This window comes from Podarcis pityusensis, assembly GCF_964106645.2.
Source record: "Podarcis pityusensis genome assembly, chromosome: 4".
Lineage (NCBI taxonomy): Eukaryota > Metazoa > Chordata > Lepidosauria > Squamata > Lacertidae > Podarcis > Podarcis pityusensis.
The window spans coordinates 66941135-67010498 of NC_138027.1; the positions used below are offsets into that span (position 1 = coordinate 66941135).

Below are 69364 nucleotides of genomic sequence, written 5' to 3' on the forward strand. Positions count from 1 at the left end.
CTGCTTTCAAACTGCTAAGTTGACAAGAGCTGGGACAGAGCAATGGGAGCTCACCCCAGAGCAGGGATTCAAACCACTGACCTTCTGATCGGCAAGCCCAAGAAGCTCAGTGGTTTAGACCACAGCGCCACCGGTGTCCTAATCCACATACATACACAATCCACATCACAATGAGTACAGAGATGACCAAACATTGCCAGTGAACATAACCCCTCTCCTCTCGGAAGGCATATTTACGTTCCTGTTGCACATCCCACCCCAAAGCAATCCCTTCTGCCACTTAGATGTCTACACAAGTCCCTATAACCAAGAGGAACTTTTCAGTGTAAAATCGTATATATTTGTGGATGTGGCTGCTTCATTTGTTCCTTTATTGAAGTTGAATGAAAAGGATACAATAAAAGTCAGGGGTGGATATACTTTAGAACCACTTATTTACTTATTCTGTTCTTTACTTATTCTAAAACGGTCACATGAATACCAGTCAAGGTAAATGTCCACACTATAAAGTCAGAGGCAGATAATTTTAGAGCCATTTATTTTACTTTGCATCCATTCAGTTATTTCAGTAAGCAATGTCTCGGGAACTCATGGTAAATGCCCCCACATTAATGCAACGAAGAGAATCCATTAAGCTTTGCTTTGCTAGAAGGTCACCAAAGTAAGAAGAGTTGGGAACAGGAACTATATTCTCTTCTACTTACCCAGTGAGAAATATGTTGCTGGCAATCCGGCATTCATTATGTTTGATTTTAAGCCATTTACCTGCTTTAATGCATGAACATCTGATGCAATGACTTTATACATGCAAGTCCTCCTGCCACAAACATTCTATATACAGTGGTACCTCAGGTTAAGTACTTAATTCGTTCTGGAGGTCTGTTCTTAACCTGAAATTGTTCTTAACCTGAAGCACCACTTTAGCTAATAGGGCCTCCTGCTGCCACCGTGCCACCGCCGCTTGATTTCTGTTCTCATCTTGAAGCAAAGTTCTTAACCCGAGGTACTATTTCTGGGTTAGCGGAGTCTGTAACCTGAAGCGTATGTAACCTGAAGCGTATGTAACCCGAGGTACCACTGTAGTTGTTGTTTTTGCTGATCCTGATGACAGCAAGGGATGGGGCCTTCCAGATGTCGAACTACAATTGCCATAATCCATAATACAATTGGCTGTGCTGCTGGGGCAGATGTGCATTGAACAGCATCTGGATGGCCTAAGGCAGTGGTTCCCAATTAGGGGTCCGGGGACCCTTGGAGGTCCACAGAATGTACCCGGGGGGTCCACGGCCCCATCCCTAAATTTTTGCCATTTTTGCATGGTAATATCACAAATGTTATGGTCTGTTTTAGCACTGTATGGTTTTTCAATATATCGGCCAAAATCAGTTTTGAAATCGCACCGCGATAGCAGTATTGACCTGGCAATACACAGCAATATATTGCTCCTTGCACAAGAGAGAGCAGGACAGCTGATTTCAAGGCACCGCTGATAATTCTGCCTTTCCGCATGCTGAGGGAGACCAGGGCAGCCAACTGCAAGGTGCTACCTTCCCCTCACGCTGAAGGAGACCAGGGCAGCTGATCACCCTCACTTCAAGGCACCATGGCACTACCTCCTCCTGGCACTGAAGCGGAGCAGCTTTTCTCAGAGAGCAGGAAAGCAGCAGCCTCCACAGTGGACGTGCATCTTCACTGGCTGCCATCGCTGGCTGCCCTGCTGACGGTGGTTGATGCACCCCCATCGCCTCCCCCCTCAAACCATGCAGTGGAGGTGACTCTGCTTCCTCTCCCCCACCCATCCGATCTCCACAGCTGCTCCTTCCCTCATCCCCACATGTGATCTCCGATTTCAGACGTCATTGTGATGGCCTGGGAATTCTCAGTCTGCACTGGACCCTTTGCCTCAGGCATCATCTGAACCAAGTCTGGGGCCTGATCCTGAAGAGTCCCAGTCTGCACAGGATCCCCTGCAACAAGCACCAGCTGGACCGAGTCAGGGGCCTGAGCTTGCCCTGGCTCCAGATGCGGGGATTACCTCATTGCCTTCAGCTGGGCCATCACTTACAGCTGCTCCACTACCGGTTGGGTCAGGGGAGGCTGAGGCGGCCTCTGGGTCTAGTAACCCACCTACGTCTCCCAAGCTGCAGAGACTAAGGTCTGAGAGAAGGCGAGACCTGAGTACATGCAGGAGGAGTGCTCACCTTCGGGCGAAACAGGGAGGTGAGTCGCCGGGGATCAGGACCAGCCACTACCCCCACAAAAATAAAAGGCTGTCGGACCCTGCCCCAGGTTGTAGGAGCAACATTGTGGTATGCTAGATCCTGTCTGAGATCCTGTACCTGTCCTGCCTTGGCCCTGTCGGTCTAACTTCCAGCGGAATCTTTGGATTCTGGACCGGTCCTGGACCGCATTTCATGGGTTACCCCTGGGCCCAACACAATCATGATATATCGGAATATCACGATGTTTAGCAACTGGTATATCACATTGTTGAAAACCAGATACTGCTCCACCGTAGTCTGTTTTTTAGTATACCTAAAATTCTTTGCTTAGTAGGGGCTAACCTGCATTTTGTTCAAAAAATTTGCTTTGCAGAGGTCATTACCATGGAGTTATCAAGATTTTCAAAAAAGTCCGTGGCTTGGCTTTTGAAAAATAGGGGGTCCTCAGTAATTAGCTAATTGGGAACCACTGGTCTAAGGCTCCTCATCCCTGCCATACAGATCTCTGCATCTTGGTTTCTTAGTGAGGAATTGAATACAATGGACCCTCTGGATACAAATTAAATTTGTTCCAGGGGTCCGTCCGCAACCCGAAAAGTCCATAGGCATGTGCATGGTGCGATTGAGCGCTTCTGCGCACGCGCACAGGGCGAAACCCAGAAGTATACACTTCCAGGTTTGCCGTGTCTGTAACCCAAAAGTTATATATCCAGCATGGTACGTAACTAGAGGGTCCACTGTACGTTATTAAACGGGCAGTGAAGTTCCTGCTATAGCTTGTTAGTTCTCATTGAGATGGCTTGTATGAGAGCTGGCCTGCTTCAAACTGCAAGTGGGAGCTCACAGGACTGAATGCTCCTCCATACAGAGAGAGGGAGATCTGTACATAGAAAACTAGAATGATCTCTCTGCATCGAAAAAACAAACAGTTTTGGTCTATCCTTCTACCTCACATTTAGTTTTCTATGGACATGGGGTTTTAAATAAATATATATTCTATTATGTAAGACCACACCTAGGATTAATCATCTCGCCAAGAACCAGGAATTAATCCCTTGTTTATGTTGCAACAAAAATGTCTTAGAATGTCGCTCATCCTGGCCACTACTGATTATCAAAGTCCTTTGCTTTCCTTATAAAATAGTTTTAACTTCCAGACAGCCTGGCATTACCATTAAAATAATGAAGTTTTACCTCCTAACCAGCTTACAAATTGTTTTGTGCCTCTTGTGACATCTCTAGAGCATACTACCCAAACTCAGCAATTTCTGGGATCATGCTCTTTGACAAGCAAAACAAGGGGCATTTTTAATAAGTTTGACATTTTCATCAAATTGTATGAATGTTTTTAGTACATTTAGTGTGTTTTTTTAAAGCTATGATTTCTTGACCTTTAGTGGATCATTTGCATTACCACTGAAGTTCTTCAGCCTAACATTTCTGCAGCAAATTAGGCATGTCACTTTTCTAAAATAACGAGCACTACACTGAATGTATTATTGCAGCATTGCAGTTGAGAGTTACCTGTACTTTTAATCAGCCAAAATTGAGCATTGCTAACTGGAATAAATGAAATTCCACATTAAAGACTACTGTATTTTTTTTAATTCAAATTTACCTGTTGGTAAAACCAGTGTAGTAGTGGGGAAGGGGGGTTGCCACAGGGGCTGTTGCCCTGGGCACAAAATTGTTAAAGGTAAAGGTAAAGGGACCCCTGACCATTAGGTCCAGTCGTGGCCGACTCTGGGGTTGCGGTGCTCATCTCGCTTTATTGGCCGAGGCAGCCAGCGTACAACTTCCGGGTCATGTGGCCAGCATGACGAAGCCGCTTCTGGCGAACCAGAGCAGCGCACAGAAACGCCGTTTACCTTCCCGCCAGAGCGGTACCTATTTATCTACTTGCACTTTGACGTGCTTTCGAACTGCTAGGTTGGCAGGAGCAGGGACCGAGCAACGGGAGCTCACCCCGTCACGGGGATTCGAACAGCCGACCTTCTGATCGGCAAGTCCTAGGCTCTGTGGTTTAACCCACAGCGCCACCCGCACACAAAATTGTTAGGGGCGCAAAATCCAACACCTGGTGCTGCCTTAATACAGCTGCACGCTTCCATCGCTGGGCTCCACTGAAAACAACTTCTCCATGCAAACCAGGAAGTGACCTTTCCAGACAACAGAACAACTCTTCTTATTTCTGTGGCTGCAGTCTCCTGGGTGACACAAACACTGTTAGGCAGTTGAATGTACATGCCTACTCTCTCTGTTTCCCTCCTTCCCACTCACCCCTCCGCACAGCGCCTGGCTCTGGCAACCCACGGTATGCCACTGGCTAAACAGCATTTTCAGCTATTGTGTTGGACAACTTTAGAGTTGGAAAAGTTACTTCCAGACTTCCGGAGGCGGCGCGATCGGCAATGGCTGCCCGATCCTTGTAAGGAGAGGGTAGCTCCGCTGAAAACGGGTCGTCCGCTACGGCGAAGCGGAGACCCATTAAGGAAAACTACAGGCGGCAGCAGCCTGTAGTCTCGGGACCCGGCGGGCGCCAGAAGCAGCCCCCAAAACGTTGAAGGGACCCCGTAAGGGGCTCCGGATCGCGGAGGGGGTAGCGGCGCTGTGGGTCGTTGCGCAATCAGCGGAGCGAAGCCGCGTTGCTGTTGCCGGTGAGCGCTGACCTTTCTTCCTGCAATCTTCAAATTCAGAAAAGCTGCAACTCGTGAGTAATTTGGACTTTAAGAATTTTTGGAGACCTTTAAAATCTTGAATTTGGCTGAAAGCGGAGTGACGATAAACAGGAAGCCCGTCTTCCGCTAACACTGAACTTGAAAGCAAAGAACAGGAGGAGTGGAGACTAAAAGCGATGCTTTAATCAATTGCTGGCACCTATTTAAAATAGCTACCAGGGCAAAGAGATTTTAAGCTGTTTGCTTTTGGACTTATTTGGGAACAAGGATATCTTTCTTCTGTTGAACCAGTGGATTACAAATTAAATAAGAATCCCAGGTGCTGGAGCTGCCTGAGTAACTGAGCACCAGTCTGCAACATTGGATACTTTGAATTTAGACTTTGAAACATTCTGAGCTGGAACTTGTTATTTTGAAACATCTGCAGTCTAGGCACTGTCTGAAACACTGTTTTGCCTTACGTATACTCTGTAAAAATTTAACTCTGTGGAGGTCGTTGGATGTTGAATTAGATCTATAAATTTGAATTGGACTTGACTTTCTCCCTTAAGACATTTTAAGCTCCCTCTAGAGGATTTTGGACTTACAGCAGTGACTGTGTTTTACTTTCCTTTTCCCGGCCTTCTGTTTGACTGTTGCATCTGGGCTTCTACATTCTCATGGGAACAACTCAGTTTGACCTTGGTCTTTAGATAACTTTGGAATGAGTGGAACAAGGAAAAGGGGAAGAACCAAACAAACAACCTTAACTTTATCTGCAGCCTCACAGCGTAGATCATCTGTGCCTGCCTTGCCTTCCACTTTGCCTCCTGAGACAGAGGCGGCTTCCCTGTCACAGGCAGGGGAGGGAGAAACGGAAGAATTACAATTGGAAGATATGGCCTCAGGAGGGAGTGCTTCTGTTTTAGATAAAATTTTTGAAAAATTGGAGGCTTTGGATAGAAAGGCTGATTTGCAAACGGCTAAAATTGACCAGAATACAGAAAGTCTGAATAGATTAACTGGACAAGTTGCACAGAATGTCCAATCCATTGGAGAATTGAAGGAGGCTGTAGGTGAAAACCGGAAATTGGCTGAGGATACTAGTCAAAGACTGGGAGAATTGGAGAAAGAAGTTAGACCACTCAGCAAACAAGTTGGAGAACATCAGATTCACTTTTTGATGACAGAGCTGCGGAACAGGGAGGCCAACTTGAGGATACGGTCAATACCAGAAGTAGAAGAAGATAATTTAATTGAGTTTTTGACCAAAGAATTTTCCAAGTTTTGGAAGTTAGAGGAAAAAGATTTTAAAATAGTATCTGCTTTCAGGCTTGGAAGATTTAGGAGGAAAGAGAAGCCCAGAGATTGTTTGATTATACTGAGATCCAAGGAGGAAAGGGATAAGATTTTGGGCCTGCACTACGGGAAGTCACTGGACATTCTGGACAAGAGAATTGAAATTTACAAGGATATCCCTAAACAACTGTTGGACCTTAGATCTGACTACACGGAACTAGCAAGATTGTTGAGGAGCAACTCAATTATCTTCAGGTGGGAGTTTCCTCAAGGATTATCTTTTACTTTCAGAGGGAAAAAGATCAAAATTAGAACATTGGAGGATAGAGACAAGTTTCTGGAAGCACACGGAGAAGATCTTCACAAAGGACTTGGAGCACCAGGGCCCGAACCTTCAGGGGAGCCTGCGCCCTCGGACCCTCAAGGACCGGAGAACAAGGTACCACCCCAGCAAGAATAACCAGATTTATTCAGGATGTCTCTGCAGCTTCTGAGCTGGAATATAAATGGCTGCAACAGTCCGGAGAAAAGGAGAAAAATCTTTCACATTTTAAAAAAAGAACAATTGGACATTATTTGTTTACAAGAAACACATGTGACTAGGCTCCACAGAAAAGTGTTAATAAATAAAAGACTCGGCCAGGAATTTATATCTTCTGACACAGTCAAAAAGAGAGGCGTAGTGATTTATGCAAAAGAGAGCCTTTCACCTAAATTTCTGTTTAAAGATGAAAATGGAAGAATTTTGGCAATAGAAATACAACATCAAGGAGAAAAAATTTTGATATTAGGAATCTATGCCCCAAATGAAGGAAAATCGGATTTTTATAAGAAGTTGCATGAGACTATGCTGGATTATCTGGATTACAACAACATCATCATGATGGGAGACATGAATGGAGTCGTATCAACCAATATGGATAAGTCACAGAATCAAAATGTTACTAAAGAGGGAAGACTACCAAAGACCTTTTTTGAAATGACTGATAATATGGACTGGATTGATATTTGGAGAGTGAGAAACCCCCTGGGAAGAGAAGGAACATTCTTCTCTGAAGCCCAACTGACTTGGACAAGAATCGACCAAATATGGATAACTAGAAGTCTGGCACCTAAGATTAGAAAGGTGGAAATCTGCCCAAAGACATGCTCCGACCACAACGCACTGAGAATGGATATGACACTGATCCCAACCGGCTCCTTTAGATGGAAGATGAATGATGGCCTGTTTAGAGACCAAGAGATTGTAAAGAAGGCCCAAAAAACTCTAAAGGACTATTTTGAGGTTAATATGAATACCAGGGTGGAAAAAAGAACTATATGGGACGCAAGCAAGGCCGTGATGAGAGGGTTCCTGATACAACAGAATACCATAAAGAAAAGATCACAGAATGAAAGGAAGGACAAAATTTTGGAAAAAATTAAAGAGCTAGAGAAGAAGTTAAGATTTAACCCAAAGTCCCAGCCGATTCTACGAGAAATTAAACTTTATCAAGCACAATATTCTAAATTGATAAACCAGGAAATAGAATGGAAGATTAAAATAATGAAGCAAAAAACTTTTGAATCGGCTAACAAATGTGGAAAACTGCTAGCTTGGCAGTTGAAGAAGAGACAAAAACTAAATACGGTAACAAACCTAGAGATTGAAGGAAGAAGCATCCAGAACCCTGGAGAGATCAGAAAGTGTTTTCAGAAATATTTTAAAAAGTTATATACTCAAGGGCCACAAGATGAAATTGAGATTAAACAATTCTTGGAGAAAAATGGATTAGCAAAGCTGTCAGAAGAAAACAAAACAATTTTGAATGGTAAAATAACACGACAAGAGATTGAGCAGGCCATCCAGAACATGAAACAGGGCAAATCGCCAGGGCCAGATGGGCTGACCTCCATCTACTATAAGACATTGAAAGACTACTTGATACAACCATTGTTGGAGGTCAGCAATGAAATAATGGAGGGGAAGAAGGCGCCGGAATCATGGAAAGAAGCTTTTATCACATTGATACCAAAATCGGAAAGTGAAAAGACACAACTAAAGAACTACCGTCCCATTTCCCTTTTAAATGTGGATTACAAAATATTTGCAGATGTCTTGGCACGTAGATTCAAGAAAGTTCTAAATGAAGTAATTCATAAAGACCAGGCAGGCTTTCTCCCAGGTAGACATATGTATGCTAATACAAGGAACATCATAGATATATTGGAACTTTTGCAAACAAACATAAACACTAAAGCAGTTTTAATCTTTATAGATGCGGAGAAGGCCTTTGACAACATATCCTGGAAATTCATGAAAGGGAATCTAAAAGAAATGGGAGTGGGACGGGGGTTTGAGAATGGGATTGAGGCAATATATTCAGAACAAAAGGCTAAACTGATAGTTAACAATGTGGTTACAGAAGAGTTCAAAATTGAAAAAGGTACACGACAAGGCTGTCCGATTTCCCCACTACTATTTATCTCGGTTCTGGAAGTGCTCCTGAATATGATTAGAGGGGATCGGCTGGTGGAAGGGATCCAGGTCGGAGCGAAACAATATAAACTTAAAGCGTTTGCAGATGACCTAGTTCTGACATTACAGGAGCCGGAATCTAGTACGAAAAGAGTATTACAACTGATTCAAAACTTTGGTCGAGTGGCGGGATTTAAATTAAATAAACAAAAAACCAAGGTATTGGGGAAAAATTTGACAGATACTGAGTCGGAACGGTTTCAGAGGGAGACAGAGTTAACGGTGGTCAAGAAAGTGAAATACCTAGGGGTAAACATAACAGCAAAAAATCTGAGTTTATTTAAAGATAACTATGAAAAATGTTGGTTAGAAATTAAGAGAGACTTGGATAGTTGGTCAAGATTAAAACTTTCTTTGTTAGGCCGAATAGCTGCCATCAAGATGAATGTATTGCCAAAAATGTTATTTTTGTTTCAGACACTACAGATTGTAGACAAGACAGAGTGTTTCCGGAAGTGGCAGAAAGATATTTCCAAATTTGTCTGGCAGGGCAAAAAGCCCAGAATTAAGCTTAAGATATTAACGGATGCAAAAGAAAGAGGGGGCTTTGCCCTGCCAGACCTAAAGCTGTATTACGAAGCGGCAGCTTTCTGCTGGCTAAAAGATTGGCTACTTCTTGAAGATACGGATGTATTAGATTTAGAAGGTTTTAATAATGCATTTGGATGGCATGCATATTTATGGTATGACAAGGTTAAGACAAACAAGGCCTTTAAGAACCATATTGTCAGGAAAGCAGTATTTAATGTCTGGATAAGATACAAAGACTTATTGGAGAATAAAACTCCGAGGTGGCTGTCACCCCTAGAGGCTAAGGCCCGAAAAAGAGCCAATATGGAGGCCAATTGGCCAAAATATTGGGAGATATTAGAAAGAGATGGTAACAATTGGAAATTGCAGAGTTTAGAGAAAATGAAAGATAAAGTGCGGGACTGGTTACACTACGCTCAGATTAAAGAAGTATTTAAAAATGACAAAAAGTTAGGATTCCAGGTGGAGAAGTCAAAGTTGGAAACTGAACTGTTAGAACCTAAGACTAAAGTACTTTCAAAGATGTATAATTTGTTGCTGAAATGGAACACACAAGACGAAATGGTCAAATCGGTAATGATAAAATGGGCACAGGATATTGGGCATAATATTATGTTTGAAGACTGGGAAAGGTTATGGACCTCTGGGCTGAACTTCACTGCATGTAATGCTTTGAAGGAAAATGTAATGAAAATGATATATAGGTGGTACATGACCCCAGTCAAATTGGCCAAAATATACCATTCGTCTGACAATAAATGTTGGAAATGTAAGGAAAATGAAGGAACCTTTTTTCACCTCTGGTGGACTTGCCCGAGAGTGAAGGCCTTTTGGGAGATGATATATAATGAGTTAAAAAAGGTGTTTAGGTACACCTTTACTAAGAAACCGGAGGCCTTCCTCTTGGGCATTGTCGGCCGGAGTGTGTTAAAGAAGGACAGAACATTTTTCATGTATGCAACAACGGCAGCAAGGATACTGATTGCTAAGAACTGGAAAACTCAAAATCTACCTACGCTGGAAGAATGGCAGATGCAGCTGATGGACTATATGCAATTAGCTGAGATGACCGGCAGAATTCGAGACCTGGAAGAAGAGAGGATGGAAGAAGACTGGAAGAAATTCAAGACTTATCTGCAAAAGTATTGTAATTTGGCCGAATGTTGATTGGGATGTCAGAGTAGAAGTAATTGTCTACCACTAAATTAGACTTAAGTTTAAACTATACGTTAATGATCAAATCCAAGATTATGAACAAAATGATAATTTGTTTGGAAACAATTCTTTAACGATGCAAGTGTGTGCGGGAGGCGTGGGGGAGTCCAAAGTAATGATGAAAAGATGTCAAATAATTAATGTTATTTGTTTAAATATGTTTATGTATTGAAAAACTTGAATAAATATATATTAAAAAAAAAAAGGAAAAGTTACTTCCAGATGTTAGATCAGAAGAATCTTTATTTGCATCAGCCACTAGCCATGGCAATAAAATAAAGTAAAATGTACTGAAGATAGAAGTAAAAACTTAACTATACAAAATACATTTTGGAGGTTTACATCTATAATCAAATAATAAATCTTATTCTAATTATTCCCGCTAAAAACCTTGAAGTTTTTGCTGTCACCTGATCATCTTGATCTGCTAGAATAAAGGACACAGTAGCAATGGTGGAGCGACCCAGCATAGACAGTAGTAGAGGAGTAATAACCTCACGCCTCAAATCTTTATGAAGAGTGCAAGCCAGAAGCACAAGAGCCACTGACTCAATACTGCCATCTCCACATGGACATAACAGTTTTTCCAGTGGAGTTTTTTGACATCGACCCTCAAGTATAACTGAAGGCAGTATATTCAACCTTGCGAAAGTGAAAGCGCAATTTGGAATTGTTAAATTTTGCAAACAGGGTGCCAAAGTGTCAAAATGACTAGGTGGGAAATAATCATACCATCGACAAATTTCCTTATTGTGGCCAAATTATTCTGTCACTCGATATCATATTGTTGTTGTTTAGTCGTTTAGTCGTGTCCGACTCTTTGTGACCCCATGGACCAGAGCACGCCAGGCACTTCTGTCTTCCACTGCCTCCCGCAGTTTAGTCAAACTCATGCTGGTAGCTTCGAGAACACTATCCAGCCATCTCATCCTCTGTTGTCCGCTTCTCCTTGTGCCCTCCATCTTTCCCAACATCAGGGTCTTTTCCAGGCAGCCTTCTCTTCTCATGAGGTGGCCAAAGTATTGGAGCCTCAGCTTCAGGATCTGTCCTTCCAGTGAGCACTCAGGGCTGATTTCCTTAAGAATGGATAGGTTTGAAGCTCAATATGGAGGCCAAATGGCCGAAATATTGGGAAATTCTGGAACAAAAGGGAGATAAATTGAAATTGCCGAGCTTTAAAAAATTAAAAAACAAAGTGCGAGATTGGCTTCACTATTATCAAATAATGGAGGCATACAATTTGGACAATTTCCACCTGGCTTCCAGGTGGAAAAATCAAAACTGGAAACAGAACTGTTAGAACTGTTAAGAATTTGTCAAGAATGTATAACTTGCTGTTGAAATGGAATACTCAAGATGAAACAGTGAAATCTGTTATGATTAAATGGGCACAAGATGTTGGACATAACATTATGATGGCTGACTGGGAATAGTTATGGACCACAGGTATGAAGTTCACGGCATGTAATGCCTTAAGAGAGAATATTATGAAAATGATATACAGGTGGTACATGACCCCAGTCAAGTTTGCAAAAATTTACCATTTGCCCGATAATAAATGTTGGAAATGCAAAGAAACTGAAGGTACATTTTTTCACCTTTGGTGGACGTGCCCAAGGATTAAGGCTTTCTGGGAGATGATCTATAATGAAATGAAAAAGGTATTTAAATATACCTTCCTGAAGAAACCAGAGGCCTTTCTCTTGGGCATTGTCGGCCAATTGGTGCCAAAGAAGGATAGAATTTTCTTTATGTATGCCACAACAGCAGCAAGAATTCTTATTGCAAAGTACTGGAAGACACAAGATCTACCCACCCTGGAAGAATGGCAGATGAAAGTGATGGACTATATGGAACTGGCGGAAATGACTGGCAGAATCCGAGACCAGGGAGAAGAGTCGGTGGAAGAAGACTGGAAGAAATTTAAAGACTATCTACAGAAATACTGTAAAATTAATGAATGTTAGAATGACGTTGGAATGAAGCTAAGGGGTTTTTAGCAGCAATGTTATAAGGAGTATGTAAAAATGGACTGTTAACAGATGAGAATATACAGTTATTATATATTAAGACAAAGGTTTAAGATAAAAACAAAGAGGGAAAGGATTTGCTGAATTAACTTACTAAACTGGAATACAAAAAAGGGGAGGTGTGAGGAGGTCAGGGAATCAAGTGAATGAAAGACAAGATATGGAAAGATTGATTTGTTTTTAATTGTTTGTATTTTTTCTTTGTATTTTGTATTTTCTTTTTTCCTTTTTTATTCTTTTATCTTTTTTTCCCTTTTCTTATTATTACTAGTGTAACTTCTTTTTTTTATTTCTGAAATTTTAATAAATATCTTATATATATAAAAAAGAATGGATAGGTTTGATCTACTTGCAGTCCATGGGACTCTCAAGAGTCTCCTCCAGCACCATAATTCAAAAGCATCAATTCTTCGGCGATCAGCCTTCTTTATGATCCAGCTCTCACTTCCATACATCACTACTGGGAAAACCATAGCTTTTACTATACGGACCTTTGTTGGCAAGGTGATGTCTCTACTTTTTAAGATGCTGTCTAGGTTTGTCATTGCTTTCCTCCCAAGAAGCAGGCGTCTCTTAATTTCGTGGCTGCTGTCACCATCTGAAGTGATCATGGAGCCTAGGTTTCATGGAGCCTAGGTTTCATATCATATAGGCGCTGTCTAATTAAATTATTTGCTTTACTGAAGCCCAGATGTTACTATAAACAGGTTGTTGTACTATCCCAAATGTATCACCGGTAGAAGTGCTTAATCTTGCATTTCCCCAGGAAAAGGTCAATCCGGATTAAATTGGGGGAGGCTGGCATTTTGATGACAATGATGCTGTGTGGATCCCACAAAAAAAATCTGCATGCATGAGCAGCAATGATCCCACCATAAACAGCCACCTATAAGCACCAAAAAATAAACAAACTCCTCCTTGGAGATATCATCAGGGTACCCACAAGGTATCTCATAATGGCCTCTCTTGCTATGACATCACAGGACCCATTCTCACAACTTTACCCCACAGCAACTGAAGGCGAAAGCCATTTTGTGGTATTTACTGTTGATACTGTTTCCTTACTTGCAAATATGAAACAAACTTTGCTTTTAGATGATCTCTGGGTGTCACTTGTTGTTGCAGGGTGTAAAAAGGACTCAGTTGCACAATGGACCTTTAGTGGCAGAGGCCACTACTTAGTTTTCTATCAATGTAGTGTTTTGTGTTGATGTAGTGCAGCCCCTGAAATCTGTTCACATAAGAGTCGGGTGGGGGGGCAACATAGATTTGGTCTTTAACGACCAATCATCCTTTTATTATTAAGGATTTTATTTACCCTTTGTGGCAGGTGATTTTTGTTGTTATGTTTTGTTTTTACTTTTCTATTTCATGAAACTTATAATACATTTTCTATTTTTGAATAACTCTGAGCTTTTTTGGACCTCTTGTGGCCATTCCTTTTTATACACCTTACATTCTTCTGCTTTTATTCTGCTTTAATATCTGCCTGTAGACATGTATTTTCAAGCCAATGTGGTTCCTTTATGCCCTTTTGGGCGGCTATTTCAATGAGATTCTCTCATTCTTCAGCTACCATCACGAAAGTCACATGAAAATGAGAGCAGTCGCAACTGTCCTCTAAAACCTAAAGTTTTAGAGATTTTTGCCTGTGCAATTTTCCCATGCAAGTTGATTCTGCTCCATATGCTACATTCAACCATTTGTTTTTAGGATATTGTATCTTGAAGAGTCAAAGTATTTTCAGTACAGGTCAATTCTTCTATCTGCAAGCATACTCAGTTATGGATTTTACACTCCCATTGGTACTACAAGGTGCAGAGATTGCCTGGAGTGATACCATTCAGGATATGGGAGGGGAAGAAACTCTGTATTATTTTGCTCTTTGAAAACTGTCTTGATCAGCAGCTGTGCAGGTGCTTTATGACCCGACCTGTTTCTGCAGCCTGTTTGGGAGAAGGAAGAAAAAACCAGGAAGGAAAGTGCCAAACACATACAGAGGGCATGAAAAACTGTTTTTTTAAAAAAAGTTAAGAATGCAGAGTCTTCAGAAAGTAAATTTTACACACGCAGCATCACACAACCAATGCCAGCTTCAGATTGTGAAGGGCTCTGGGTAAGATGCCCTAGGGTGACCCTCCCCACGAGCCACCAACTCTAGGGATGGGGAATAAATTTAGTGTGGGTTGCCTTTTAATGAGAACTTACCTTACTTGCAGTTCCTAAAACCGTATCGGACAAGAAAATCCATCTATTCTTCTGATTTGCTCTTCTCTGGATTTTGCCCTGAGGCTCCTCGACCAAAAAATGTGGACCAAATGTGTATATTATGCAAAAGTGAGCATAAAAATGTATGCGTGTGTAAACATAACAGAGAAATGTATGATCAAGGGGGGGAATTGCTATGCCTTGACTGCAGAGGGGCCCCTGTAACATCAGTGTCCTGGGTACAGTAAGCCTTGAGAACTACATTTCCCAGGGCTCCTTAGGCACAGGACATTTCTGTTACTGCATTCTTGTTACCCCAAAGGAGGGAGGAAGGGAGAGGATGGTGGGCAGTGAATTTATTGTCAGTGCTTGCAGTCTGCTAAGTTTGGATTTGGAAGAAGGGTAAAGTGATGAAGAGCTTAGTCATCTAATTCACTTGCTTTTTGCAGTAATTTGTAAATTTGTAAAATAAGATACTGTTGTGCTAATGACCTTACTGTTAAGTTGTAGGTGAACATATCAGACAACACAGCGATTCTTCAAACAGCTCTTGTTTATTCACAGGCCAGAACAGAACTGAACAGAAGCGTTCAGCCAACCTGCTTATATACAGTTCCACTAGAATGCAACAGTAACCATTTTCTGTAACTATCCAATCACTGAACGTCACTTTCGATCCCTTATTTGCATATGTGGACCTGAGTGAAAACTACAGTATCTCCCTGCTGGCCCAGGGTGAGAACTTCAGTACATAACACTTACAATGTAATTTCTCTGTAAGATTAGACTTTGTGGCGGGAGACTGAGAGATGTACAATGTTATCTGCCTTTAAAAAGGCACTGGAAGTGAATCTGAAATGAACTGAATCTGAAATGAACTGAGATTTTATAACGGCTGCCTAAATGATTTAATGGATCAGCATTTTAAATTTGAAGATGTGCATATGTGTCTCATGTCACAAAGCATCTCAGACCTCTTCTTTTTTAAGAACCCCTTGGGTGTATAAGTGGGCAAACACCACTAGAATTAATATATGCTTCTTTTAGCAGTTATGATCTTACATATCCAGACAGCAAGAACAGCTATTGACTTGTGCCAACAATATGACTATCTAGCCACAAGGTGGCATCAGATTATCACAACACATGTTTTTAGCAACTTGGAAGGAAAGCGGGTTTGTTACAAAAGACTAGTAATCAGTCATCAATATTGAAATAAAACAAAGCTGGCCCTGTTGAAATTAGGCCACATTTCTTTTTAACTGCTACAATAAAAAAAATTAAAAAAATAAATTACACTGTCGGAACATTCTGCTATTGTATTTTTGAGGATTTTCAAGCTTGCTGATAATTAAAAGCAGTGTACAATAATGCTCTTATCTATTCTTGTGTCCAATTCTTATCCATGGCACAGATTCCCAAAAGCTATATTCTACATATCTGTCTCATGGGGCTCAGAAAATATGTTGTTCCTATCTGTATATCAATAAAATAAATTAGCAAGATTTATACCCTATGTTTGCATCACAAGCTGCTGGTGCAAGATAAATATATTTGAATCTTGGGAGGGAACTAGGCCTTTCCTCCTAGCAGGCTTGGGGGCCCCGGGGGGGCTGTACCCACCCACCCCAATGTTTTTCAAACAAATAATTAAATCAGGAAAACCTTCATTTTTTCCTTCTTAAAAGCCCCTTTCTCTCTCTCAGAGGCCACACAAGCCCCCAGGCACAAAGGTAAACTGGGGACGGGGCTTTGTTTGCCCACCCTATTTAAGTCAATCAAAACCATGCATTCTTAATGTGACTATTTGCTCTTTCAAGTCTGAAAACCTCAATTTCTCCCTAGCAAGCTTGCAGGGGAAAGGAGAAAGGATTTGCTTTTTATTTCAGGTTTTTTTTTACCACAAGGCACAGGACAAGGGCCACAGATTTGCTTTGAGGTTTCCTTAAAGATTCCTTTTAAAATATTTTCTTCTATGCTAGTCCTACTCAGAGTAAGCCCATTGACATTGATGAACCTAAGTCAGTAACGTCTTTTAAGTTCAATGGGTTTACAAACTGAGCAGGACTAGCATAGAATACCACCCACCTAGGCCAAAAGATGTGTATATTGGCAATGATAGGGAGACTTCTGGAGATTTTTGTTGAAATGCAAGGGCTGCTTAGAAAGACAGGGAGATTTATTAAGCCATTTTCTGTTGTTAGTCTCCCCAACTTCAGCATAATCAGAAGTAGACTGCTTCTAAATCTGGAGTTTCATAGTTAATGTTAAGTAGTGGGTGAACACATCAGACGAAACAGCGATTCTTCCAAAGCAGCTCTTTATTTGTAAGCTGAAACAGAACTGAACTGAAGGGCTCAGTCAGCCTGCTTATATAGAGCTCCAGTACCTCGTTACTGTAACAACTTTCTAAAACTATCCAATCACTGAACGTCACTTTCGATCCTTCATTTGCATACAAACTATCCTATCACTGAACGTCACTTTCGATCCTTCATTTGCATAACTATCTACAGTATCCCTCTGCTGGCCCAGGGTGAGAACTTCAGTACATAACAGTTAAGCTTGTGATCTGTGAGATTTACTATTGCCCTACGTTACATATCTAGCAATATATTCTTATTAATTACAGGTGATTATTATGTAGAACTTACCTCTGACTAACTCATGGGTTCTACATTGCTGTTGTTGGCGCCTGTCTGTCTTGGGAGACAATACTGTGTGATTGTTGCTAGCTATTCCCATGTACTAAATAGGCATTCCAGCAGACTGGCACAATAATAGAAAATTAAATTAAAAATTATTTAAATGCACAGGATGCCTGTTAAACTCGCGTTGAAAACATTGCTGTAGTTACTATGGGAAATAAAACTGGCAACCACCAGGAATGCTTTTAAGGGACATTCTTTTGTTATTGTTGCTTTTATTCCTGCCACGCCCCATCCCCATGTTAGCCTGACAAGATTAGCATGGCAACTTGTGGAGAAACCAGTCCATTCCAATGTTCATTCACATAGTCATCAGCTATTATCCATTCTGCTGCAATTGCTTTATTTTGCACAAACCTTCCTTCCATTTCATGATCAGGTGATGCAGAAATATATGTTTGTTTGTTTTTACAAAGGTCATAGCACATGACACCCAGGTATATCTCAGCCATCAACAGATGGTTGGCTGGCATCCATCTGTCTCGGGAGACAATGGAGGAGTGTGCCTTTGTGGGGGAAGTCAAACTGTGGGAAGGTTGCAGCACCTGCTGTGGCTGTAGAGACTGATACAGGAGAGACATGTTTTGTTGCAGCTGGAGCAGATGCAGGCGTCTGGTTGTGCTGCTGCAGATGCACCATGGCAGTTCTTCTCTCTGCACTCCTCCCAGCAGTCATTCCTCCTCTGGTCACTGCTGCGGATGCACGATTGTCTGCAAGAGGGGTTCTTTATATGGGATTCAGAAGCAGTACAAGACACAGGTGGTGAAGAAGCCTTAAGATTTATTAAACAGCAGGCAGATTACACAGGAAAATATACCGTACCAAGCAAGCAACGCCTCCATTCACAACAACAACAATTTATTATTTATAACACACCCATCTGGCTGGGTTTCCTCATAGAATATTCAAAACACAATAAAACATCAAACATTAAAAACTTCCCTAAACAGGGCTGCCTTCAGATGTCTTCTGAAAGTCAGATACAGTGGTACCTCAAGTTACAAACGCTTCAGGTTACAAACTCCGCTAACCTGGAAGAGTTATCTCGAGTTGAGAACTTTGCCCCAGGATGAGAACGGAAATCGTGTGCCGGCAGCACAGCAGCAGCAAGAGGCCCCATTAGCGAAAGCACGCCTCTAGTTAAGAACAGTTTCAGGTTAAGAATGGATCTCCGGAACAAATTAAGTTCGTAACTAGACTACTGTAGTTGTTTATTTTCTTGACATCTGATGGGAGGGCGTTCCACAGGGTGGGCGCCACTACTAAGAAAGCCCTCTGCCTGGTTCCCCGTAACCTCACTTCTCGCAGGGAGGAAACCACCAGGTCCTTGGAGCTGGACCTCAGTGTCTGGGCTGAACGATGGGAGTGAAGACGCTCATTCAGGTATACTGCTGAGAGCCGCAAAGAGATAGCAGTGGATAGAACCCCACTGTAGCCACTGGGTCACACAGCACCCCAGGCCTGTAGGTCTGCTGACGCTCAGCTCCCAGGTTCTCCAAAGTTTGTTTGCCTGTCTCATGATGACTTACGGTAGCTGAATTCCCCACACGTGGTGTGGGCCACTTGATCTGGGCTACAGCTGCAAAGAATAACTCTAACGCCCATGGGATTCTCCCAATGTAGCCGCTATCTCTTGCAGATATTAAGGCTAGGATCCTCCCAATTTCGTAGAGCTGCATGCTATCTCTTGCAGGCATTTCAGGTGGCAAGTGGACAAGGTAACTAATTTAGCAAAATAAGGCTAACGACTGCCTAGGAGAGCAGTGAAGTCCTCACATAGGTGGCATGAAGGACCATTCATAGTAGGTCACTATAAAGGTAAAGGTAAAGGTAAAGGTACCCCTGCCCGTACGGGCCAGTCGTGTCCGACTCTAGGGTTGTGCGCCCATCTCACTTAAGAGGCTGGGAGCCAGCGCTGTCCGGAGACACTTCCGGGTCACGTGGCCAGCGTGACGAAGCTGCTCTGGCGAGCCGGCACCAGCGCAGCACACGGAAACACCATTTACCTTCCCGCTATAAAGCGGTACCTATTTATCTACTTGCACTTAAGAGTGCTTTCGAACTGCTAGGTGGGCAGGAGCTGGGACCGAAAGACGGGAGCTCACCCCGCCGCGGGGATTCGAACCGCCGACCATGCGATCGGCAAGCCCTAGGCGCTGAGGTTTTACCCACAAGCGCCACCCGAGTCCCATGCAGGTCACTATACCTTGATGTAAAATATATCTTCCTGTGTGTTTCCCATACAGCTGTATGCCAATGGGCCTAGCATGTTCCCTTTCAAAGTTAATACATTTACAGTGGGATGATGCTCTTAAGTCTTTTGCAGCAAAGACAATGGCATCTCAAATACAAAGTTAATGAAGCAGCTAATGACCCATCACAAAGTCATTTATGGCTGCAATTCTAAGCACCTAGGTAGGCACCTGTCTATCTCAGGAGACAGTTCAGGAACGTGCCTTTGCATGCCCATTGAATTCAATGGGTCTTACTAATGTGGAATTAGAATTTCATCGCATTTTGCCAGCTTGATTTCACAGTTCACTACAGTTTAAGCTTGTTATCCCATCTTCTTTCCATTCTTCAGGCATCAGGGAGGAACAGTTTATCACCCTGTTGATATCTTGCTCCTTGCGTCCTGAATTGTATGATTTACTTCTGCCGCTTAACCATATAAGTCCATGTTTTCATTGTACTGTAGTGTTTTAATTCATAAATGTGTGCTTTATTCAGAACATAGCTGGGTGCTGAAACAAACCGCTCAAGCTAATGTCCATGTGAAAAGAATAATGAACTATGCATGCATGCCTTTAGTTTTTAAAATTCACAGCAGGAAGCAAATTAAGGCTGCAGTTAAAGCAGATTACGCCCTACATACCTAGAAGTAAGCTGCATTGAATTCAGTAGGATTTGCTTTGGAGTATAGCGAGAGTGCAGCTTTAGCATTTATAGTCTGCCCCAGCAACAACCAATCTACAAAACAAACAACTTGCATGTCAACAAACACTTCCGGAAAAAAGAATAAAGCACCTTTCAGGACAGCAGCAACTGTATTTCCATGAATATGTAAATAGCACACATTACAAAGCAATGGATGTATGTATAATGGGCATATGTTTTTTTAAAAAAACCATTTTGTTGTAGAGAACTAAGATAAATATAATCCATAGCAGGAGCAGAATGGGCAGAAGGAAATCTGTCTGATAGCCCATTTTCAACCGACTTCTCTGACATTCTCACAACAAACCCAGCATGGGATTTTTCTTTTCTCAGCAAAGAAATGTTAATTAATATGTAAGTAGCGCTCAGAGCTCTAAATTAAAGTAGGATTCTGAAAGACATTATTGCAAGATACTCGTGGTTTTAATTTGTATGCCTCAAGAAAACAAGGGCCATATGAAAGCATAAATTATCTTTCAGAAAACCCTCCACCTACAGATTAAAAAGGGATATCTCAACAGAGGGAAACGCGTTTTATGTGATCTGTGTGCCTATATGTAGATCAAAAGGTTCTGTTTGTCATGCTACAGTCAACGATAAAGTCAACAGTCCGGGTCCAAGATACACTGTCAAACTGAGCACCTGCCAGCACAAGACATCTGTCACTGCATTAAAAAATCATTTTCTCCTACAGCGGAGATTTAAGCCAATCATCCTATGAATATTTTTCTGTGCCTGGCCAGATTTGTGCAACGCTAATGGCAGCTGGCTGCACACAGAGATGAAAAACAGCTTCATCTGGCACGGTTTGTCAGGATGTTTTATAACAGGTGAACAGATGGTGGGAAGTTGAGAGGTAAAGATAACAATATTCTCGGAGTTTCGGCTACCAGTTTCATTCTCATATACATATTTTATGCTGGCGGGAGTGTGCAACGTGGGAGAGCTAACAACAAAGTACTTATGATATATGTAGCTTCCCCTTGTGTCTAAGGTTGCTGTTGACAAAAAAGACCCCTCACACATCTTCACACTGGCCATAGGAGGGCTTCTAGTTTAGAAAGGTATCCAATTCAGTGGCTTGATTCTAGAAGGTGTGCCTGTCATTTCCTTTGCCCCATGCTACTGGCAAATGTGATGAGCCACATGGTGGCTTTTTACATTGAACTGTCCTAGTCAGGTAACATGGAGCAATCCCCTTTCTAAATCTAAAGCATCGCCTTGGACTCAAGTCATAACAGACAGAAAAACCAACACACACTTTTGTGACAGAGAGAAGAAAAGCATTTTTCCTGTTTCCAGTCTAGCGTGTCAAATGGTCCAAAAAAATCATCATCATCATGTTGCACCACTAGCTTTATTTGCCTGCATGATACTAATTTAATTGCCATTATTGTAGATTTTGGTTTTTACCTTATTTTACGTGTAGGCTTTGTTGTTGTTGTTGGCATGCATCTGTCTTGAGATGCAATGGAGTCTGCCCCCGGGGGTGAAGTCAAACCACAGCGTTTGCAGCTCCAGAATGACCTCCCTGGAGCGTAAGTCTGGGCTGTGTGTATGGAGATCCTGGGTTTTTATTACTCGAGACATTTATGTTTCTTATTACTTTTTAGCTTTTGTAAAAGTTACAGATATAAAGGTGTGAAAGCACAGATAAATGCTTCAGATATCTGATAAGGGAATGGAGGAGAAATTGCATTATGATTCTTTGTAAGTGTTAAAGGAGGGACCCCCGTTTTGTAAGCAACCGCAACCCAAGTTGTCTTAGCAGCCAACAAACAGAGTGCTTCGCCAATACACTTTCAAATTCAAAGCTCTGGCAACATCAGCTGAAAAGGCCTTGTCCTGGCTCCCAATCAACCAAGCCTCTTGTAGCAATGGGATGTAAAACAAGGCATCTGAGATGCTTCCACTGTGTTTGGGCACTGGCAGGAACGCGAGAGAAGGTAGGGCTTCAAACAGCCTAATCCCAAACCACTGGGTGAAATCCAATGGTGCCCATCCAGTAACAGAATAGACACAATCGGAGGAATGAATTTCCCCTCCTGTATACCTTCAAAATGTGCTTCAGAGGGTTACGGGACCCTCTGGAGAGGATTCGAAGGGCATAAAAAATGCAAGGGGAGGGAAGGGAAGGAAGGAGACGCCTGCTGATGTGAAGGCGGATGTTTCTCACAGAAATGCTAATACCTGAGTGGTAGCTCGGTTTAAGAACTTAATTCGTTCCGGAGGTCCATTCTTAACCTGAAACTGTTCTTAACCTGAGGTACTACTTTAGCTAATGGGGCCTCCCACTGCTGCTGCACTGCCACCGCACGATTTCTGTTCTCATCCAGAAGCAAAGTTCTTCTTTTTTTTTTTTTAAATGATATTTATTAAAATTTCAGAAAAAAAGAATTACACAAAAAGAAGAAGAGTAAAAACAAGAAACAAAAGTAAAAATACAAGAAAAATACAAAATACAAAGTACAGAATTAAAGAATAAAAAACACTTAAAAAAGAAAAAAAGAAAAATAGATCAATTTTTCCATACCTTACATTCATATCCTTATTTCCCTGACCTCCTCATACCTCCCTTTTTTGTATTCCAGTTCAATTAGTTAATTCAGCAATTTCTTTCCCTCTTTATTTTCTCATGATCCTTTAGCTTAATTTACTATGACTTTAATTTTTTACCTGTTATCAATCCTTTTTTACATACACCTTTATAGCATTACTGCTTAAACCACCTAACATCATTCTAACATCATTCTAACATTCATTAATTTTGCAATATTTCTGTAAATAGTCTTTAAATTTCTTCCAATCTTCTTCCACCGACTCTTCTCCCTGGTCTCGGATTCTGCCAGTCATTTCCGCCAATTCCATGTAGTCCATCACCTTCATCTGCCATTCTTCCAGAGTGGGTAGCTCTTGTGTCTTCCAATACTTTGCAATAAGTATTCTTGCTGCTGTTGTAGCATACACAAAGAAAGTTCTATCCTTCTTTAACACCAATTGGCCGACTATGCCCAAGAGAAAGGCCTCTGGTTTCTTCAAGAAGGTATATTTAAATACCTTTTTCAATTCATTATAAATCATCTCCCAGAAAGCCTTAATCCTTGGGCACGTCCACCAAAGGTGAAAGAATGTACCTTCAGTTTCTTTACATTTCCAACATTTATTATCGGGCAAATGATAGATTTTTGCAAGCTTGACTGGTGTCATGTACCACCTGTATATCATTTTCATAATATTTTCTCTTAAAGCATTACAGCCGTAAACTTCATACCTGCGGTCCATAACTGTTCCCAGTCAGCCATCATTATGTTATGTCCAACATCTTGTGCCCATTTGATCATAGCTGATTTCACCATTTCATCCCAGAAGCAAAGTTCTTAACCCAAGGTACTATTTCTGGGTTAGCGGAGTCTGTAACCTGAAGCGTCTGTAACCCGAGGTACCACTGTATATTTGAGTAAATTTGAATTTACCACATGATATAGGTAACCATTTCAAGGAATGCTAAGCTAAGACCTGATCTGTTTACACATAACAAAGACACAAAAAACGATCTTCTGGGCCTTGGTTGCTGTTTTTCTCTACTGCTTAATGCTGATCTGCTAAAAGGTGCATTCTAATGACATTCTTATTTTGCACAAATGGCTGGTTGTTCTTGCTTCCACGGGACTGCGATGCTTCCAGACGCTGCCAAAATAAATCAAAATCATTCATTCATGAATCTGTAATAAGGGTCTTAAGTTCAGCTCAGAAAGCTGCCGGAGAGGAAAGGAGGTCCTCACCAAAGGACAAACCCCTGTTAATAGCCTGCTCCACAGCTCTGACACACTCGCCTCACATGTTTGAGAAAACACTCTGTCTCTCTCCCTGGCTCCATTCCACTAATAATGAGCTGGTCAAGGTCTAGTGACACAGGGAAGATTCATGCTGTTGAATAGGCAATATCGTTTCCTTAATGGGGCTTGCTAGACTACATCATAGATACAAATGAAATAAAAGCCCTGGACTTGGCAAGGGGCGTGTGGGAAAATGGGAGGAACTGCTTAGTACGCTTCAGTCCTTTAAAATCTCCTAATGGCAAGGAAGTCTATATGCATTACGTGTCATCAAGGTTAATTTTTTTACTCTCAGCAAAGATGCAGATCACTTTTAGTATGTTGCTTGCCTATACAAAAGAGAATAGGAGATTTGTCATACTATGACAGGGGGTTGTATAATTAAATCATGGGTAGGCAAACTAAGGCCTGGGGGCCGGATCCGGCCCAATCGCCTTCTCAATCTGGCCCGCGGACGGTCCAGGAATCAGCGTGTTTTTACATGAGTAGAATGTGTGCTTTTAATTAAAATGCATCTCTGGGTTATTTTGTGGGGCATAGGTATTCGTTCATTCACACACACACCCCATATAGTCCGGCCCCCCACAAGGTCTGAGGGACAGCAGACTGGCCCCTTGCTGAAAAAGTTTGCTGACTCCTGCATTAGATGATAATCAGGGTCCATTCCAAATGTAAAATTATATGGTTCTATGATTCTATTATTCTTGTGTGATGTTATAATAACTCAGGCCCGACACGACTTGGATCTGTTTGGCTTGGTAGTTTCCGTCTTCATAAAAATGACACGGGTCACATGTCAGAAGCAAACACAAAGTCATATCACATGACTTTACCAAATCCAGACCAGCAATCTGCTTGCAGAAGTGACCAACTAAAGCTGTGATCATATGGTACCTGGGAGGATGGTTTAGATCTGCCTCTCAAAGGCGGAGAGAGGGGAAATTGGGAGGAGAAATTGTGGGTGGCTTTTAAAATGTACTTTCACTTGTCTGTCCCTAATCCACCAATCAGTTTCACTGGGTGACTACATCGTAACCATCCTCTGGTTTCCACACTTTGTGAATTGGCGTGGATCATTTTGTAATTAAAATGGCATCATCCACACACAAGAGGCAGGTATCACTGTGTCAGAGAAACCCCAAGATGGCAGTACAAAACATCCTACATGGGGGCAAAAAACATAAGGGAAAGAAACCCTCCCCCCCCAAAAAAAACCCCCCATCCTAATAGGAACTGAGCATTCTCAATGGCCACAAAATGCTGACCAACTATTGATGAGGGAAAAGAAAAACTAGGAAAAGGAAAAGGAATTCAGCATTTCGGAAAAGGACATGGCTGAAATTCTGACAAAGGATACGGCAATGTTTTGTTGCAGGACCTACTTGTTCCCAGTGGAAAACAAAACAAAAGTACAAAACGCATTTTTTTAAAGCAACCAAACACCCCAGCAACCACATAATGCTATTAGAAATGTCAGAGCTGGCAGCAGAATAATAGTCAAGGTGCCAGGTGTTCTGTTATTAATTGCTACTGTTACATATTAGACAACAGCCACATTTTTGTGCCAGCCTAATGCATGTAATTTCATTTTTAAACTACTGTATTAACATAAGGCAACCCTTTCAGAACAAGCCATTTTGAGCTTAATGTTTGTGTTCCCTTTCAGTGCCATTTCTGCTTGCATCGCAGCAGGTTCAGTCTTGCACGGCAGAAATTCCACGTCTCTTTTTCTACCCTCAAAAGTGAAGCACACGTTTAGTGCTGCACCTGTTACGTTATGACAAAAGGCGATGAGAACTAGCTCTTAGTTTGCATTTTAATCTTTAGTGCGTCATCTGTAGACTGCTGGTCAATCTATCCACAAGGCAGAAGTCAAAATTTGAGAAAGGAGATCGTTTGACTGCATGCGGATGGCTTTTAGTTGTTGCAGTTTGTTAATGTAACGAGGCACATCTTTGCATCTGCATTACTTACCTGAAATCAATATTATATGCCCCTTAGTTCTGTTCTCCCGGTTCCTAAGGAAGCTTTCATAGAACTCTCTCTTTAACCAGGAGTGGCTTCCTTCAAAACCACACAGAAATATTCCAATCAGCACTCCGTCTTCTGAAAGCTACTAGGCAACACGATCAGGTCTGATCAGTTCATGACATTTTAACAGCACCAATTACAAAACAGAGCAGTTATTTAAGTTGTTGAAATGGGACTGAAGGGAGCACAAAGATGATTATTGATAAAGCGGTCCTTGTTATAATTTTAGATCAGCACGTCTCCATTGTCGTTGCTCAAACACTTTTTGTGCATATAAGGGTGGTGGTGTGTCCACATGGGACAATGCTGAAATGCAGGAACAGAAAATGTAGACAGACCGATTTTCTGTCTACGGTGGAGGTGTAGAATAGATTGAATTTTAGATTATTTCCACCTAAATGGGACATTCAATGGAATATTTCCATGTGTGCATGAGTAGCAGGAGTGGCGGAATTGCAGGTTCAGGGTCTTTGATTTTCTTAACAATCGATGAATTTGGGCAATTGCATCTGTGCATCAATACCCACCCACAATAAAGTTGATATAGTGTGCTGAAGGGGTATGGGGTTGTGAGCCAGGGTTGTGAAGTAGCCAAGGCTCTGAGACAAAATTAGGTAAAGTGTCTGGCAGGAGGAAGCACAAATTTACTTTGGCAGTAAGACTTCTTGACAGGGGAAGAGGTGGGTGAGCAACAGCCAGAAACAGCAATAATCTGAGACTTTGACACAGGTCAAAAGAAGTACGAGATTCTTCAAAGGAAATCTGGAAGTGGAGCACAAACAGAGGCAGGTTACAGATTATGCTAGGCACTCTGCCTTCTTTTCTCATAAACAGCATGTTAAAATTACTAGTCATACCCAAAGATTATGCCGTCCCCTGCAAAATGCAAACAAAAAGCTATTAGAGCTAGAATTTGAATGGCAAACAAAGGGCAAGGTGCCTCGTTACTTGTAGAATAAACGATATTCAAATGCAAGTGTGAATGTACAGTGTCTCTGCAGAACCAAGAACATGGAGTAGTGGTATTCATAATTTGGATTGGCTGGCCCTTCGTGGTTTGCAAGAATAGGTGCTTAAAACTTTGGGCAGTTCTTATTTGATCTGTTTTCTCCCCTCCCCCTTTTAATTGAGCACAATCAGTTCTGACCACTATTGACTTGGTATGTGTTCTAATCAATGTTCATTAAATCTGCTTGTTAACAGGAAGGTGTGCTGTGCACTTCAATCACAGTCCTCCAACTATCTCTGAGTCCTAAAGTAGCAGCGAATGGGTCAATAATCCCTGGCCCTAGGTGGGGTGTCAAGAAATGCATATTCAACTGATCACTGTGCTTTGCAGGAGGGCGTCCTACAGATACCATCTTATCAGGATGTCTGTTCCGAACTGTGCCAGAATCAGGCCTTTGGTCTATCAGACAGGCACCATCTCTATTGTCTTTTTAGCACCTGCTAAAGACTATTCTCTTTCAACAAGCCTTCTAAGTGGAAATTTTTATCCCAATTGCTATCTTTATTAGATTTGAAATTGTTTTTATATATGCAATTGTTTTTATATGCAACTTTTTCCATAAATGCAGTTGGTAGGTATATATATATATATATATATATATAGTATTGTAAAGTCACTTTGAGATCAAGATGCATCCTGGGAAGCAGTTCATATATGAAACTAATAATAGTAGGTCAGAAACAACTATCAGAACAATTATATACACATCTCTACTCAGAAGTAAGCTCAGTTATGCTTATTCCTAGATAAGGATATACGGGACTGCAGTCTCAATGGCTGGGTTCTTCACTCTGATTATTTTCCTCTAAAACCTCGCAGTGCACTCAAAACACTCCCTACTAACAGTCTACATAGATATGTGACAGAAAGGGTATTTCTTCGTAATTACCGTAAATGTCTTAAGTCTAATTTCTATTTACCAGTGAACAATTAAAATGTAACTGTGGAAGCTTTATTGAAAATACTTCTAACACACTACTGCATGTTGATTAAGGACTGGGGGGAAACTGCATGCATTCATAAATGAGATTAAATAAGATCCTAAAAAGCACTAGAGATTTTGATTCTTATCTTCCTAAAATTATCTTGTAAAAGACTATAAATATCGGGAGATGAGCAATGTGATTAGAAAAACTGTACAAAATGAGGATGTTAAGCTTTATGGAGTATAAATTAACTAATATGTGTCTAATGTTCAAGACACCCTTGAGGATCAGATAAATAATTTCAAAAGAAATCTTGATTTTAATGTTCAAATTACTACACTGGAGCTAATTCCTTTATCCCTGATGGGAATCAAACTGAGAATGACTTCCCCTCCCTTCTCAAATCGCTCTGGTAGTAGAAATTTGATTCTCCATCCAATCCAGTTCCCAGAGCTGGCCCAAGACAGGTTGGCACCTGAGGCAAACCACAAAATCTACATCAGGAACAAGGGGAGACTAAAGATCTACATTGGGAACAACAGGGGAATAAAGATCTACATTGAGAACAAGGAAGCCAGCAATCCCTCCTACTCCTCAATAGACTGTTGTAGACTGCTGTGGCAGTGGCAGTGACAGCAGGCAATGCATTCCTTGGAGGCTGGATCTGCTATCCCTGTGGATTCTGCCTCCGGAGGCGGTTGCCTCACCTTGCCCTATGTGTGGGCCGGCCCTGCCAGTACTCTTTTCCAAATGCTTGCATTTTTTACAGTTTAGATCAGTAGTGACCAAATGTTCCCTGCCACGGACCACTTGAAAATTGCTGAGGGATTTGTTTGAATAACTTAATTATTTTTCTGCCTGTTGTAGCAATTGTAATGCGCTGTGCTAAATTCAATGTGATGAGCCTGAATAAAGCCTGTGGACTACTGGTGGTCTGCAGAACAGTTTGGGAACCCCTGATTGGATTTATATCCTACCACATCTCCGGAGCTCATGGCAGCTGACAATATATATTTTAACACACAACACAAAGAGAAATGGTTCTGCAACACAATGCATTTCCCACCCCCCGAGGTTGTGCATAAGATGGCACCCCTCCTCTGTCCATACCATGTGCAGAAGCCAAGTGGACTAGCACTTGAATCTTACTTCAGCAGTGTTGATGGGATGGTGTTCAATCTTCCACTGCATCTGAGGGCAACAGGATTGTGTATGATAGCCAGGACAGACAGTGAAACATATGCAGCTGGGGGATAGCCAAAGGGCTGCCCTTGCTGCTCCCCACCACCAGTGTCTGCTGCCCAAAGTGGTCGCTTCCCTTTACCTAATATTAGAGACAACCCTGATTTTAACATTTCCTTTGGGCAATTTGAATCCCCTTTTTGGCAGCTATTTTAGAGTTGCAGTTCCTCCCATGTCAGGCTTCTTCTTTTTCTCTCATTTCCTAAACATGGAATACCCTGTGGCATGTAGTTCCAGCAACACAGATGAAATGCTGGTTATGCACAGTGGCAGTGGAAGGTGATCACGCTTAGAGGAGAATCGCAATCAACTTAAATTCCATTGATTTCAGCGGGTCAACTCTAAACATGACTAAGTCTGGATTCAACTCACAGTGGGTCCCGATATATAAACTCTTAGGCACAATCCTGTTCCATTCACAATCTTCCTGACAAAGGATTGGATGCAATTTGGCTTAAAATCAGCACATTTTGGCTTGCCTGTGGGTATGGCTGGGTATCATATTGCTTATATGTTCCATTAATCCATTAATCTTGTTGTTGTTGTTTAGTCGTTTAGTCGTGACCGACTCTTCGTGACCCCCATGGACCAGAGCATGCCAGGCACTTCTGTCTTCCACTGCCTCCTGCAGTTTGGTCAGACTCATGTTTGTAGCTTCAAAGACACTATCCAACCATCTCGTCCTCTGTCGTCCCCTTCTCCTTGTGCCCTCCATCTTTCCCAACATCAGGGTCTTTTCCAGGCAGCCTTCTCTTCTCATGAGGTGGCCAAAGTATTGGAGACTCAGCTTCACGATCTGTCCTTCCAGTGAGCACTCAGGGCTGATTTCCTTAAGAATGGATCGGTTTGTTCTTCTTGCAGTCCATGGGACTCTCAAGAGTCTCCTCCAGCACCATAATTCAAAAGCATCAATTCTTCGGCGATCAGCCTTCTTTATGGTCCAGCTCTCACTTCCATACATCACTACTGGGAAAACCATAGCTTTTACTATACGGACCTTTGTTGGCAAGGTGATGTCTCTACTTTTTAAGATGCTGTCTAGGTTTGTCATTGCTTTCCTCCCAAGAAGCAGGCGTCTCTTAATTTTGTGGCTGCTGTCACCATCTGCAGTGATCATGGAGCCCAAGAAAGTAAAATCTCTCACTGCCTCCATTTCTTCTCCTTCTATTTGCCAGGAGGTGATGGGACCAGTGGCCATGATCTTTGTTTTTTTGATGTTGAGCTTCAGACCATATTTTGCGCTCTCCTCTTTCACCCTCAATAAAAGGTTCTTTAATTCCTCCTCACTTTCTGCCATCAAGGTTGTGTCATCTGCATATCTGAGGTTGTTGATATTTCTTCCAGCAATCTTAATTCCGGCTAGGGATTCATCCAGCCCAGCCTTTCGCATGATGAATTTTGCATATAAGTTAAATAAGCAGGGAGACAAAATACAGTCTTGTCGTACTCCTTTCCCAATTTTGAACCAATCAGTTGTTCCATATCCAGTTCTAACTGTAGCTTCTTGTCCCACATAGAGATTTCTCAGGAGACAGATGAGGTGATCAGGCACTCCCATTTCTTTAAGAACTTGCCATAGTTTGCTGTGGTCGACACAGTCAAAGGCTTTTGCATAGTCAATGAAGCAGAAGTAGATGTCTTTCTGGAACTCTCTAGCTTTCTCCATAATCCAGCGCATGTTTGCAATTTGGTCTCTGGTTCCTCTGCCTCTTCTAAATCCAGCTTGCACTTCTGGGAGTTCTCATTCCACATACTGCTTGAGCCTTCCTTGTAGAATTTTAAGCATAACCTTGCTAGCGTGTGAAATGAGTGCAATTGTGCGGTAGTTGGAGCATTCTTTAGCACTGCCCTTCTTTGGGATTGGGATGTAGACTGATCTTCTCCAATCCTCTGGCCACTGCTGAGTTTTCCAAACTTGCTGGCATATTGAGTGTAGCACCTTAACAGCATCATCTTTTAAAATTTTAAATAGTTCAGCTGGAATACCATCACTTCCACTGGCCTTGTTATTTGCAGTGCTTTCTAAGGCCCATTTGACTTCACTCTCCAGGATGTCTGGCTCAAGGTCAGCAACCCCACTACCTGGGGTGTGCAAGACATCCATATCTTTCTGGTATAATTGCTCTGTGTATTCTTGCCACCTCTTCTTGATGTCTTCTGCTTCTGTTAGGTCCTTACCACTTTTGTCCTTTATTATGGTAATCTTTGAACAAAATGTTCCTTTCATATCTCCAATGTTCTTGAACAGATCTCTGGTTCTTCCCATTCTGTTGTTTTCCTCTATTTCTTTGCATTGCTCGTTTAAGAAGGCCTTCTTATCTCTCCTTGCTATTTTTTGGAAATCTGCATTCAATTTCCTGTATCTTTCTCTATCTCCCTCGCATTTTGCTTGCCTTCTCTCCCCCACTATTTGTAAGGCCTCGTTGGACAGTCACTTTGCTTTCTTGCATTTCCTTTTCATTGGGATGGTTTTCGTTGCTGCCTCCTGTATAATGTTGCGAGCCTCCATCCATAGTTCTTCAGGCACTCTGTCCAGCAAATCTAAATCCTTAAACCTGTTCCTCACTTCCACTGTGTATTCATAAGGGATTTGATTTAAATTGTATCTTACCGGCCTAGTGGTTTTTCCTACTTTATTCAGTTTAAGCTTGAATTTTGCTATAAGAAGCTGATGATCTGAGCCACAGTCAGCTCCAGGTCTTGTTTTTGCTGACTGTATTGAGCTTCTCCATCTTTGGCTGCAGAAAATATAATCAATCTGATTTCAATGCTGCCCATCTGGTGATGTCCACGTGTAGAGTCGTCTCTTGTGTTGTTGGAAAAGCTTGTTTGTGATGACCAGCTTGTTCTCTTGACAGAACTCTATTAGCCTTTGCCCTGCTTCATTTTGCTCTCCAAGGCCAAACTTGCCAGTTGTTCCTTTTATCTCTTGATTCCCTACTTTAGCATTCCAATCCCCTATAATGAGAAGAACATCCTTCTTTGGTGTCACTTCTATAAGGTGTTGTAATTCTTCATAGAATTGGTCAATTTCAGTTTCTTCTGCACCAGTAGTTGGTGCATAAACTTGGATTACTGTTATGTTAAAAGGTCTGCCTTGGATTCATATCGAGATCATTCTATCATTTTTGAGATTGCATCCCAGTACTGCTTTTGCCACTCTTTTGTTGACTATGAGGGCCACTCCATTTCTTTTGCGGGTTTCTTGCCCACAGTAGTAGAAATGATGGCCATGCGAACTGAATTCGCCCATTCCCGTCCATTTTAGTTCACTGATGCCCGGGATGTCAATATTTATTCTTGTCATCTCATTTTTGACCACATCCAACTTACCCAGGTTCATGGTTCTTACATTCCAGGTTCCTATGCAATATTTTTCTTTACAGAATTGGACTTTCCTTTTGCTTCCAGGCATATCCGCAACTGAACGTCTTTTCGGCTTTAGCCCAGCCGCTTCATCAGCTCTGGATCTACTTGTACTTGTCCTCCGCTCTTCCCCAGTAGCATGTTGGACGCCTTCCGACCTGAGGGGCTCATCTTCCAGCATCATAACTTTTATATGCCTGTTGTCTTTGTCCATGGAGTTTTCTTGGCAGGGATACCAGAGTGGCTTGCCGGTTCCTCCTCCAGGTGGATCACGTTTGGTCAAAACTCTCCACTATGACCTGTTCATCTTGGGTGCCCTGCTCGGCATAGTTCATAGCTTCTCTGAGTTCTTCAAGCCCCTTCGCCGCGGCAAGGCAGAGATCCATGAAGGGGCCATTAATCTTAAAATGCCATAAATAGATAATCATGGCATCACATCTGCCTCAACTAAGCTCATTTCCAGAAAACTATATTGCTCTCAAAATTAAAGGCTGTCACAGATCCTAAAACATGATGTGTTGCCATTCCTACACGTCCTTTATGGCATTTCTTATGCTAAATTTGAGTATTTATCAATTACATTTATATCCAGCCCTTCCCTGATCTTAAAGCATTACTTGATTCTACCTGCTGCAATTTATCCTCCTGTGAAGCTGAGAATGATGGCCCCTGGTCATCCGGGAGCTTCAAGACAAAGAATTTGAGCCTGGGTCTCTCCAGTCTTAAACCAACAGTCTAACGCAGACTGTCCTCTCACACAATTGCATGAAGAGTCATTTCCCGTCATTCTGGGGTTCCTGGACCTTAAATAAGGTAGTGCACTTCCTTGCGTTTACTAGCGAGGCTTGAGAGTTGTGCAAAGTGACTGGTAGTGAACAAAAGGCTACACTCATAACTGCATTACTGTATTGTTACAAGCAACTTTTGAATCCTGGGCAGAAGAACCTATAGAACTTGAGAAAATTCTGACACTTCACATATAACAGAGAAAACCTGAAAGTGAAGCACTAATTGGCTAACTGGAATATCCTGGGACAGTTAGTGCTAACACCAGCAGCAAATCCTTCTGAGTGGAGTGGGACTTTTCTCCAAGTGAATGAGTTCAGGACTGCAGCCATTGCAGAAATGAAAATGCTTCCGTGTCCGCTTTTAGGCTTGCATATTACTCTGTTGCGGGACTAAGCCTGCCCGTTGATGCAGACGATGCTGTGGTCTGACTCAGTGCAAAGCAGCTTCCTATGTTCCTACATTCTACTCACACGTTACTAGCTTTCTAAGAAGCTTAATAGCCAACTAAGCGGCTAGAAGCAATGCAAAGGTGTGTGTGTAAGACTAGAGGGAGAGTTACAGAGAAGACATAGCTTAACGATGACAAGCTGGAACGCAATTACCGATGGGGGGGCGGTTGAACGACCCTGCGCATGTGCAATCGGTGCAATTCTGTCGAGGCTTCATATACCGCCTTGTGTGCCTGGGTGGGTGGGCAAGATGAGGGCGTCCCCGTCTGATTGGCTGATCTGCTTTCCCCTTGTGCTTTTGATTGGCGAGATGCGAGTAGAGGCGGGGGAAACACAAATATTGCGTCTACCCGGCTTTCTGATTGGTCCGCCTCGCTCTTGTCACAACCCGCCGTGTCCGGATGGCTGTTGCCTGCGCACCGGTTACTACCCGCTCCCCAACCTTCTGTCGTGCGGTTCGGCCTCAGGGATTGGCTGCCCGGGAAATCCTTCCTCCTCCTTTCACCAACCCCGCCCCGCCGCGCTCCCACGCACACCCCGCCCCTTGGGTACACCCTGGTGTCCGCTGCGAGGGGGCGAATGAAGTTTGGTGGCTGAAGAGAAGAAGTGGGGCCGCCCGCCCGCCCCCTGCGACGAGCTCCTGGCCCCGCCTCCTGGCCCCGCCACAGTTGGCACGGCCTGCTCGCCGTGAGGAGCCCCTCCCTTCCCTCGCTCTGGTGGGGAGCGTGGCGGCGGTTGCTCCCTGCGTAGTTTGAGAGAGCGCTGAGCAGACACCCTCCACACGCGCACACTCGCGCAGAGACACCGGTGCGCGCGCTTCGAACGCTCCTGACTAACGGTAAGTGATGCGGCGAGCCTGGGCGCGCGCGGGCGCGCGCGCCTGTGCCTCCTTATAACGGTCAGAGGCGTCTCCTCACGGAGCCCCCTTTTTTTAATACGCCAACGGGTGGAAGGCGGGGAGGCTGTAAAGACCGGCTGTAAAGACTCTCCCGCTGCCTCTTGTTCTCCGCCGTCGTCGTGTGCATATATAAAAATGTGCGCCCAGGTACAGGAATACACAGCGCGTGCATTTGTATACAAGCCGCGCGGGCTCTACGTGCTGACAAAAAAAGAGAGTATTTTTCCTCGAGGTCTTGGCGGGGTAGATGCGTCGGTCGAGCTGTTCGTGACCCGTCGGTGTTAGGCCCTGTTCTGAAGGAGATGGTAGGAGCCGGAAGGGAACGCGAGGGTCATCTAGTCCGACCCCTTGCAATGCACGACTCGTTTGCCCAACGCGGGGCTCGAACCCACGACCTCGCTGAGATCAAGAGTCTCCTGCCTGGCCCCTTGGCGCTGCCCTCGGTCGTTCTCGTGGCCCCTGATGCCACGCTGGCTTGGCAGGCTGCTTGCCTTCAACAAACACAAACACAACAACACCCCCTGGGAAAAGAAAAAGACCATTCACTTCTTGTAGCATTTTATTGTGGATTTTGCTTCTGGTGGCCGTGGTTGTAGTTGGACCCGTGCGCGATTCCTCATAAATGGGATGCTGGAAGGAAGTGGATGTATGAGTGGGGTAACCAGCTCCTAACATGCGCTTCAGCTATTTCTCTCTCTCTTTTTTGAGGAGGGGGATGTAATCCACACGCAGCCTGGATGAACAAAGGTGGCTCCCCTCTCCCCTCCATCCCTTCCCTGCACATGCTTACATGCGAATTTGAAGCGCTTAAAGCCTAAAAGCAGAATGGTGTTTGTCCTTAGTGTGGTCTTGCATATGTATGCTGAGAGACCCTGGGAGAAGGAGGGACGGAGATCATTTTTTGAGCATGAGTGCTTTAGCCTTCTGGACAAATATTGGGGATTGCAGGTGAGCTGCTTTCCACTAAGGAGATTAGCCACTAGAAATGTATTATAAATAAGGTAAGCTTTTGCCCTATGGTATTATTGCAGTTTTGATTCTCCATACAAATAACCCATTTAAGGACACTTCATAGATCGGATTAGATTGTGCATAATGTTCTGGGATTTGTAACATAGAACAAATCTATATTGCTCTGAAGTTCTCTGGGAGGACTTCCTTTTGTTTATTCTTTGCTCCTCTTCCTGTATCTCATGTGATAAAGTGAGAGATACATCACTATATTCAGATTGAGAAATGTGTGGTTTGTGTGGTACTAAATTTCCATATTTAACTATCCAGACTGCTCTGGCTCAAGAATACAAATTGCTTTTTAACTTGTATTTTTAAAGAGACAAATGCCTTTAAAGTTCAAAGTAACTCTCTTGTAACTTTCACTGAGGCCTTCTACATAGTGAGGAGAGCTTACAGAAAAACAACTTCTGCAAGCAAGGCTTAGTCAAAATCTTTGGCTCACAGCTACACACCTCATGAACTTGGTATTTTCATGTTCTAACTCCATTTTGAAGATAATACCCTAAGTAGGAATGGACCTGTCATGGCTGTAGCTACTTGTACGAGGGGCAAGTTTTATATTTGTGTGTGGCCAAAAAGGTCTAGGTAGTTCCTTCAAAAAGATTTCAACTCCGAAATTCACTTGATCTTAAGAAAGAACTGCATGCATATTTGGTGTGTGTGGATATTCTTTAGTACAAATTTACTTGACCACAATATGTATAGTTGGTGATAAGAGCTGTTCATCCCAGATGCACTTTGTTGAACTCAAAATATAGTGTGATGGTACATAATTTTCTTCAGTATTTTCCACCTTCTGAAACCAAAGACCTATCTTCAAGTATGGCTTGCAATATGTGAATCACATCTCATGTTTGAAGCATCAATGTTCCTGCTTTTTTAATACCATTTAGTGTGGATGCCATCACTTCTTCTTTGACCTGCCTCCTCACCACATATCGTTCAGGCACAGTTATCAAGGAATTTTAAAGTTTATAAGTTGGTTCTTTAGTATATTTTGCTTGTTTTTAGCTTTTTCTCCCAGGTTGTTTGTTGCATTATATGTTCTTTTCTTCGCTTTTTTTTAATAAAAAAATTTGGAAGCCTGGCCATAATGAACCACAAAACAATACTCATTTATCTGTTACCTAAATTTGCTCACATAAGTAAACCTTCCACAATCTGTATGGTGGATTATGTGTAATGCTTGCATAAATGTTTGCAGGATGATGTCTTTCAAGTTGAGTGTAAAATTTGTTTACAATTTCTGTATAGCTTGCTTGCAGAAAGAAATAGACATAGATATAGGAAGAAGGCTAAGGTCAGTCTGACCAACAGCATTATATTTTCAGCATTGTTATTTTATGTCATATCTTTTGTGTACAGTCGCAGAGTCAGTGTAGAAGAATGGGCTGGTTTTTAATAAAGTATATTGTGCACCTGCAACAGCATAACTAGATCAGTGGTCTTTGGTCCCCAGAAGTTATAGGACTACAACTTCCATCATCCCTGACCATTGCCTAAGCCCTAAAATGGCTGGGGATGGTAGGAGTTGAAATCCAACAATGTGTGGGAACCCAGAGTTGAAGAATGCTGACCCAGATAACAAGGATTTTGCTACTAGAGATCTGTTTAATATGAAATTTATAGCTTTTCAGAGTTGAGAATTTCTATTGCTGTGCAATGAGTTCTAGAAATGTTTATACAAACAGCAGCAATTTTAACCTAGGGCATTATGCTACATTTGTCTTCAATGGGAAGATGTTAGTAAATTATGATTAATTGCTGTGAATATGTTTTGCATTTAAACTTCACTTGTATACAGTTGTATACAATTTAGATGATTCCTTGATAAAACTCACTACTGTGTTTATCTTATCCAGATTTTTCAAAATAATTATTTAAAAATATGAGCCACTGTCTATCTTTTGAGATACCTTCAAGTCCTTGATGTCCTTTCCCACAGCCTGCTTTTAGAGCTTAATTGGAAAGAAAAATGCTGGTGATCTTAATGTTCAAACGCTTTCTCAAATGTATAGCACACACTATGCAATGGGACTGAAGGATTGACATGAAACTGTGTTTTATTTAACTCAACAGATGCAGTTTATGTTGCTTTTTAGTCGTCAAGGGAAGCTGAGACTTCAGAAATGGTATGTCCCATTATCTGACAAAGAAAAGAAGAAAATCACAAGAGAACTTGTTCAAACAGTCTTGGCCCGTAAACCGAAAATGTGCAGTTTTCTGGAGTGGAGGGACCTGAAGATTGTCTACAAAAGGTGGTTTTCCATCCTTACACTTATAAGTTCTATCCAACAAAAGATATATTGAATAGTAGAAATAAGGATTTCTTCTCTTATGTGTGAAAAACATATTCAACTTTCCTCAAATATAATTCAGTAGCATTGTAGGAATTATTCGTGTCTGCAGTACTTTTTCTGTGTTGTAAAAATGAGATAATTTTACACTTAATAAAAAGTTATGCACTCAGATTTTTCATTAAATGAGGCATACATATTTGAAAACTGTGTTTTAAAGGCTATTTAATGTACTTGAATGTTAAATGTTACATCATTTTATATAAGCTAGGACTTGATTTTGCTCAAATATAGAAAGGTTGCACAATTACACTTGTCTTATTCTTCTCGCCTGTTCAACTGTAAATTTAAGAGCTATGGAATGTTGTACTGTCTGCTTAATGCCGTGAAGGAAAATTGTTCTTGCTACCACAGTGAAATTATTTCAATCTTTGTTTCAATAGGTAAACAGATCAAGTACTACCTGTGCTTCAGTGCATTCATAAATCTCTCACAGTTGGAAATGCCCTGCCCTGCAAAACTACTACCACTTTATTTATTTATTTATTTATGTATTTTATTTGCCAATTTTCTACAGTTGAGAAAATGCAATAAAAAATTAAACACACTGTTAAACTGATAATACAAATGGGGACTTACTGATCACACCCCACTGAAACAAGCCACAATGCCACACTTCAAATTAAGGGACAAAGAGAAAAGTCTTTGCCTGGCAGATAAAAACAGATAAAGGTTGTTCCAGGCATGCCTCCCTGGAGAGAGCATTCAACAAGCCATCATTGAAAAGGCTTGATCTTGTGTTGTCACTCTCCAAACCTCCCATGAAAGAGGCCCACATAAAAGTACCTAGGATGATGATTGTGTTCTAGAGTAGGGTGGGGAACCTTAGGGGCCCCTCTCTTAGCAAAGTCACTTAAATAATGCCGATGTAGCCAGAAATAAAAGAAATCCTGATAACACTGTGCTGAGGAAAATGAACAAAAGCAATGTATAAATAGGCACATGCTGCTTCAGCAAACACCATTTTACCTTTACTGGTTGCTAAGCAACTCCTCTACCCTTACTGGCTGATTGACTTATGGATAACAAAGGTTACCCTTAAATTACAAACTGAATGATCCCTGCTGTAGCACTTCCAACACCCTCCAGGCCTCTATCTCCATTCAGGCCACACCCTTCACTCTGCATCCGCCTAAAGTGATTTGCCTGGCTGAAATGTGTTCTTGAAATGTATTAATGCACCTTCCTTGCCTGGGTGGAGGATAAAAGGTGTGTGTGTATTTAGAAACCTCTGGCTTTTATTTGGCAGAATATAGCTTACTGTACAAAATTAAGTATCTCATTCTACACCCCACTCACGACTGGTATGTGGCCCTTGAGATGGAAAAGATTGCTGGGGGTAGTGCTTCCACAGCCATCTTGAAAGTTTGTTTTCATAAAAACGATAACTGCTATTCTAATCTTTCCTATAGCTATTGATTGAATAACTGTTGATAACACACTCAATTATGAAACTTGTCCACAAACTGGCAACTACAATGAGGTACTTGGAAAAAGCCATAATACAGCTATTTTCAAGCCAGTTTGTAAAGTTTGTGAATTCAGGTTAATTTTGAAAGTTAATGCATTACTCTGAGGAAGTTGGCACTGTTAATTTCTGTGAAATATGTAATGGGTATGTATAATTCTTAAAACAATAATCTGGCAGTGTTTCATAATTAGAGTAACCTGTTTCTTTCAGATATGCAAGTCTCTACTTTTGCTGTGCCATTGAAGATCAGGATAATGAGCTAATAACCCTGGAAATAATTCACCGTTATGTGGAATTGCTTGATAAATACTTTGGAAGTGTAAGTTATTAATTAGTTTTTCTAGTCTCTGTAGGTGACATCCAATGATGTCTGCCTGCTTGGGCAGTGGAAATCCACTTGTGTAATGGGACTTGGGTTTCTCTTCTCACCATTTTCTCCCTGCTGCCACACATTCCCAAAATCTGCTCCAGAATTTCTTCCCAACCTCCAGAACAAATTTGGGGGATACATGGGGGGAGAAGAGAAAGCAGAAGCCTCACTGACTAAGTAGATACTCACTCAAGCTCCATTGGGTCTCATCCTATATTATAAATTTCTGTAATGAAGTTTTTTATTTATGTAATACACAAATTAAGATGACTTATTTTTCCTGAAGAAAATACAAAAATGTTTTAATACACATAAGAAATAACACCCAGTGCTGTCTGTACATGAGTGGAACAGATTTCTGAAGAGGGCCTTCTCTTCCTCTCCTCTCCCTGCAGCCCTCAAAATTTACTCATGAGGTTTGCCAGATCTAGATTAACAATAGATTTGCCCTGGGAGCGGGGCGGGCATGTTGCAGGGAGAAGGAAAAGAAGAGGAAGCTTCACTGTGGAAGTTTGCTTATGTGACATTAGTTTTCACCCTCACAGTGCTTTTGGGGAATTTTAATAGTATTCTGCACTCTGAAAAGTGCTGTAAAAGAATAATAAATTTGGTATTTTGATTTTATATTACAGCATGTATGCATTATTACTGTGAATGAGAATAAAAAAGTTATCTATTGCATTACATTATATAGGTCTGTTTCCTTACTGGGAACTGTTAATGAAGTCTGAAAGTAAAGAATTTGTCAGATACTGCATGTCAAATACCAATACTGTATGTAACAACCAAGAAACTAGTATTTCTTCCATCAGCAACTTCACTGAATCTTCTTTGAAGATATTCAGTAGTGTGCTGCTGCTGTTACAAATGCTATTACATAATTCAGAGAACTATGTGGTATATATGTGAGGCCTGGTTGATGAGCTCAAATGATACACTTATTTAAATGCCTATTCCTTATATTTTAATGTTACTATTTAAATCAATAATAATATTTTCTCAAAAGTTTGTTCCTTACCAAATCCGTGACATGGCCTTTAGTGATCACACAGAAGATCATGACAATGTGTGTTTCTTTAAAAACTACAGGATCTTAACTTGGCAGTTTAAAGAAGGGATTAAATCTCAACATGTTTTTTCCTATGTTTTCTAGGTATGTGAACTTGATATCATCTTCAATTTTGAGAAGGCTTATTTTATTTTGGATGAATTTCTTTTGGGAGGGGAAGTACAGGAGACCTCAAAGAAAAATGTTCTTAAAGCCATTGAACAAGCAGATCTATTACAAGAGGTAAGAAAATTGTTTTTTTGCCAAAGCTCCACCAGCATGCTTTACTCTTTTCTAAGAAAAGCATCTTATTTCTCCAGAAGTTGTTGAAAAAGCTTTTCAGCATGTCTAGCATGTAGCTTCTCCTTAATATTCTTCTGTACAATATTGCTTTACCCACTTCTTATTCTGTTAGCTAGCATCACTATATTCAGTATATAACCTATAAAGAACAGTAATACTGCTTTATTTTTTTAAGGTTTCCTTTCATAATGTGTTCGGTGTTGTATGTGTTGCTAGACATGCAGCTACTGTCTCCATGTGTGTGTCTTCTTGTCTAGGCATTTCTGTTGTTTTTATTCAATTTATATCCGTTTCTTTTTATTCAATTAACTGAATGATTATAACTAATTTTTGTCATACCTGATGCATGTATGCCTCTTTCATTGCTGAAATCCAGAAGCTAGACTCTCTTCTTTGAGACGCTAAGGTATAGTTAACATTAAGTGTTTTAAAAACAAGTAACAGTGCCATAGCTAACTTAAGTAGATGTACACTGTGCATTTAGAAAATAGTTATAACACTAGTATTAGAACCGTAGCAAATAAAGTAGACTTTTGGGTTGAAACTTTGCACCTCAGCTGCTAACAAAATGCATTTCCTGTATTACATCCTGTTTTTACTTCCTGAGAGAAGCCCGAAGAGACTAATAGAAAACAACTCAATTAACACAGCATCAGAATAATCAATATAACACAGCATAGCATATATCAAAATATGTAGTATGTTAAAGCCATAAATCTTTGAAATACGTAAGAATTAACTCCGTAGTAAGGGTCCTGCTTCTGGCCTTGTTGTTCCCACCCCATTTCCCTTTACCTAGCCTCATTGGTATACAGATAGCAGCTGCATAAATATTAGTGAACTCTGTTGCCTTTAGTGCACTGATTTAGAATTAGAGTTTCAACACAGTAGTTGGAACAACTCATTTTTTGTTAGGCTACATAAAATTCCTAAATCTTGAGGTGATAACATAGAACTGGCACTACAGATGTTTTGAATGTTGGTTCAGAGCCATGTTATAAATACAGCAAGTCTGTTTCTACATAAAGGAACATGGATTTAGCCTGTGTGCTTGTACAGTTATGCAAATGTGAACTTTTGTGGCTTTGTATTGCAAACATGGGTGGTGTTTTGAGATGTGTATTTGCTTTGCTTTGATATGTGTTTTGTTGAAGTCCCATCTTTCAGTCCTCCTGTATCCACTCATTAGTGAGACTTTTAAAATAATAAACCATAAATTTATGCTGGTAATTAAGTGGCCATCCCATCCAAATATATATTAACTTCTTGGGTTTTGCCACTTCAGAATATATACACTGGGACTACTTGTTTAAAAGCATTCTTCATTAAAAATTCACTGCCTTTAAAATGCTGGTATACTGAGGAGAAGGCTCAATGAGTAGAAGTTTTCATATGGATGTTGACAGTGTAGTGATTCTGAATTCCCACAAATACTCTGGCTTGTTCATATTATATAAGAAGCTTTAGAAAAAGTTGCAGAAGGAGCAGGTGGCAAATAGAATACTGTGATTAATACAACAGCCATCAAGACTGTTGTGATTGCATACAGTGTCTTTCAGTATATATTTTTCCATTTTCTTAAAATGTGAGATTCTTTATTCCTTACATGAGGTGTAACCTGCTCATGCTTGTTTAAAGTGCATGTGTGCAGTGCATGTCTGCAAAGTTGGCCATAGGGGCAACAGTCTGCATTACTGAAGTGCCTATGAGCCGAGGTGTTGGATGTAGCAAGTCAAGCTTGTGCAAATAGGGATAGTGGGACAGATGGCAGAGGAAGGCAGAAAAAGGCAATGAGTAGATGGGTGGGCTTTGGTCACTAAACCTCCAAACTTAATCCTTACCTGGGGGTAAGCCCTGCTGAATTGTGTAGGATTTACTCCTGCATATACATGGTTAGGCTTGCAACCTCAAACACAGCTGAGAATGATTTTTCTCTTTTAACCTATCCACAGGAAGAAAATGTGATATTGGAAATTAGGGAGGAAGGAATATGAATTAAAGGGGTGGAGGAAGAATTTTTTTTTACAGCTGCAACACTATGCACACTTTTGGGAGCAAGTCTTGCATAGTCTTGTTTGTGAGTAAACACACAAAGGACAAGGCTGCAGAGAGATCTGTTTGCTCTAGTTGTATGATCTTACTTCATGGTTACTGTTGGTTTAGTTTGCTTTGATCTTAATAGTGCACAGTGCCTTGTAGGCTGATAGGAAATTAACAGGTTTGTTTCATAAATATGATTTTACAGAGGTTGGAGTGGAAGGAAGTTGAAGGGAGGAGGATTTCCCTCCCCTAACAGATTTTTAAGTATTATAAAACAGAGGAAATGAGAACAGAAAGATTAGACAGGTGACAGCCGCTCGTACACACATAGCTATACATACTGCATGGGGTTCTGGGGAGAGAGTTGAGGGCTGCTGCCAGGAAGAAAGGCAAGCAGAAAAGTGGACCCCATAAGAAGAAGAAGAGTTTGGATTTGATATCCCGCTTTATCACTACCCGAAGGAGACTCAAAGCGGCTAACATTCTCCTTTCCCTTCCTCCCCCACAACAAACACTCTGTGAGGTGAGTGGGGCTGAGAGACTTCAGAGAAGTGTGACTAGCCCAAGGTCACCCAGCAGCTGCATGTGGAGGAGCAGGGAATCGAACCTGGTTCACCAGATTATGAGTCCACCACTCTTAACCACTACACCACACTGGCTCACTGAAGGGTCTGGCAGGGCAGCTCTCAAAGCGCTCTGGGGCTGCAAGTCAGACATAGCAATGCCTCTGTGGCCAGGGTAAAAGAGAAAGAAAAAGGGCGTCAGGGGTGTGTGTACCTCTTCCTCCTCCTCTTGGTAATGTATTTTTGTTGAGTCTATCCACTCTGTGAACTACTGCATGCCATGGTCCCCTCTAAGGATTCTTCAAAGTGCTGGCTATATGTTAAAGAAAAAGTAATGATACAAAGACAAACCATGTGGCAAATGTCATGTCTAGTTTGGCTCTATTATCTGGCTGACATTACAGTCCAGAATTTATCTGGCTCCATAGTACTAGTACAAAATATTGGCATACTCTGTTCACATAATTTTATGGTGGATTCGTTTATTAACAGAATTTTGGCTGTCCTTGCTAGGCAAGCCAAAAATAGTGGTTGCCAGGACTTTTCTTAGCCATGTGCTCCAGTGACTCGCTATGCTTCCCCTGCAGGACAGGATTGTGGGTAATTCACTGGTTTGACTACTCCAAGTCAAGTTGCTATTGGGCTTGAAGCAACCAAGAAGGTTTTCCCAGCAGGAAAGTATGGTGAGAAGCTTGGTGAACTATAGCCCCCAGGGTATCTGTCATAGTGGTAAAACACCCCCCCCCCCCAGCTTTGAGAAAGGACGGGATCATTACACAGCGGCTAGACTAATTTGCAGCTAGCTCTATAGCTCCCAAGTTTGGGAGCAAGATTGGCCATTTGTTTTGCTTGCCAGAGTGCAGTGGCACACTAGCTGTTGTGAACAAAATTTTGCACGTCTGTTTTACAGAGTAATTCTAACCTACCTTTCGATTAAAAGTGTCTGAGGTGGCTAATGAACCATAGTAAAAACAATATAAAATGCAGTTCCTTTTGGAATCTCTTCAAGAAAAAAAGTCCAATATTAAATTGCAGAACAAAATCCATAGATTTCTCTTCCATACAAATCCCCTTTAAAATCATGGTTTTGCCAGAACAAATCTTGTTTAAGAAATTGCAAGGGAGGTACAGCTGCCCAGCGGAAGTTGTTGAATGTGTGACATCTAAATGTTAAAAGGAAATAAAATAATATTTTCCCCTTATCAGTTTTACTCTTTCCCATCATCATTTAATTCACATAGACTTTCAGGGTTTGTATAATTGATAGTTTATCTTTTCAATAGTGTGTTAGTTATGTACTTTATCTTTTCAGAATTTGTTACTGCAGTGCCTGTGTTAGACTTTGTGTTTACATAAAGTTACAAAAACTAAACATTTTAAAATTTTGTGGAATTTTGTGTTTCCTTTACATTGGTTAGTGTCTTTTTGGAAGTTAACCTATTTGTAATGGGTGATGTGTGTGTCATTCCGTTCCTTCGCTTTGGTTGGAATCTGTGCTGCCTTATATGTATGTAACAATCTGTTTGATAAAACAAATGTAAACATAATAAGTAGCTTTTCACTTGGGACTCTCTGTACAAAAGCTAGACAAGGAAGAGTCATTTATCCTGCCTTTGTAGCTAATACCATAATACTTCCTTCATACCCTAACACTTGAAGGATTTTTAAAAATCAGTTTGACAAGCTGAAGCACAAGGACAAAAGAAGGACAATCAGTCCTTCCAGGACAGATTGAAAATGCTCTTATTCAATTGTGTATTTTAGAATTACTTTATTATCAAGCACATAGTTCATGGGGAGGGTTACATTAGTAGTACATTTCCATTATTTTTGGAAATTAAGTACTCTGTTCACTAGAACTGTGATTTGTTAAATTAGTGCACCATTGCTTCAAAGTTCTTCATTTCATGTTCTGTGAGTGGACAGTGAGCATGTTCACTTGCAGATAACAAAAAAGATCTCACAAGAATGCATCTACTACTTAAGCTTAAGTTCTGGTGAAAGAAATACTTAAGTCATTGCAGAACTGAGCTCCATGCAACCCATTTAAATCACCTTGGATGTGGCACAAGAAGAAAATATTTTAAGACCACGAGATGCCTAATCCAGAACAAAGTGGGAACTTGAGAACAAAGATAATCAGAGCTGAAACGCCATGGGAGGCAGTGTGATATGGAGTGGGGGAAAATGGGAAGAAATGCTTCATTCTTCAATTGCAAGATGCTTTCCCTCAACCACACTTCATATGCTTGTCTCCCCAAGATTTGCAGACACATTTATTATGGCTTAAAGCAGTGAGCAATAGATGTGTTAAGCCCCACATTCCCTGTTATGGCCCAGGTACTGGTAGTGACTCAGATCTGTGCCAGCTGCCAAACATTGGTTCAGCTCCTAAATACAAGGCAGGCAAGATTCCTGCAGTGATAACTTTTTTTTGTTCAGAGTATTTCTATATGATTTCAAACTTGCAGTTAGCTTGCTGAAGATATGGAGAGAACTTGGGACAGTGTTTACATCTAAAGTGTTCTCCATGTTACATACTTGGCCTGACTTACAGGTATGGCAGCAGTCCTTTAGCTCTGTCTAGAGCTGCCAGAGGAATGCAAGGCTTTAAAGTTTACATGGGAGGACGAAGATCACATGGAGAAGTGAGGGGATGCCATGGTTAAAAAATGAATTGTGTACTGTGTGCCTATATGCACATAATCATTCTGTCCCTTCTACATGATTTCTAACTTCTTGTAATATTGGAGTGACATAGGGAAATAACAAACACATTGCATACCTAATGTAGTTATTGGGTTTTTGTAATACTTAGCACTGAAAGAATCAGTACCTATGCTTTGCCTCTGAGAGACGTGTGTTTCTGAACTGCTTGCATAAGTTATGAAGCAAGCACTTTTCTGTGTGGTAAAGCTGTTTAATCTCCCTTACAGAGCTTGTGCTTTGAATTAGATAACTGTCATCACCCTATTTGAATGTTTGGTACTTTGACCTCAGCACAGAAAGTAGTCTTTAAAGTATTCGGTAGAGGCAGGAATATTGAATGAGAACTCTGTCTTGTTCTCTATTGTCTCTTCATCTATGTCTTACATCGTAGTCCTTTGTAGCATGAGGGAATTAATGTATCTTACATAGTACTAAATAGTTTGGGAATGGCATAACTCCACTATTGAAAATTAAATGCTAACTTTAAGAAAGGCTTAACTTCAGCTTTTTAGGTTTTATGTTGTACTCTTCAGAAGAAAACTTCAAAGAGGCTAGCATTCTCTGAGATACTGTCTTTTAAAAACCCATTAAAAATAAATCCAATAGTCCAGTTATATCTTGCTAAGAGTTTTCAAAGCTGTTAGTAAGGATGAGATCTGAATTAATGTGATCTATTTGGGGACCAAATCAGACATGGTGGGAACTATAATTTATGTGTCTACCGCACTGTCATATAAAGTTGAGGGTCCTTAACAGTAAATGGCGTCCATGGGAGACTGACTGACTAACTGACTTTCTCATGTACCTCACATCCCTGTATTCAGTTGCTTCAGACACTTCCCTGTTTCTAGCTCCAGTACCAGAAGTGGATCATTAATGGAAAAAAATGGTTGGCAAAATGAACTGAGAGGAAATAAGGCACAGGAGGAGGGTAAGGGTGCAGTGTTCTTGCTGCAAGACCTGAGTCCCATCCCCATTTTATATGGGAGTGGAGCTGACAAGTAGGAAGTATCTTCTACTGTCAAATATAGCTTGACTCTTAACAAATGCTCTCATTGTGTTCAGAATAACTTCCCCAACCTGAAGCTTGATTAGCTGTTGAAAAAGAAACATCTTGTTGTGTTGAGTTCTCATGTTTTTTATGTGGAGTTCATTGGAGTTGTTGTCTTTGTCACATTTTCATTAGCTTTGTCCTTGATAACACTGACTTTTTAAGCAATGCAAAGAAGCCGTTTACCTGAGAGCCTTAGCGGTCCTCATATGTACAAGTGTGTGTAATAGTGGATATTTTTTCAGATAGTTCTGCTACATTTTTTAAAAAAATGTTTAAACTTCAGACTTGCCAAATTTTCAATTGTGCTTGATTTTGTTTGTAGAGCCAGAATGAAGACTGGGGAGGTTTGTCTGAGGATATCTTATGATTAAGAGCAGTCTAAAGCCTTAGCGTTTTGATCCCATCCATACGATTGGTAACTACCAAATTTACCGTTTTGGTGGCATGGTTTACATGGGTGCTTTGCAGAGTTTTGCACGTGTAATGGAACTCTTGCCTGATAAGTAAAAAGAAGAACAGAAAAGTGGCCAGTGATGAACTTAACCTTGTGCAACACTTGCATGAAAGTATTGAAATATGCTTTGGGTGCTCTTGTCTTATTTTCCTTTCATACTAACAGCATCGGTTTGAAGTGTGTGGTGTGTGGTTTTGTTCTGGTGTTGTTAATCTTTAGGTGTTAATAGAAGTTGGAAGGTTCACAAAGTTTTTTGCTAGGTAGGGCCTAATTATGCATTGAAACATTACCCGGAAGGGCCATGAAATTACCATAGGCCTTGCTGCAGAACTATTTATTTATGCTTTACTAGTCAATTTCATAGGACAAGCCTAATTTACATCTATAGTGCATTGCAACATTTTTGTTGAGTATTTTAGAGGAATATGTTACACAAAAAGGTAAGTGTATTTTAAAGAAATCCCAGTGAACATTCAAATGGATAAACTGAAAACTTTCCAGAGCTAAATTATATACAGAGTAGCAGAAGTACTGTCATACCTCGGGATGAATACGCTTCAGGTTGAGCGTTTTCGGGTTGCGCTCCGTGGCAACCCAGAAGTAACGGAACGCGTTACTTCTGGGTTTCGCCACTCGCACATGTGCAGACGTTCAAAATGACATCGTGCGCAGAAACGCGACCCGCAGACGCGTGTTACATTCGCTTCAGGATGCGAACGGGGCTCCGGAACGGATCCCGTTTGCATCCAGAGGTACCACTTAGTTTAAAAGCCTGGTATCATTTTTAAAGAAAAAAGTTAATTACATCTTCCAGTTTTTTAAAAAAGCTGAATTTCTTTCAATAGAGTAATGGAATTACATGTAAAACAAGTTAAAACTTATCACACTTATTAATCCTGCCTTACCCCAGTAAGCTTGGGACAGTACAAATCAGGGTGAATAAATGATCTATATTTAAATAATAATCAAAGACCCATTAAAAAACTTCTGTTTTGTTTTATTTTATTTTATTTCTATTGCATTTATATCTTGCCTTTTCCCCGAAGGTGCTCAGTGTGACATACATGGTTCTCCCCTTCTTTGTTTAATTCCCAGCAGCTATTAATAGCAGTTTACTCAATATACCTTTTAGCAAATTAGGTCAGTAAATGAGCATAGAAATATCAATGACTCAGAAGCCTCCTTTTAAAAGTTTTTAACAACTCTGCAGAAGGCCATTAAAGAGGAGGCAGGATGACCCTTCCCTTGGGAGGGAATTCTAGAGCTTGCGCATGGGCACTGAGAAGACCTTGTCTCTGTTCCCAGGCATCCTTTCAAAGTTGTTGGGACACACAAGAGTGATCCGTTGAAGACTCAGTCATGTGCAGGCATTTACAGAAGGGAGTCCTTCAGAAAACCCTGTCCTAAACTGAATGACTCTTAAAGGTTATCACTAGCACTTTGAATTGAGCCTGGAAATGAATTGGAAACCTGAACAGTAGTTGTGAATGGACCATAGCTTTGTGATAGAGCATCTGCTTTGTATGCAGGAGATCCAGGTTCAATTCCTGGCATCTCCATGTAGTGTTTAGAATGACCCCTGTTTGAAACCCTGAGGAGCTGCTGCCAGTGAGTGTAGACAATACTAAGTTAGAAAGACCAATTGTCTGCATTTTCCTGTGTTTAATAGGAAAGTCATATGGCCCCCAGTAATCTGCCACATTCTTGACAACTGATAGTTTTGAGACAGTTTTCAAAGGTAGCCCCATTTACAGCACATTGCAGCAATCCAGACATGGTGTAACTAAGGTATTACATCACCTGACCAGATCTGCAGACTCCAGGAATGGATGTAGCTGGCACATAAGATTAAGCTGAACAGAAACGCACCTGGCCGCAGCCAATAATGAATTGGATGTCCTAGAGTTGTTGCTGATCTGCTTGATAGCTGGTGTGGACCCCTAGTGTAGATAGCAGCTGTTGCTAGATCCCACGCCACAGGTGAAGAAACAAAAACTTAGGAAGTTGCCTTATTTTGAATCAGACAATTAGGAAGCTGTCTACAGTCTCTGGCACTGGTTTTCAACAGGATTATCTATCGGGCCCTACACAGAGATGACAGGGATTGAACCTGATTTCTGAGCTACAGCCCTTCCTAAAGATATAAGATGCTCCATACTCTAGGATTTGGTTGTCTCTACCATCATTTATAGGGACGCGGGTGGCGCTGTGGGTAAAACCTCAGTGCCTAGGACTTGCCGATCGTATGGTCGGCGGTTCGAATCCCCGTGGCGGGGTGAGCTCCCGTCTTTCGGTCCCAGCTCCTGCCCACCTAGCAGTTCGAAAGCACTCTTAAGTCCAAGTAGATAAATAGGTACCGCTTTATAGCGGGAAGGTAAACGGCGTTTCCGTGTGCTGCGCTGGTGCTGGCTCGCTAGAGCAGCTTCGTCACGCTGGCCACGTGACCCGGAAGTGTCTTCGGACAGCACTGGCCCCCGGCCTCTTAAGTGAGATGGGCGCACAACCCTAGAGTCGGACACGACTGTCCCGTACGGGCAGGGGTACCTTTACCTTTACTTACCATCATTTATGTGTGCCACAGTGATTATATAGAATGATTGCTGCGGGCCATTCTCCCCTTGAATAGACTGAACAAAAGATGAAATTGTTCAAAGTTACAATACATTCATCTGTTCTGTGGATTCTGTCCCTGGTTTGAGTGTGATTGTGGAGTAATTTTCCATCTAGTCATGCTGGTACATATCTTCGGCTCTACTTATGGAGGGAACATCATGGCTCAAATAGTAAGTCTTCCCTTCTCTATTCCACTTGGTTGCAAAGTCCCAAACTTGATGAGAGAAGAGACACTTTCGTGTCAGCATTACCTACAATGTGATAGAAATTTGCTTAGGACCTGAGCTGCAAGAATTATGTGGGTAGGCTGCAGTGCAGAATATTGTCATCGAGAAGCTAACAGCTTCTTGACTCAGTGCGCCTGCCCTGACCTAATGTTTTAATTACTTTTGTAATGCTTTGAACCAGTTCATTTTTCACTACCTGTCTGAGGTTGGAAAATGTAAAAAATAAAATGTTTTGTTAAATAATAACAAATCAACTTACTGGTGTTTAGCTATCTTTGCCATTGTCCTACTCAAGAGTGGTTTGCTTAAGTGCTTCTGTGCAAGTTGAATTTAAAAGAAAAAAATTGCAAAAGCTCAACATTAGTAAGTCAAACCAGACCTTCACACCCTTCTGGTAAAACTTGGTTCTTCCTTATATAATATTCTGAATGCAGCAAACTCCTTTAGAAATGCTACACAATGCATGCTCACATGGGGCAAAGTGAAACAGAAGGAGCAAAATCTGATGCGGATGGGAACACTGAGTCTCGGTTATTGACTAATTATTTTTGTATTTTTAAGAACTTGTTCAAAGACACTGTAGGAGGGAATGCTAGTCAAGGTTAAAGCTGATGTCGGATGATGTTGCTCTGTTGCCTGAGAAGTTAACTATTGTTTCTTTGCAATCTTATGCAGCATCATGAGTTGTGTGCAAAAATGATCTAACGAGAACAGAACATGTTTAGTAAGCATAGAATGCAGACAGTGTTGCAGGGGGACGGAGATTGAAAACTGGAGGGAAACTGGAATGGAGTGGCTGGAAATCTTATCTGAACAGGAACACTTCACATTAGTTGAGAAAGTTCATTTTCTTCTCATTAAGATATTAAATGTTAACTAAATATAAGACTAACATGGATCCTAGTTGATATTAGAGCAGACGAATTTTTTTTGGGGGGGGGGGGGAGACTTTCCAGTTTAACATTTTCTGGAAAGCCCATATTTTTCATACATAAACACAGTGCTATGGGAATGTCCACAGACTATTCTTATGCCTGGTTATTGTGCATGAGAATTTGGGCATTCCTATTTAAATGAGAATTCTCAGAAGGGTCTTTGGATTAGTCTTCTTAGAACTGGTCCTGAAACAGTTATATGAATAGTCTGATTGTACAGAAGCTCTTAGAAGTGTGAGAGAATTTAAGATCCTGTTAAATTGGCCTTGGTTGGCAGGAAATCCCAAAAGCCAAGTCTCCATCTGAGTAGTTGGATTAACGGTTAGCTGGCTTGGAATGTTAATACAAGTGGTTTTAAAAATGGATTAGACAGAATGTGGTCATTGTGCTTAGAGATAATTTGCAAGACTACACTTTATTTTTTTGCTGATGGGGGGATATTCTAACAATCCCTTGCTTGCAAATTGCCATGCTGAAAAACACATCGGGTGGAGCGGGGATAGAATTTGATGTAGTTAGATGCATTATCAGAAACTGAACAATTTGCGTACTTTAATTTCCACACCTCTTTCTGTGCCTCCAATAATGACAATTCTATTCAGCAGTACGTAGGCAAAGTTCTGCCTTCTCTACTTAAATGTAATCATATGCAAACAAATAATGTTTGACCATAGCCATGCATGGTACAGACGAGTCACTACAAGCTTGTTGTGAATATGGAAGCATGTGTGCACACACACACAGAGAGCAACATTTTTTAAACAAATGATTCATTGATGTCTAATTGCATATAGTTTGTTAAACATACTACAGTGGTGTGCTTTTCAAACCCTGAATAGCATGTTGTTTAATAATGCATGTGATTGAGAAGATTGGTGTAGAAATAGTGTAATAGCATTAAAAGTAGTGTTAAATAAAAAACCATTTGCATTATTGTATGCATGCAAACTTTTGTACTATTTATAAAGAATGTGCACATTTCTTTTGTAGCCACGTCATGAATACTTTAATGTCCCAGTATACTAAATGACTTCATTCACCATGCATACAGAGACGTGATAGAGCCGATTTACTCATGGCAGAATACTTATCCTCAGCTGGACGAATCCAGTCATCTTGAACAAATTAGTTTATCACATTTGTTTTGCTGTTGTATATTTTCTTTTCCTACCATTTGTGATGTCTGTGTTTTTTCTTTTCATGTGTCTTGTCAGCATGCCATAACTTCCATGTTAAATCTTACCAGTAGCACTTGTCATAGCATGTAGTATTCAAGCTGGAATACGTTGAGCCCAACATTGCAGTTTAAATATGCAAACACCATGGTGACTGTATTTTTCAAACTAAGTATGAATTGGTATTTGTGCATATATTACAGAAATCCATTGATAGTGAATTATTGTTGGACCCGTTAAATGTTCGTTTAATAGATAATGAGAAAAACTTCGTAGGCCATAGAAAAAATTGTTTATATGACTATACTTCAGTGCACTAATGGAGCTGACCCAAACATTGCCGCAACAGGCAGAATCTGTGCCTGCAGGTAATCATACAGAAACATCCACAGATATTCTGAGCCACTCTGCAATTTCTATTCAGAAATGTGAACATTCCAAGTGTGAGCAGTGGTAGACTAACTCGGTTTACATTGCTCAGGAGGCTGCTATAAAATAGTGATTGCAAAAATAGGAAAGGGGCAGGATTAGCCAAATGAACTATAAGTAATAGAAAATTCCAGATATACGTGTTTTACTTGAACAAAAATGTCAGTTATAGTTCACAAGTAAGGGGGTTTAACATTCTGAATTTACAACAGTCTGGGATGTATTAGTATCAAATCTTAGGATGTTTTCCCATTACAAAACTTTCCTGTTTTTGTTGTATTGCTTCTGTGAATGTATATGGTAAATGCTGCTTGCATTCTCCTCATGCCTGAATCTTTAAAGTGCTGTGCATGGAGTGCTAATGAGGTGCTGTGTTATGTTATAGCTTTATACGGCTGCATGCTTGTAAATTTCTGTGAATTAGTTTTCATGGCATGTCTATAATAAAGTATTGCATGCACTCCTGACGTGAATGGCTTCTTTTTTCCTCCATCTCTTTGCTATGATATATTTCATGTTTGTGCAGTTGGCCTTTGGTAATTCTAATCTACAGGCATAAAATATGTGAAGACATGTTTGATAAATGATTCAAACTTCAATGCATTAGCATTATTTAAATTGATTCTCAAGCATTACTCAGTTACACATTTTCAAACAGCTGTTAACATTTGTTTGATTGATATTCACAGCTACTATGTAGTTTAAATGCTCCCAGATTGCATCTGGGATGTTAACTAGTTGAGGGTGTGCTTGCTTCATTTACTCATAAAACATTGTTCATTAAGGTGCAAATTAACTTTTAATTTTTTACCCAGTATATGAAAATACACACAACAATAGTCTGATAGTATTTGCATATTGCCCAGAGTTTAGAGTCCATAAGCACTACTTCCTTTAGGTCCTGTCCTGATAGGAGAATATGAACATTTATGTGGATAGCTCCAACTAGCATGGAAGTCCAGCCTATGCTTCACATGGCATACAGTGGCTCTAACCTACCTCACAAATCAGTGAAAGGAAGAAGAAAATACTATCTTCTTGATCTGCGGCTGCTGATGGAACGTGCCCATTCCCAAGTAGTTCTTGTGTGGCAAGGAGCTGTAGTCTGCCTCACAAATGGGAAGAATGGTGCCTTTCACTGCCAATAGATCTATTTGTCAGGAAACACCTTCTTTACACAGAGCAGATTAGGCTAAAACTTAACTGCAGTGCTATCTCGTATCCTGCCCTTCAGTTCCATACACTAGCATGTCTTTCTATCAATGCAGAATGGTGGCAAGTGATCATACTGGTGATTGCTATGCTAATCTAGAGGTTCTAGGAACATCCCGCCCCACTTGTGATAGTCCAGCTTTTTTATCCTTATATCCATGAATATTTAGAAGCATCGTTTATTTCTGTGATGTGTAAATGAATAATAAAGGTAAGTTTCTTGTGGTTTCAGTCCCCTGACAATAGCCTTTTCAAAATTTCCAGTTTTAAAATCATGAAGTAGAAATTCTTTTTAATGTGTTTGTCTTTAATCTGGTAAGTTTCGTGGCCCATTTCTGTTCCTTTAGTTGAACATCCAGAAATTCAAAATGCATCTTTAACTATATTCTTTCACATTTTCAATGCTGCCTTTTCTGAAAATTGTTGCCTAACTCTGACTCTCTCTTTTTGGTGCTGTGCCTTGTTTAGGATGCTAAAGTAAGTGTAAACTCTCTGTGTTTATACAAAAATTACAAGTTATGTTTTTAACAGGAAAAACAACATGGTGTGCTTTTCCTAAGGTAGTCTTAGAAACATCAGATGTTCAGCTAACATTACAGTTGCTATCAAATCACTTCAAGAAGTACCATACAAACTTCACATATAAAGTATAGAAATCTAACTTTTTGAAACTAGAAATGTTGATTCTAAAAAGTTTTAGTGGTATCATAGCATTCTTTTATGTCAAATAGGATGGAGAATCTGTGGTCCTCCACTTGTTGGATTACAGTTCCCATCATTCCTGACCACTGGCCATGCCTGCTGGGGTGGGTGGGAGTGGGAATTTTAATAGCAATATCCCCTATCTCTGCTCTGAAAACAGAAAATAATTTGCTTCCTCTGTTTGACAACAAAAGAAAATGGATGGGTGTGTGCGATGAATACTATTATAAAATGCTTAAACATTGAGAGTGTTCTGCATAACTAGCGACTGCTTGGTGCATACCCTGAATTTCATCAATTCCCTATTAACATAGCACATATGGTTTGGCAGGAGCACAAAATCTGTTCATTCTCTAATTTTCCCTCCACAGGAAGCGGAAACCCCTCGTAGTGTACTCGAAGAAATTGGACTGACATAAACTTCCTTCTTTGCTGATGTCTTGTGTGATGTTTCCGCATAACTAAATGTTCACTGCCTTCATTTATTGTTAGCTAATGGTGTTATGATGCTATTTGTCAGTATTACTGTTCTGCTGAGCTACATCTTTTAGGCCTACAAGAAAAAATCCATTTACTGTAAAATTTAAAAACAAGGGAATGAAAGATTTAAAAACATTTTTCTGGGAGAAAAGGGATATTACAGTGATTTAAGCCACAGTAATTTACAAGCATTGATGAGTCATAAATGGCAATTTTAGTAAATATATTTTGTAAAATGCCATACATAATGTATCAAGTACTGTACATTATGTCATACACTGAAAAGAAACAATTCCATATGGCAGCCAGTCGAAATGTGTTAATTTGGTTTTGTGTAACCAAAGACTTTTACTATAAAGTCACCATTTGTTATACTCAGTTTAGGTTGTTAGATTGGGGAGAAACAACTGTTTTGCAGCTGTTCATAATACCAAAGAATTCTATTGAGATCTGCAAGTCCAAGATCTGTTGTGAGATGTTAGTTGCTTTATTTCTAGCAACAAGGTTGTAAACAGAACTTGTATCAGAATGAAATTGTACAGTGTGAAATTCAGCCAGAAAACTGAGTTAATGTACAAAGGGAACACCAGCTGAGGCTACATGGAATTTTCTTTGTTAAAAAACTTATTTTTTTACTAGCTTAAATGCTTTCTTGATTGCTCATGTAATCCTTTCAAAAGTGTAAAGCAGTATTAAACCAGAAGTCATTGAGATAGTTGACATAAGCTCAAAGGGAAAAATGTAAGAAGAGAACGTTACAACACATCTGTCTACCTTTCTCCAAGTATATCAACTATACTTAAACCAGAACTCAAGTAGCTATTTTGATAATCTGACAATCTGTGTGTTAATCATTGTTTTTCATTTTTCATTCTACTTTGCAAGGATAGGTTTACTCCCTAAACCTATCTTTGAACACTTCTAGTGTGTTCAAATCTGAACACACTAGAAGCAAACATTACACACAAACTCTTTAAGTCATTGGCATACCTTACCTCAGCTAGTTTTTCAAAAGGCTGCAAAGCTATGCACACTTTATTTGGCAGTAAGTAATAATAATAAAACAATAATAATAATAATAATAATTTATTATTTATACCTGTCCGGCTGGGTTTCCCCAACCACTCTGGGCAGCTCCCAACAGATTAAAAACAGAATAAAATATTAAGTCCTATTGAACAAAGCAGGATTTACTACCATATAAACATGCATAGGATCAGGCAACATGAACTTCACAAAGTCAAACTCTGTTTTACTCTGTCTTGCATTTTCCTGCATGTCCTACACTTCACATAGTGCAGAACCCCAGTACAGAACACCTGCTGTTGAAAGCAGTGTGACTTCCTGCACATTGTGTTTGTGTGTGTTACTGCACGCCTTTCCAATAATATGACTATCAAGTTCCCCTCCTGTGGGTCTATTTGCTGTGATTACTGTGTTCCAAAGCATCCAAATACTTTATAAGCTGTGCCAGGCATTTGAAAGATCATGGCTTCATGCCATAATCACAAAGGAGAAGTTATGAAAATATCATGTTTGCATAAGATACCCAGGAACCCTGTTCTACATTTCACTCACAGAAAATCTGGAATGAGTTTCAAGAAACATTAGAGTGGCCCTCTGTGTGATGTTGAAGTGATCTAATTACTTGACATTTTAAAAAGTCGAAAGCAATTTTTTTAATGTGTATTCAAACCATGTTTAAGGTTTACAATGTTGCCTTGTATGTGCTTGGTTGGAAGCTTTGTTGTGACTGTGACATAAGCTGTGTGGACACTGTCTTAGTATCACACCAGTTGAGTTGTAATAAATGTTCATTTTTACTCCATTGCTACGTCTGTCTGTTCATAAACTTGCGGAAATAATTCGTTTCCTTTTACGGTTAAGAATTTTAATCTTTTTCTTGACAGTTAAATATAGCACTTGTAATGCAGTAGAGGGTTTTTTTAACAGCAGGCATATCATGACAATATACAACATTTTTTTCTAAGAAAAAGTACTTTGTGTTTTTCGGGAGTTTTGTTTGTTTAACCAGTTTCCATGTTTAAAATCATAGACATCCAGTCAGTGGAAGTATTAGAACACAATTTATAGAAACAAAACTTTATTCTGTAGCACATCTTAGTTTATAAGGCGTTTTTCTTTTTTCTCTTTACTTACTTGCAAATCAGTTATAAACAATAGTTCATATACAGCAGGGGGGTTTTGTTTTTCATTTTTACAATCCCACCCCTCACAGAAGCACCAAATATCTACTTATTTACCTATAACAAAAGTCATTTCAGTGTTTAAACAAAGGTATCATTCCTCAGGTCGTATCATCATTCCTCAGGTCACCATGTATTCTTGCAGGCCTATAACAATATTCTATTTAAGGTGTTTTTCCGTTTTTCCATCATTTCAGAATTAGTATTGTGGTACTCTATTGCAGGGGTAGCCATTGTGGTGCCTTCCAGATACTGTAAGGACTCCCATTAGCCTCAGCCAACATGGCCAGTGGGCAGGGATGATGGGAGTTGTAGTCCAGCAACATCCGAAAGGCACTGCGTTGGCTACCCCAGCTCTGTTGTAATTCACAGGAGACATAAATTTTAGAGTCTTGTTTAAAAGCATCAACAATTTATCTCCTCAGTTACATTTAGGTTTATCTCAGTTGCTGAAGAAAATCAGTGTCTAGATGATAACCTTTCCATTCAAAACAAATTTATTGACAGATTATTATTCCTGGTTATTTTCTGGCCTTTGGAAATGAACATTATCAACTGAAAGTTCATGGGTAGCAGTGTTAGGAACTGAGATATGAAAGATAGGAGCTAAATGGCACCTTATAGCTAGGTTATGGTTGCAACAACGGAATGTCTAGGCACGTTTTATAACAATACAAAACTGAAAACCAAATGAACTGCAGCTAAGATACTATGTTCATTTCCCACATAGTCTAGTCCTTCCCCTGCCCACCCCCCCTAATATTCTATTCTCCAGTCTTCAGAGAGTAGCTGGAAGTGTGGAGGCAGAAAAAGGTCCTCCTTTCCTTCCACTCTGCAGTTTTAATCTGAAATCTTAGGCACCCAGAGCTCAGAAACTGCTCACGCTAATGAATTTCCCTGCCACTAATGTACCGAGAACAATGGGAGTTTCATACACTGATGGGTAAGTAGCCTGCCAAAATAACTCTTTTTAGAAGTTTATAGAGTTTTGTTTTGTTTTTAAAGAACTGCAGGGCTCGAAGTTGACTTTTAAATGTTTCACAGTGGTATATATTTACCTCCGAAGTCAAAGATGTGGGCGTTTTGTAAAAACAAAGTCTAGATTGTGAGACGAGAATAAATTATTCCACTGTGTAATTCACTTTTACTACTTTATGCAAATTGTTCATGGAGAGGGAGGTAAGAGCTGAGCAGCTTGTTGAAGCCATATCCCTAACCGCAATAAATGTCTAGTTTCTCTGATTTGCAGTCTTCAGCAAGTATAATCCATCCATTAAAGCATAATTGTGTAGCCCTAAGACTACAGCCACACCAAGCTAGCACTCCCTCTGGCACTCCAAGGATGCTGAATGCAGTTGTGTTGTACCACACCTACAGCTCTGATTACAGCAGAAAATGTTTACCTTATTTGTGATTATTATTTGTTTATTCTCCAAAATAAACTTGCATATAGCTCTTGAGGTTGGGGAACATATATAAGCTATCCCCACCCCACCCCGACAATTACTGTCGCTGATTGTACTCTTAGCAGATCCTGTCTTTTGGGGGGAAGAGGGTTGCAAATAGTGTGATTGGATGAGGGAGAAGCTCTTTAAACTGCGTTAGCTCTCAAATGTCTTGTGACTGAATAACGGCCATTCTTTTCCTTCTCCAGCAACCAGCTCCAGTACCCAATCTGCTCTGTACGGTCTCTTGTTCGTATTTACTTGTAAAGAAATAGAAGTGATTATTTGTACTGCTAGGCGATGAGCATAAAAATAGCTCACAGAAAATGAGTCAAGAAAACAAGAACAATTAACATCATAAAGCCAACGCAGTCGTAAAACGACTGAAGCAAAAAAGAGTTCAGCAAGGATCTCAGTTGAATGCAGCTTGTAGTAGTTGTGAGCTGTTCATCTGAGCCACCAAAAGAGACTTCACCAAAGATCTCTGTGATCAGGCTAGAATATCAGGGTTAAGGATATTGCAAATTAACATAGGAACCTTGACCCTGTCCTAGTAATGGGGGCAACCAGTGAAAACATTTAAGCGCCAGGTATGTGCTGACAGTAGCTTAACTTTTAACAGTCTAGACCTTACATTGCCTACAGACAGCCACCCAATCTTAAACAACTCCTAACCCACAATAATACTACAACCAGACTTAACACGGACACTGGCACCAGAGCCTGCAATAAACCCAGATGCCAACTTTGCTGCCACATACACCCGGACAACACCATTACTGGCCCCAACAACATCACACATACCATCTCGGGACTATTCAATTGCTCATCATCTAACATTGTGTATGGCATCAAATGCCAACAGTGTCCTTCAGCTCTCTATATTGGACAAACAGGCCAAACCTTACGCCAAAGAATAAATGGACATAAATCTGACATCAAGAATCACAAAACAGAGAAACCAGTAGGAGAACACTTCAATCTCCCAGGACATTCTATACAAGATCTCAAAGTAGCTGTTTTACTACAAAGGAATTTCAGAAATAGACTGGAAAGAGAAACTGCTGAATTGCAACTCATTACCAAACTTAAAACCATGGAGAGACCTGGTTTGAACAAAGACATTGGATTCTTATCCCATTATACATGACTAAGCCATTTCTCACCTTCTCACCCCATGCCTTTTCCTGTAAGACCTATTACAGTCGTTAAGAGTCGTCAGCAGGCTCATCTCAGCTATCTCCCATTCCCACCACCCTTCTGAGTAATACCCCTCCCCACCTTCTCACTATATAGAAGGATCTGGCAACTTCTGTTTCAGTGTATCTGAAGAAGTGTGCTTGCACACGAAAGCTCATACCAAGAACTAACTTAGTTGGTCTTAAAGGTGCTACTGGAAGGATTTTTTTATTTTGACTATGGCAGACCAACACGGCTACCTATCTGTAGTCTAGCCACAGTATTTTGTACCAGTTGGAGCTTCTGGGCTGGGCACATAAGAGCATATTGCAATAGTAAAAGTCGAGGTTATCAATGTATAAATCATCGTAGCTAGGTTATCCGTGTCCAAGAAGGGGTGTGATTGGAACACTAACCATAGCAGGTAAAAGGCATTCCTAGCCACTAAACCTCAGCAGCAAAGATGGATGCAGGAACGCCCCCAACCTATGCACCTGTTCTGACCAAAGGAGAGTAACCCCATCCTGGACAGGCAGATGGCCAATCCATCTCCTAGAACTGGACCTACCCTGGGTTTAAGCTTGGCTTATTACCCATCCATTCCACAAATGCTTCTGGACAGCATTCCAGACTAGGCTCTGCCTTTCCTGACTCATGATATTTAGAAATCTAGAGCCTGGGTATCATCAACATATGACATTTTGCTCCAAGCTGTGAATAACTGCTCCTAACACAGCTATTAAACAGCGTTGGCAACATAATTGTGTCCTGCAGCACACCAAAGTACAAGGACCATGGGGCCAAGACACAATCCCTCAGTGCTCTTTTCTGGCCACGCTCTTCAGGTGGTGGGCAGACAGTTCTCTTTATGAGACTTTCTTCTCACACTGTAAAAATGGATTTTTCTTACTGCTGTAAGAATTTTTTGGTACAAGTTTATTCTATACCTATTGAATGAAGTTTTTTGAGATTAACTCAGGGTAGTTTAATATACTATACCAAAATTGTACTTTTCGTGGTGTGGTGTGTCTACCTTAAATGAATAAAAAATACCAGTAATCCTCTTTGGTGATGTAATATACAGAAATAATTATTCTCAGTATGTGCCTCTCATAGACCCAGAAGCCTATTATACCTTTAAAAAGTGTGATGGCAGCATCACCTTAATTTAAAGTGCTCTTCAAATCTATTGTAAACTATTTGTGGCAGTTCTTGGTTACCTGCATTGTAGCATTATCCAGCTCACAGTTACACATGGAAATGGAGCAGGATTTCAGTTCCTGGCTCAGTCTATACACCTTTCATGTAGTTTGGGTAACTGCTATATGTGAACTCTGCATACATTTATGTCTGTAACTTGCACAAATAACTTACCTTACAGCAGCTCCCCACTGCCAAATATGATGAGATGGAAGGAGCAGAATCAGGAAGCACATTCCTGCTTTCTGCCCTTTCGGAATTGTAATCACATAAGACAGCTGAATAGGGCTTATGTAAACCCCTTTGGCAGTAAGTTCCAGGCACCAGAAAGCCATGCTTCTAGGCAAACAGCTTTCAATAACTTTCACATAAGCTCCCCTCAACCTAATATTTTTTACCTCTGGCTAAACTTCTAGAAACCCACATTCCAAAAAGAGATTGTCTGCTCGCAGCTGATGTTTGCTAAACATCTTGCACTAAAACACCTGAGAGCTATGCTTTTGCACAGTGTTTTAATCTGAATGATACATGACTTGGGATCTGAAGTTTAGAAGAGAGTTCCAGGTGGATCCTGCAAACTACAAGAAATTATTATAGGAATCCATATGGCTAAGAATAGATGTCTGAAGCAGGGCTAAAACTGGGCAACCCACTTCCCAATTCAGTAACTTGTCTTATATAAGAGGATGCACATTAGTGCTTTGGATCTGTATTCCAATATCAGAACAGCAAACACGTCTTCAGAGGCCAGTAATACTAAACTTTTCCTATACTTACAAGCAAGAAAAAAATACAGTATAAAACACAGCCTCTTGACTCCACACACAGCAGCTCATTTGTTCCTAGCAATACCCCCTGAAATAAGAGCTGTATTTTACACTTTGGAGTAGCTTGTGCTGATCCAGAAAGATGTGATTATGTATACATGTGTTTTATCGTGTGCTCTGTTGCCTTCCACTTGTACTCAGACCAAAACACATTAGCCAAGTTGCTTGTTTTGAACTACTCCCTAAATTGGTGTACCAAAACATTTCACATGCAAACAAAGGAGGATCGCTGCAGAGTAAAAACCATGCCTTGTTAGTTTTGCCCCCACCTTAGCCCTAACAGTTCTAAATAATTTTAAAAAGGGCTTTTTGTATCCTATCCACCAAAAAGTTATTTTGGCATTTTAAGAAACAAAATCACGCACTGAATTTATTTACAAATTTCTAAACAAAAAGATAGGTAGAACCTTGGCACAATTGCTTAACTATGGTACACTGTTTACATTAGAATGAGGGGGGGGGGTTATAAAGAACACCAGACTTCCATGACAGAATTAACAAATAATTGGGTAAACAAGTTTTGAAGATGTGAGATGTATTCTCACCCTTAAATAATCATCGCCAAAAATAAAGATAGCCCACATCAGCTTTATTTCTAGGGCACAGGCAAGTCTCTAGTATGCAACAGCTCTGGTAAGCACCAAATTTTTATATCCACAAGTATCTTGAAAAGTAGTTCAGCAACAAATTCAACTATTTCTGCCTCTGCTGCTGGATCGTTTTCTACCTCGACTTCTCGACCGAGAGGAACTTCTGCTACGTGTTGGGCTCCTATTGCGGCTCCGGCCTCGCCTCTTCTTACTGCGTGACCGTCGCCTTCCACGACTTCGTGACCTCTCAGGAAATTGTCTTTTCTTACGTTTGTGATAACTCTTTTCCCTTTCAGAGTCTCCATTTCTTTTGCTGTAAGCGTGATCTGGACTTTGACTACTTCTTCTTCTTGACCTGCTATAATAGTTTTCATGATATCCCGCTCTATTTCTCCTTTCTGAATATCTACTTGCCTCTTTGGTCCATTCCGAGGTATTGTAAATATCTCTGTTGGCCTCCCAGAACTCATTGTTTGGATTTCTGAACACATGAAGAAAGTTGCAGTGCTTCCCTCTTGGACACTTTTGCCTTTCAAACAAACCTGAAAACCAATTTTGAAACTGATTATCAAAGTCTGAAGACAACCGTAATTATAACCTTTGAAAGCTAAACAGACTCAGTGGACACTTCTATGTTTATTTTTATCTGCACGATATTTCTTATCACAGATGTATGGGTGAAAGGGGTGGATCATGTCTCGTTTTAATAACTGTAGGAAATCAATGTTGCATTTGAAGACACAGTTGGATTCCGTCCCCGTTGCAGATTTTAAGGTGGTGCAGGAGGGGAAGAGCAAATCCCGTTGGTGCAAGCAGAAGTCTGTTGCCTAAGCTGGAAGTCACAGCTAGATATTGCCCCTTATCTTGATATCACATGGACAAAAAGCAAGAGCTTTGGGTAAAGGCAACTTGCCCAACAGAAAGGCAAGTTTGAATCAGTCATATATGATCTTGTTCACTTTTAGGTGTATTCTAGCAACTGCGATATCTGCTTCTGTCTAACCACACAGCAGTCAAGCGGAAGGCCCATCAACTTGTATCAGACAGCTCAGTGTGGCCCAGGCATCCCTACCAGAGGTATCAGTGAACCATATTCAGGGCGTGGAAGCCAGCAGCTCTAGCAAATGCACTGACTCAGAAACAGCTGCTACTGCTGGGCCCTGGCATCATCTCTCATAGGTGCTATTCTTGTGTGGTGTATATATATGTACAAATCCCTGTTTCACAATTGTATTTTTGAATATAGGAAATACTTAATCCTGTGATGCCAAGGTGTAGCATGGTGGGTTTGAATACACATGATTTCTCCTGATGTACTCAAAGGTGTGGAAACTTATTTATTACTTAATGCAGAACAGGGTCTTTCAAATAAGATATTATCCAATGTGTCGACAGGGCCAACACCCTATCAGTTGCATTCACTTTAAAATTATAATTTATGTATAATTCAATAACATGAAAGACATTTAGGCTGAAAGATACTAGCTGTTAGAGCTGAAGGTTTTCACTGACGTACCGCAAATAGCTGTTTTCCACCTTGTTACTGGAGAAAATTCACATTGAAGCTGCCGACCTGCATACCATCGACCATTGAATAAAGCAAAAGCCTGCTGACATTCTTGTTCTCTTTAAAAATAAAAAAGTATTATTAGAACCTCATAAAAGCAATACAATTCAATCAAGTGATATTGCATCAACATGGAGAATTAGCCATCTTTCCTGGGAAAGAGCTTTACCAATATACCCACCCATACCACATAAGCCTTCCTTATGATTTCTCATTCAGTTTACCAACTACTAAATTTTAAATACTTACGTTTGGTACTGAACGTAAACATTTCCTCGAAGATGAGGTTCAAAGTTGCAGCTCACCTATATCAAAAGCAGGTAAAAACTTAAGGAAGTGAAGTTTCTTTGTATCCTTACACAGCTGCTTTAGTTGAGTGGTTTACAAGATACCTTATTTAATTATAGCACACAAAATGCACTTTCATGGTTTAGTGGCCTTTTTTCATGTATTAATAACAATCACAGGACAGACAGATTATCACCCATCCCATGACAGATATGGCTATCATAACATTGATATATGAACATCAAATCACATCATGGCAACAAGCTGATGATCTTTATCTCCACTGGAGTGGGTAAGCAAAACACCCGAACTTCCGATTATTCCAAGTTGCACAATGAAACAAAACTGATAAGCATAATAATTCTTAATGGATTTGTAATCTAACTGTACCACTGAGGGCTAGGGAGGTGGGGGAGCAGAGAATATGGCATGTTGTTTTGTTGTTGTTATGTCTTGTTTTAGTTTCATGTTAAAAACCGCACACAAGTGGAATCCCTATTATTGTACCCCAAGCTGAGCAAGCTGACTGGGTAACAAATGCATGGGAGGGGGGGCTATATTCAATTTGGAATGTAGGTAATATTTTCAAGTTCTAGGTATGTCAAATTCAAATGCTTGTCTTGTCACCATCAAGAACTGATACCTAGCCCTTCTGTCTAACCAACACACACTTCAGGATTCAGCTAGATTTTTGACATAAATAACTGGCACACAGTGTGGCTAACCCACACTGCATTAGGCCCATCTTCCTGAAGAACAATGTGCTGTGTAAGTGAAATCCATGAACTACGATTGCTATAAATATTTAACATTGTCTGTGATTCGTCAACTGCACATTCCAAAACAGCTCTCACATAACGCCAAGTAAGAAGTGTTACTTTTTCCTTGATTTAATGGGTTATACAGTCATGGGAAAAAGAAAAGAACACCCTCTTTGAATTCTGTGGTTTTACATATAGGGATATAATAACAACCATCTGTTCCTTAGCAGGTCTTAAGATGTGAAAAATGCAACCTCAGATGAATAACAACACATGACATATTACACCATGTCATGATTTATTTAACAACAATGAAGCCAAAATGGAAACGCAATGTGTGAAAAACTAAGGAATTAAGAGGGACTTGTTCTGACTCCACCCCCACTGAATACACAAACACACAGTGTGTTTCATGGTAGAGATCCTGGTCTAACTGCTTCCTCCCCAATTTTTTACTCTCCACATCTGCATACGAAGGGACATTAGGAATGCCTAGGATGATATCCAAATGTGACAGTCCATTCACACAACAGTCATTCCACTAGAATAAGCCTTGTTCTGGAGTAGCACAAGAGTTACAGTGAGTGTCTTGTGTTTGCAAAAGCTGTTGTGAGACCCCAAGCACAACCACTATGATACCTGGTGATACCTCAAGCTTGTGGGCTACCACTTGCCCAACATCAGCTCTCAAATTTCTTGCACTAACGTTACACTGGATCTCAGCCCGCAATTACTTAAGGGAATAGCAAAACAGTATTCTGCGTTTTACCTTGAACTGAATAACCTTTCCCACATTCCTGAATTCAGGAAGTACATCTTCATAGAAATCTAGGAACTGTTGGTGCATTTCTTCCTCACTGTACTCCAGGCTTGCATCTGTGTCATAGTCATCTCTTTTACACTGCTCCATCCCAAAAGTGAAAAACATACCCCTAATAAGGAGTGTCTGACTAGAGGTTGGATGGTTATGTCTCCGTGAACATCTTAGAAAGAAAGAAAGAAAGAAAGAAAGAAAGAAAGAAAGAAAGAACTTATTCCAGCTGCTTAAGCTGCAACCATATATTATGCACTTTAGCATAAATACTTAGTCCCTCATATGCATAGGCAATCCGATAAAAAGTTCTCAAGGCACCTTATAAGGTTTGAATTCAAAAACTTAGGTTAGTATAGACTGAGCATGGGGAGCATTCAGCCCATGGTCAAATTACGATCTGTTATGTACCATACAAACAGTTCTATAAAAGAAGTGCATAAAAATTGAAATAATGCATTGTATTCTTGCCCAATTCTATTTCAACTTGTAGACTCTTGACCCAAGCAACTTGTAGACTCTTGACCCAAGCAATCTGTCTGAAAAAGTTGGGGAAGCAAAGAATTCAGTACAAAGCTGGATGCATTGTAGACAAATTCACCAAAACTAGCTTGCAGTTTTGTTTGATGTCTCAGTTGTGACTTGTGAAAGTAACATTCCCCCCAGGTCTAGTTAGCTAGCATGGGGACAAGCATTTGGGCTTTCTGGAGTCACCATTTCTGCTGGAGGCGTACTTTGGTGTGAATTACCTAGGTGGATAGATCTCTCTTTGGCCAAAAACTCTATTAATCTGGCCCTGAACGCAGATTCTCAATTTCAGAATCTAGGTTGCATTTGCAATGAAGCTAAAAACACAAGCACCAACATAGATTTTAGTTCTCCAACAGCTATAATTAACTTCAGACTTTGAAGAGGCTCAATTCTGTCCCATCCATCATTTATTCCTTTAGCTATGCCGGTCCTTCTTTCCTAATTTTTATGGGCTTAATATGCAGTGAGGGAAATTAAAAACTAGAGCTTTAATACAAGCAGCAGTAGCAGTTATTTAGATCTTTCATTTAAAATGGAACAGTTAAAGAAACGGCGACTTAGATCCTATATTTTCCCCTCCATGAATGGAAGGTGTTTCCATTCACAGGCTTTTGAACACGAAAAAGCAGAAATCTCTTTCCTATCACTGTGTGAAAATGAGAGCTAAACTGAAGTATTGAAACAGTAATGCACCTGTAGATTCCCAGCAAAATAAAATGCAAGTCATATTTTTAAAAGGCCCATATAGAACTGAATTACCTGTCTCCAAATTTGCAAGCTCCAGTTTTAATATAGAACGGGCAATTGGCACAATCTTTCTCACGTCCCATATTCTCTGGGGGCTCTGGATTATGCCAGGTGGTTCCATTTTCTACCTGGATTTTTTTTATAGAAAAGAAGAACATTCTATATGTTAACAAACTGAATACTGGTCATGAATAAATTCAATTTATCTATGAAAATAGGAGTGATTATAATTGCAAGATTGTGGGGAGAAACAATCTTAGCACTGAAATAGAACGTCACTGAACGGTTTAGGGAAATACTAAAGTCTGCTTTAAATATTGAAATCTAGACCAAAGAAAAGAATGGAGAGGTTTAACCCACTTTGACTTACAAGTGTGAAACTTTGCATACTTGTACACTGAATATACTGAACAATTTTTGTTAGGCATCCCAGTAAGCTTCAACAGGCCTTGTACATCCCACTAAATTCAACAGGACTTGCTCCCAGGAAAATGAGCATAGAATTGTAGCCCAACTGCAAGTGCTGTTGAGAGTATGCAGAGTGCTAAAATACTTCTGGGCACTGCACTTATGCACTGCAGAAGGCAACTCTCTTTCCAAAGAGAGTAACACCTTTTCTGTACCATTAGAACCTGTACAATCCCTCTCCTCTGACCTTCAGAGAGACTTTAAAGCACAGGAATCTAATTCAGTCACACAAGCAAATTTATGAGCATCTCCATGGTCCATCAGCTCTAAAAAATTATATATCAGGAGCGCATTAAATCTCTGAATGACTGATACCGAACAGCTCCATGTTGATTTTGAGCACATATTCTTAAGAAAATAGAAAGCATCTTTTTGGACCAGGATGAGGTCCACACAGTCTAGTTCTTCTTGGCAAAATTCATAGCAAGCTGCAGGGCAAGCCTGAGTCAGGAATGGCATAATCTGTTAAAGAGAGACGTATGGCACAATCCAAGCTAATTACATAACCCATATGAAAGAACAAGCTGCCATTGTTCTCCAGAAAGAAGAGCAGCTCAGTGATCCATTTTCAAAAGCTCCAAACATACCTGACTTTCAGCCTGGTCCAACATCTTCTGCACAGCTTCCTATAAATGGTGCAAACATAGGACTAGTGAAAACCCTGAATGGAGACATCATCTGGTTTCTTCAGTCAAGACCATAATATTCAGGTTTTA

The 69364-nt window shown here is 40.6% G+C and overlaps 2 protein-coding genes and 1 long non-coding RNA gene across 10 annotated transcripts in view; 1 reads left to right on the forward strand and 2 right to left on the reverse strand.

Moving 5' to 3' along the window:
* Nucleotides 1-23587: 23587 nt before the first annotated feature.
* LOC308476276 lies at nt 23588-30054 on the reverse strand. 3 transcript variants are annotated; one of them, XR_013985823.1, is made up of 3 exons: nt 29238-30054; nt 26136-26954; nt 23588-24012 (listed from the first exon to the last, which is right to left on the reverse strand). It is a non-coding gene; the product is annotated as an uncharacterized lncRNA (long non-coding RNA). The 3 variants fall into 3 exon arrangements; XR_013985824.1 differs by lacking the exon at nt 23588-24012 and having other exon boundaries at nt 25718-26954; nt 29277-30054; XR_013985825.1 differs by lacking the exon at nt 23588-24012 and having other exon boundaries at nt 25718-26954.
* A 4354-nt stretch (nt 30055-34408) lies between these two features.
* Nucleotides 34409-57855, forward strand: AP1S2 (adaptor related protein complex 1 subunit sigma 2). 6 transcript variants are annotated; one of them, XM_081003810.1, is made up of 6 exons: nt 34854-35018; nt 37965-38143; nt 39924-40032; nt 41237-41374; nt 48123-48215; nt 55919-57855. In XM_081003810.1, the coding sequence occupies exons 1-5, from the start codon at nt 35007-35009 to the stop codon at nt 48165-48167; spliced, it is 483 nt and encodes a 160-aa protein (XP_080859936.1). In that variant the 5' UTR covers nt 34854-35006; the 3' UTR covers nt 48168-48215; nt 55919-57855. The 6 variants fall into 6 exon arrangements, with proteins under 6 accessions (XP_080859938.1, XP_080859936.1, XP_080859939.1 ...); XM_081003812.1 differs by lacking the exons at nt 34854-35018; nt 48123-48215 and adding an exon at nt 34409-34811; XM_081003813.1 differs by lacking the exon at nt 48123-48215 and having other exon boundaries at nt 34854-35008.
* A 5598-nt stretch (nt 57856-63453) lies between these two features.
* The window catches only part of ZRSR2 (zinc finger CCCH-type, RNA binding motif and serine/arginine rich 2), a 13310-nt gene continuing 7399 nt past the window's right edge, over nt 63454-69364 (reverse strand). The window contains exons 6-11 of the mRNA XM_081003806.1: nt 69236-69274; nt 68193-68308; nt 66861-67074; nt 65292-65347; nt 64992-65101; nt 63454-64017 (exon numbers count right to left, since the gene is read on the reverse strand). Of these exons, the coding sequence (XP_080859932.1) occupies nt 63575-64017; nt 64992-65101; nt 65292-65347; nt 66861-67074; nt 68193-68308; nt 69236-69274 (978 nt within the window). The 3' untranslated portion in view covers nt 63454-63574. The remainder of the gene's footprint in view (nt 64018-64991; nt 65102-65291; nt 65348-66860; nt 67075-68192; nt 68309-69235; nt 69275-69364) is intronic.

Excerpts from the sequence above, each read along its gene's own strand:
- AP1S2 (XM_081003809.1), top strand. Across the intron at positions 38,144-39,923 it reads CTGAAGATTGTCTACAAAAG|ATATGCAAGTCTCTACTTTT; the intron begins GTGGTTTTCCAT and ends TGTTTCTTTCAG. Across the intron at positions 40,033-41,236 it reads TTGATAAATACTTTGGAAGT|GTATGTGAACTTGATATCAT; the intron begins GTAAGTTATTAA and ends TATGTTTTCTAG.